The 72,089-nt window shown below is 39.4% G+C and overlaps 3 protein-coding genes and 1 long non-coding RNA gene across 6 annotated transcripts; 2 read left to right on the plus strand and 2 right to left on the minus strand.

Moving 5' to 3' along the window:
• Positions 1-7,204: 7,204 nt before the first annotated feature.
• On the minus strand, positions 7,205-25,577 carry TTC32 (tetratricopeptide repeat domain 32). 2 transcript variants are annotated; one of them, XM_070955691.1, is made up of 4 exons: positions 25,326-25,577; positions 23,025-23,191; positions 20,576-20,747; positions 7,205-7,368 (listed from the first exon to the last, which is right to left on the minus strand). In XM_070955691.1, the coding sequence occupies exons 1-3, from the start codon at positions 25,460-25,462 to the stop codon at positions 20,620-20,622; spliced, it is 432 nt and encodes a 143-aa protein (XP_070811792.1). In that variant the 5' UTR covers positions 25,463-25,577; the 3' UTR covers positions 7,205-7,368; positions 20,576-20,619. The 2 variants fall into 2 exon arrangements, with proteins under 2 accessions (XP_070811792.1, XP_070811784.1); XM_070955683.1 differs by lacking the exon at positions 7,205-7,368 and having other exon boundaries at positions 20,384-20,747.
• Positions 9,107-11,680, plus strand: LOC139308831 (zona pellucida sperm-binding protein 2-like). The gene is made up of 7 exons (XM_070932710.1): positions 9,107-9,127; positions 10,500-10,617; positions 10,699-10,865; positions 10,955-11,055; positions 11,125-11,249; positions 11,327-11,377; positions 11,469-11,680. Exons 2-7 carry the CDS (start codon positions 10,551-10,553, stop codon positions 11,678-11,680), a joined length of 723 nt encoding a protein of 240 aa, XP_070788811.1. The 5' UTR covers positions 9,107-9,127; positions 10,500-10,550.
• Positions 11,748-18,014, plus strand: LOC139325727 (uncharacterized). The gene is made up of 3 exons (XR_011601116.1): positions 11,748-11,857; positions 17,676-17,769; positions 17,916-18,014. It is a non-coding gene; the product is annotated as an uncharacterized lncRNA (long non-coding RNA).
• A 5,303-nt stretch (positions 25,578-30,880) lies between the features above and the next one.
• On the minus strand, positions 30,881-44,054 carry LAPTM4A (lysosomal protein transmembrane 4 alpha). Of its 2 annotated transcripts, none has more exons than XM_070955710.1 (7): positions 43,850-44,054; positions 36,572-36,692; positions 35,933-36,009; positions 35,672-35,839; positions 34,724-34,819; positions 33,824-33,922; positions 30,881-31,631 (listed from the first exon to the last, which is right to left on the minus strand). In XM_070955710.1, exons 1-7 carry the CDS (start codon positions 43,946-43,948, stop codon positions 31,557-31,559), a joined length of 735 nt encoding a protein of 244 aa, XP_070811811.1. In that variant the 5' UTR covers positions 43,949-44,054; the 3' UTR covers positions 30,881-31,556. The 2 variants fall into 2 exon arrangements, with proteins under 2 accessions (XP_070811811.1, XP_070811819.1); XM_070955718.1 differs by having other exon boundaries at positions 35,717-35,839; positions 43,850-44,051.
• Between the last annotated feature and the right edge of the window lie 28,035 nt (positions 44,055-72,089).

A 72,089-nucleotide genomic window follows, 5' to 3' on the forward strand; every position in this document is an offset into this window, starting at 1 on the left:
TATGTCCTTGGGTCACATGCTGGGACATTAGTCTAAACCTGGGACTTGTACATTGACATCACTGCATGCTTACTATCATTCTCCATTGCAGGAATTATTAGTTATGCCATGGGGTTACAGAGCTCTGGAATTAACATGTTCAAACTCTAAACTGGTAGCGAATACTGAAACACATAGAAATATAATCTGTGATCTTAAAACATAGATTAATGTTTGCCTTATATGGTGATCAAACAGCAATAAAATAGGAACTAAGGGTGTTTAAAGTAAATCCCCACTTACCATCAATAATTGGGAACAGCAACTCCATTGCTAAACAAAATATCACATGGCTGTGCTGAGCTACAATGGCAGTTGCAGCAGTTCTGATTGCTTGCCAGTTGTTAAGTGAATTCCATGCGGTTAAATACAATATCATATGATTGCCATTTGTGACCTTCTGCCAGCTTTTCCATTGACTTTGCTTGTTGGAAGCACACAACAAGGTTGCAAATGGTGATCGCATGACAACAGGATGTGGCAAACATTGTAATTGCAAGTTGGTTTCCAAGCACATAAAACATGATCACATGACTGTGGGGATGTTGCAATGGTTGCAGCTACAAGGACTGGTTGTAAATCTTGTTCAGTAGTAATTTTGACATTTGCTGAATGGGTGGTCATTAAACAAGGACTTACCTATAATACCTTAGGAGAGAAAAATAAAACCAGAGCATATTGATAAGCATTGTATTTTAAACCAGTATTTAAAGAATGTCATGAAACTAAGGAATACATAGTTCATCAAGTTCCGTAAAGCACCTATAAGAAGACTATGAATCTGAGCGGTGTTCCTGAACGTATATCTCCCAATGAACCATAATGATCAAGGGTGGGAGATACTGAGACTTATTGTTCTGTACCATCTGGAGAACTAATTTTTTTCTTCTATCCATTGGGGGAAAAATGCTGTTTCTTGTCTTGTTGGTTAAGCTGGCTGCTATTTTAGCTTGACTATAAGATATTCTTTTCTATGCTTCCAGACCCATCTGGTGTTCCATTTTTGGTGGACCAGATGTTGGGAGCACGTTGTGGTTATACTCTGTCAAAGGATGTGTGGGGAAACCCCATCTTCCGGGCTTCTTTCCTTGGATGTCATGTTATAAATGAGGTGAGCTCAGGTAACCCCCAGAATAGGAAAACCTAACACTTTCATAAGCATAAAGAAAGCAATGGTCTGTGATCTTAAAACATAGATTTATTTTTTGGAAACTGCTTGCCTTATATGGTAACCAAAACAGAGAATAGCAACTCTTTTGATTGTTTTTTATACAAAATTATTTTAAAAATAATCTCTTACTTTAAACTGAGATATCTGCTTTTGACATGGACAATGTCAGGATCTCTAGCACTGAAGGGAGCTAGAAAAGGAAACACAGAGGCTGAATTTAATTTAATACAGTTAAATGGAGCAGAGACCCAAACTAGTTATCTGCAACTCAAGATGAGACATAGCATCTGTGGTTTTTATTCTTGGCTTTCTTACCTCCTGCTATTTTAAGAATATGAGGCCCCCTTGGATCGTCAAACGGCAAGTATCTTGCAGAGAGACAACTTCTGTTGTATCAGAGCCCAACACTGACATATAGATAGGAAAATTAAACTAATGGATGTGATTAACAGCTTTATCATTTTTGTGCATTCCTATCTCAAAGACAAGAGTCAGTTGGGTATCGTGGTTAAGGCATCAGGCTAGAATCCAGGAGACCATGGATTTGAATTGCATCTTGGGCACAAAGCCAGTTAGGTGACCTTGACCCAACCAGTCACTTTCAGCTCAAGGGCAAATCACTTTTGAAAAAAACTTGCCAAGAAACCTGAAGAAACTTGCTCAGGCAGTCTCTGAGAATCACACACAATTGAACAACAACAAAAAAACAACAATCCTAAATACAGTACATTCTAGAGATATGTTTGCTGATCTACATGTGATATATACACTGGGGGTGTGGGGGAATCAAGTGTGCCAGGCCTGCATAGGATCTGTTGGGAGTTTCTGTTTTTATGAAAAGATGTTAATATATTTTAAGTTGTTTTAATTTTTGTGCTTAGTCACCTTAATCACTAGTGGAAGCGGGGTGGGAAGCTGAAAACAGACACAGGCTTGAAAACATGCTTTAAAAAAGCCATTGTTAGACGCATTTTGCAAGAGAACACAAAGCATTGTGCTACAGTGGAGGATCAGTAGCTGCTGATTGTGACAAATTTGTTTAAAGGTTGCATATCAGTCCCCTCATGCATGAAGAGGCAGACTACAATAACCAAAGCAATCTAAAATGCAGTGGGTTCAGTCCAACTAGCTAGAGTAAACTACTATTCATACAACAGAACTTGCCTTTTATATTTCAGTGCTAGAATTTTTTGAGCAGTCCCAAAGATTTGAAGGGGGGGAGGCTGCAATATGAGGGATATTTCCCCCCTACCTTATTACCTTATTAATAAGGTAATTAGATGGGTACAAGCTAATAAGCCTATAAATAAATCAGGAGTATCCAACCTTGACAACATTAAGATCTGTGGACTTCAACTCCCAGAATTCCCTAGTCAGGATGGCTGGCTGGGGAATTCTGGGAGTTGAAATCCAGGGTCATAAAGTTGCCAATGTTGGATACTCCGATCTAAATGCTAGCTTTCTCAAAACCTTTGTGACAGGAAGCATTCCCCATTGTTAAATATGGTACTCCCACCAGTGACAATACAGATGTTTTTTCAATGATTGCAGAAAGATGAACAGTTCTCCCTTACTGTAAATATCAAAGTATCGTTATTTGAAGACCTGAAGGCAGCTACAGTTTACCAGCATCCCATGCACTGCTCCTATTTCTCATGGGCTCCAAGGGAAATTCTGTGTGAAGAGAATTACATGGAGGTAAGACCTGGGTTCATATGCCCATTAAGAGTATAGGCAATTTGTTGAAAACAAAATGTCGCTGTGACAATGATTCCCTGGCTCTGGTTTTGCTAGCGATAGTCTTATATCGAATGGTTGGGCAGATAGGTATTATTGTCTTTCTACTTAAATATGAATAGGAAAATATTCCTCATTTTAATTTCTCTAAAACCACAAGAATTACAACAAGTTTGGATTTTGTAATAACTGTTGGATTCTATATTGAAAATGCCTCATTCCATTTCAAGGTGTCAGTGAAGACTGATGTCCCGGGAATTTCAGATGCTGAATTGATGTCGGCACTACCAGAGGTACAGTAGGAAAATTATTTAATTAAATACCTTCCTCAATCGGTAGATAATTTATAAACAAAAAAACAAACTGATTCCTTTAATTTCATTTAAAAGGCTTCTAAATTGTATTCCCCGCCCTCATTTTTTGACTAGATTAGGAGTACTGCAGTTTACTGTCAAGGTTGCATAGAAAACTCTATGCTGTCCATGCTTATGGGACTCAGAATAACATACAAATATTAATAGTAATAATTATAACATATGTCGTAAAATATAGTTGGGAATTACAGTAGTTTTGTACAAAAAATGAAAGGTCTTATTTATTTAGCAGGTTATTGAAAGTTAAAATATTAAGATTTTCTAATAAGAGAAATCCAAATTTTGTATATGACACAAGCTCCTATGTAGAATTATTCAACAGTGGCTTCCAATTTGACTTAAATTCTATTGTCAGATTTATTTTTGAGCTACAAATTTATTGTGGGCATCACAATATAATCCCACAATTTAATTACCCATTTTTCTGCAGAATCAACTTTACATACTTTCCAAACAAAGCTTTGCATTTACCATGTTCAAAGCTTCTTCAGTATAGCTTGTGGAAGTATAAAACTTAGTAATTTTTTAAAAAGATGGGAATAGAAAGCTTTTAGAATTTGTTTCATTGTATATCATTTCCCAAAATTGTTGAGTTTTACACCATTGCTACCAAATATGGAAAATGATCAAACTTGCTCATTATATTTGCAATGATTTCTAGAAAATGAACTCTCCATTTTAGCAATCAATATTTGGAGTAAAGTACCCGTAGAAAAACATTTTTATACCAGTTTTCTCTAAATATTTAATGTGAATTTAATATTACTTATTCCATTGAAATTCTCAATGTGACATATTAATTATATCTAAATTTTGTCTCAATTGAAACCTATAGTCTTTAATTTTACCAGTTTCTGAATCATATTTTAACAGGTGTTTATAAATAAAGCCTACCAAATGCTCCAAATATTGTGTTACAATGTTTTGAAATCTAATTAAGTCTTCCAGTATTCTCCTTGCCTTTATAATTCTTTTAAAATTATACTGTCTATCTGAAGATACTAAAGCCATCAGATAGTTCTTGCTTTCCAAAGAGGAAGTGTCAAGCACCCAGGAAATCAAGAGATTCAGGCAGTTCAAATTGAGTATAAAAATGTATTGCAAGCTTAATCTCTCTACAAGAATCTGGCCAACTGACCATTAAGGGAAATGCAGAAAAGATAAGAGAGACATTCAAGATGGGCTGGACTTAGATCTCTTGTGGGCGTGCAGGGACTCGTGATTTATGATATGTTTGACCCCTCCATTGGGCTAAGCCTGATCATCTCCTACAGGAAGTCTTAGAAGATTTTGTCTTTTAGATACTGTAAATTGATTGGAGAACAAAGACAGGGAAATTTGGAAATTAAACATCTAATTAGCTTAGACTTTTGGGGATTTCAGTACCAATGCATTAAGTCACAAATTGGATCTAATACAAGATATTAGGTCTAAAAAGAAGAACTTGCTAAGTCCCTTTAATTTCTGAAATGGTATGTGGAAATGACCTTGAGAGACAGGAGGAAGAGCCGCAGATTAGACGATGATCAGATAAGAGGTGGTTTAGCTTGCAGAAGCAACGGGGGCATGGCAGACCTCTCAGAAGGGACCCTTCCTAGCTTCTTGAACGGTAAAGGCAAGTGGGAAGAGATGTACTTTCAGGCTTGCAAGATTCTATTGATCTAACCTTACAATAAAGCTGTACAATAGAGCTAGTATTTCTGAGTGGGCATCTTGATGTTTACACCATCTCACAAAACTGACAACTTTTAAGCCTCATTGAAAATGCAGAATTTTGCGTGCTTGTCGAATAATCTTTTTGCCATTCTGCAGTTTGAAAATTCTTATTGTCTTTGATTTTTTTTTCTCTCTCTCTCTACTAGGCACAAAAAGTTATGTATCAAATGTGGAACTTGATGTTCTACTCTTCATCAGGGATCAAAACAACAGGAGTAAGAGATGCTGACAAATTAGGCTACAGCTTCAATAATACACTGGCAAGAGTGTTCCTTCGCTCCCCATACTTTACAAATGAAACTCAGAATACAGTGGTAATGTGTTCCTGCTTCCACCCAAAAGAGAGATGTTATAAGCTACCTCATTCTCCAGCTGGTCAAGTAAAACTTTTAACATGATTTTTTCCACAGGTTAATGGGGTCACAATGAGCACAATCAGCTCCACGTCCAGGTACAGACAAAGATGGTTACTTCTGCTGATTGACACAACTGTATCATGCCCAGTTGGCAAGTATTTTTCTCCTCCTACCATGAAAATTCATGGCTTATTTGGGGAAGGAAGGGTACTGAAAGTTCATACAACCAAGACCTACTAGCAAGCAATGCTTTCTGCCAATTATACTTGCAAGTGCGCCAAAAAGCATTTGTACATTGAAATAATAAATCTTAAAATGAGATCCTGGCAGCTTGTGTACACAGAGCCTGGCACGGTGGTTCACAAATGTTATAATATTGCCTGCTAGCAGTAATATGCAAAGTCATGATTTTTTGTTTAGCAATAATTTGAAACTGACAAGTGCTATAAATCAACAGATGGCACCAGCTTCACAGATGCTTCTCTGATATGGACTATACCAATGATTAACCCTAGACTGGTCCTTCAAGAATCCACTTTCAGATCCCTTAAAGTAACAATGGGAATTAATGGGAAAAAAATAGAGAACCCTGAGAAGTTCAACTACACATTGGAACATAACATTACACACATTGAAGTAACTATTCCAATTGGAGCCCCTAGAGGCAGACTTCAGGTAAATATAAGCTCTACTATCAGGGAAAGTGTCTGATATGTAAGGTAACATATTGGAACACAGTGTGAACCTATTACAACAAAACCAATGTCTATATGCAACACCACTTAATAGTTCTAATTTGTCTTTTTCTCAGAGCACAGTATCGAACGGTGTCTATGGAGTGACCTATAGTATTGATCTATTGATGGAACATTCTTGGACAGATAGTGATTGGCAGCTCACCAAGTACCTTGTGATTAAACCAATTACTATACCCTTCCTGCCTCGAATACCAATAGTAATCAATAGTAAGTGTTTGTGGTTACATATAAAATCAGACAGAAGGAGTCTGCTTGTCGGTCTAAAGAGGTGCTGATGTTGTTACTCTAATGAACGTATACAGTTTGTTACCCCATAAAGAACAGATTGTGTGTCTCCCTTTAGAAAGCTAGCAAAGCCATTAAAATAATTAAAGGAATTGGTTAAATAAAGACAAAGGTTTCCCCTTTCCAGTTGAATTCAAATCGAGGAGACGGTGCTCATCTCCGTTTCCTAGCTGAGGGAGCCAATGTTGCTAAGCACATTTCTGTAGTCATGTGGAGAGCATGACTATAACCAAGGGAAGCAGAACAGCACTGTAACCTTCCCACCAAAGTTTTATTTATTCTATTTATTTACTCCCATTTGCAAGCTTTTGAACTGTTAGGTGGACAGGAGCTGGAGCAAGGATGGGAGCTGCTCACCCTTTCATGCGGTGCTTGGGTTCTCGAACTCCAACTGTTAACTTTCCAGCTGACAAACTCAGCGTCTTTAACTAGTGAGTCATTCTGCCCCGTTAGTTAAATACACAGGTCTCATTTTGACTTTAATAGTTTATAGAGTGCTTAGTCTTTGAGTTTCAGTACTAAAGAATGAATAGGCTGAGAGGAGCTGGGTGCTTTTTCAATGCATTCCAAAAAGAAGGAACATTAGTAGCAAACACTTTATTCAGCTCTACTTTCAAAGGATAGATTATTACAAAAACAGTATTTCCAGGGAACAACCAAGTTCTTATGCTTATAATTTTGTTATAATTTTGTTATAATTTTTCCAATAACAAATTCTTTCTTGTTTACATAGATACAGTTCCAGAAACACGGATATTTGATGTATTCTTGGGTGTCTTCCTTCCTGATGTCAATCTGGTGACTCTTACAATTGGAGATATGACTTTCTCTCTCAAGGAAGCAGAGCAAAAAGGTTACAGGATCTCGGTTATTTCCTTCCCCAATGGAACAAGAGGTTTTGAACTGGAAGTGCCTTTTGATGATCCCAATGTCTTAAAAGAAGTAAGATACTGTGTCAGAGTGTGTGTATGTGGTGTCCCCTCAATGGAGGAAGCACTGAACAAACATTGATACTAGCAAGTAGAAAAAAAAATCTTAAAAACCCCATTCTGTTTAATATCACATCTATGCATCCTGGTTGCTATAGCATAAAGATGCCCCATATAGTTTGCTGAGGACATGATCTCACTCTGTAACCTCCATAATTGTTACTAGCCCTTTGCTCAATCCAACTGAAACTGAACTGCCTTGGTTGAAAGTAGTGTTTCCCCAGCTATTTTGGCAGATGCTCTAGTGTGTGTGGAAAAGGAGCCTCTAGGACAGGGGTGGGCAAATGTGGCCCTTTTATAACCTGTGGACTTCAACTCCCAGAATTCCTGAGACAGCTTGGCTTTCTCAGGAATTCTGGGAGTTGAAGTCCACAGATTGTAAAAGGGCCACATTTGCCCACCCCTGCTAGGAGACTGGCACCCTGCAGGGCTCCGGTTGACTTGTTGCAAGATAAACACTTCCCCTCTAACTAGAGGCCATTGCCTCGATGGCCATTTTTGTAGTGGCTTCTAGAGGAGCCAAATAGCTCCTGGTGAAGCCTCTTGTTTTCCCTTTTGGAGGGGGCTTGGGCATGAGAATATCAACCTTATAATCACATCAAAAGCAGATTTGCTAGGTGGTAGACATTCCCATTCCTGAATAAAAAATATTTAGGAACAGAAAATCTGTATTTTATCCCATTAGCCACATAACCCTAGTTAGGAGCATGTGTAAAGATTAGAGGGCAAGCCTGGGTAATTAATAGGTTGTGTCCTAAACATGGTTTCTGTTAAAAGGATGTTGCCAAATGTTGTTGGATTTCATTGTTTAAATTTGTTGTTTTAAGTATATGAACATAAATGAAACTCGATATCACCTCCAAGTAATCTACACTCTGACCATGGGTCCTGAAGAGAAGCTGTATCATCATCCTGCAGACGTCGAATGCATAATGGCAGATGTCCGTAAGTTGACTGATATTATTGACCCATCAGTGGCTTTTTAGATAGTTGGCTTAACTTTTAGCCATAATGGACAGAAGGCTATTTCAAGAATTAAACCATTGGGAGCAATGAAGTCTGTATGGAGACTGTTTAAATGAGAACATGAAAAAGATTGCCTAAGCTTTGTTTTGTTTTGAAATGACAAGCAAATAGCAATTTAATTGCAACGTTTGGGCAAAATGTTCAAACTATATAATAACGGTCTCTAGTACTACGATCTATCAAACTTGGAACTACAATATTCAGCCTACTTCTAACTTTCTATGTGGATGTCTTCATTTTGCCTCTGGTTCTTTAACAACCACAGTGCCTCTTGTCTCAGTGCAATGGAGAGTTTGATCATGAACTAAACTATTAGCTAAAGACCAAATTATTCAAAACTTTTATCAGCTTACCAGTTATAAAATATAGTACAACCATATTTTTAACACTTAATTTTAAAAGAAAATATGTTAAAGGGACATTTGTAAAGGTTATTTTAATGTGACTTAATTTTTTATTTTTTTCTACAGAATTACCAGAAGGCATTGGATACTGTGACAAAGAGAATATATATTTATATGTTACAACTGCAGGCCTATTTCAATACTGGATTCTATATATAGGCAATAGTCCTTTGAATTATATCACTGCACATACAAATAGATATCGTATCACTACAAATGATACTCATCTACTATTGCAAGTGCCTTTCTTTGCTCCTGGGATAATATATGAGGTATATATTACAAGTGAGCCCTGGTAGCACCTAGCTTGCTTTGCTCATCCAAAAACTTAAGCAGGGTTAAACATGGTCAGCATTGGGACAGGAAGCTATCAGGAAATTCCAGGAAAGTAGAAATAAAAAAATCCTAGAAGGAAAAATGAAATAACTTCTATGCTGTTATCAAGAAAACTCCATGGACATGTCCATGAAGTCATGAGTCCAGCTTGAATTCATTCATTCATTCATTCATTCACACATTCATTCATTCTTGTATATTAACCCTGGTCAATTTAATAGATTTGGTTCTCTTAACTTGCCCACTGATGGATTAGATAGATGGATCGATAGATCGATAGATATTGAAAGTCACTCATTTTTTTTCCTCCTGTACTGAGTGACACGAGGTTTTTTTTAAGTAAATGTCTGTGCCAAGATGTAGAACTGACAGTATGATATAGCTAGTGTCATACAATTGCAGAAAAAAATAATTGATTATAAGGGTTTCTGTTAGTTATATTTATGTTAATTTGCATTTAATAAACTTTAGTGGAAAACACCGTGCACATATATAGGGGTTGGTATTTTAAGCATTCTTTCCCATTAATGGAAGTGTCCTCATAACTGGCAGCCAAGTTGAATGAATTCTTTAAAACCACAACACAAATTGATGCCACAAGCTAGGAAGAATACAGAAAATGACCATTCACTTTCCATAGAAATAGCTGTGCCTGAATTCAGGGAAGGGAGAGCTTTAGGCCACTTTAGCAAAAACTAAGAGTAGAAATAGACGTGTTAAGCCACTACAAAGCAACATTTGAGGCACAGTGGCACAGTGGTTAGAATGCAGTACTGCAGGCTACTTCTGCTGACTGCCAGCTGACTGCAATTTGGCAGTTCGAATCTCACCAGGTTCAATGTTGATTTGGCCTTCATCCTTTCATGATCCGTAAAATCAGGATTCAGATTGCTGGGGGCAATATGCTGACACTGTGAACCACTTAGAGAGGGCTATAAAGCGCTGTGAAGTGGTATATAAGTCTAAATGCTAGTGCTACTGTGTTTATTTATTTCTGTCTTTAAATCCTCTGGCCTTTCCTCCCCAAAGCCAAATAGTGTCTGTCCATCTAGCCAGTTACATTCTTTTCATTTTTCAAATTTATATGCTGGCCAACTCCCAATAACATCACTGCATTCCTGGACAAGCACCTTGTTTTCCCCTAAAGTGAAATAAATGAAATGAAATGCAGCCCTCATCCAAGAAAACTCTGCCCACATCTTTCTAAAATACGTTGTCATTTAGTAATTTCAAAACAAAGCAATTTCAATTAAACAATTTCAAAACAAACAATATCCTTAAAATATGCTCTATTTTTTTTTTTTTAAGGAAGTGTCCTTTGAGAGAATCCAAGCTAGATTTGATCTGGACTTGAAGAAAATGGCCACTCTAGAGACCCTGAATACCTTTTCTGTTAGATGTAATTTTCAGTCCTCAGAATTCATAGGTAAGGTCTATTTTTAGCGGAGAATAGTCTCTTTGAGGGAGATGTTTTGTGATCTAATTCACTGGCTCTTATTTTTTTCAGTGTGCTATCCTAATGGAACTGTAACTGTATTGGCTCACATGAAGACAGTTCCATCCATTGACATGGGCAAAACAAGACTGAAGGATAAGATTTGTAAGCCTCGAGAATATACAAAGAACCAAGCTTTATTTCAATTTCAAGTTTCTACTTGTGGCACTTCCTTAATGGTAAGGAACTGAGAAAAAGCTGCCCAGAATAAAAAACTAGAGGCGATCTTTTCATCAAGTATTTGATAATGTTTTTTTCTCTGATACAGTTTAATGATGAACACCTTATTTATGAAAATGAAATATCCTTTGAAAAAGAAACTCTTCCAATACAGAATCGACCAATTATCACAAGAGATCCAGGATACAGGTAAAACTTAACTCAGTCACAGCTGATTTCATTTTAAGTTCAGGAATTTAAAATATATTTTTATTGCAGACTGACTATCTTGTGCTACTATCCAATCAAAGACACCTTGATGCAAAGTGCTATGTTGTATGGTTCCTCATCCAGAACTTTACCTTTTGGTTCGGGTACAATGATGTCTTGGCCTAATAGCGAAGGTAGGTAATTTTTTTAAATGTACAACTTTATGAATATCTGTCTGCAGTCATGACAGCCATTATAATTTGTCCCACAGGCCTTATAAGGACAAGACAAGTTCTAAATATCCAGGCAAATATATTCAAAGGTAAGATTCTTCTAAACATGAAAATCATAAGCCTAAAATTATGTATTGTTTCAAAAATCAATCACTGCCTTCCTTTTTTTCTTCATCCCAGATGAATCATTCACAGAAGCCTATAAATCTCATTCATTAGTTTTCAAGAGTTCGTGGGAACCTCTATTTTTTGAAGTAGAATTAAAAGATGAAGCCCCTAATGTTGAGCTATTTTTGGAAAACTGCTGGATGACACAATCTGAAGAAATCAACAGCATTCCTCACTGGAACTTTATTGTAGATGGGCAAGTAACACTCCAGAATTATTTGTAATTATTTAGATTAAATCTATAGTCTAACAATGGGGATTTTCTCATCCTACCAAATAGATGTGAAAACAAAAGCTATGGATCTGTGATCTTCTCTCCAGTAACCACAAGCAATCCAATAAAATATCCTAATCACTTCAAAAGAATGAAGATACAGAATCTGACTCTTCCTCTGACGGAGGTACTGTTAAATTGGGTGAATGAGGACTCAGCAAGCCAGGCATTGAGTGACAACAGCTCTTTATTGTAGGGTGAGAACCCAGCGACTGACCAGGGGAAACAGCTCCCTTTATATACCTTGCAGCTGTGGTGGTCAGCCAATCAGCTGACGGTCAGTTAATTCAAACTGCCCACCCAAAATCTACATACACAACACTCCTCCCCTCCCAGAAGTCACTTGGGGTGGACATTAGCATACCTAGTGTCCGCACCCTAGTTGACCTGCGCAGTTCAGTCGGAGGTGTGGTGTCGAGCAGGTCGGAGGAACTCCCTGTTTCTCCCTGCCCCGCCAATGGAACCTCCGAGAATTCGTTGTGGGCGGTGACTTCTTCGGCTGACCGATCTTCTGCGATGGGGCGGCGCTGGATCTCGGGGCCGACAGCTAAGTTCTCTACTTGACTTAGGCTTGAGTTAGGTCTGGAGTTCGGTTGGTAGTTAGGGACCGGATCGTCGATGGTGTCTTCTGTGTTGACGGTTAATGTTGTGGCTCCGTTGCCTGAGCCTGGGCTATCGACAGATGCAGACTCTGAGAGTGAGGGAGAGGAGTTGGCAAGGACTCCCTCTCCAGGACCCTCCTCTCTGGCAATGCCTCTGGAGGACACTGAAGGCCAAGAGATAGGCCCAGAGCCAAGCACGTCCCTGCAGCCACAGGTGGACAGCGATGAAGGAGATAAGTGCTGGCTGGATCCTCGACAGCGGCGCAGGGAGAAGTGTGCGCAGCAGAGGGGAAGGCGTGCCAGAGATTAGCTGAGTCACTGGACCACACCCCACAGGGTATAAATGTGGGTGTGGTGGCCGGTTCAGTTTGTGACGAGCAAAAACTAGAAATAATCCATGATCTCTGCGTTACTGGACTTCTGCCTGCCTTGTCAGACTGCATTTGGACTAATCCTTGTATTGCTGAAACTTTGCCTGCTTTATCGGAATGCTTGCAGTCTAATCTTTGTTTTGTGTGAGTAAAGTCTGAATTGGCAGCTAGCCATTGGGTTGCTGCCAGCTTTATCTTCAAAGACTTTGTCGTGTGGCTTATTAACTCCGGGCCGTCTGTGGGGGTGTGTGTGTGGGACGGGGACAGAACAGTTAAACGCTTCCATAATTGATCAATGTGCCGCCGCCAAATCCTCCCATCTCCCATATCTACCCTATAAGACTTGGGCCCGGTGACCTCCGTGATTGTTCCGGTTTCCCAGAGGGGCCCGTTCCCGTAATTTCTAGCGAACACTGGCGTCCCTACTGTAAACTCCCTAAGCCTTTTCTCTGCTTCTCTGAAGTTATCCGGGGAATAACTGGGGTGTAGCCTGTCTAGGACTCCTCGGAGCTTTCTTCCCATTAAGAGTTCCGCCGGGCTTCTGCCTGTGGCGGTGCATGGCGTGACATGTTGGGCCGTTAAGAATTTGTCTATCCGTTCCTGCCAGTCCCCTGGGCCTAGGCGTGAGATAGCTTCCTTAGCTGTTCTCACAAATCTCTCCACCAATCCATTGCTAGCCAGATGAAACAGGGCTGATAGTACGTTCTGATCCCCAACTCTGCTAGGTACCCCTCAAACTGCATGGCCGTGAACTGGGGCCCGTTGTCTGAGACTAAGGTGTCCAGTAGGCCATGGGTGGCGAACAATTGCCTTAGCTCTCTAATGATGGCGTCGGTGGTAGTAGTTTTCATGAGTCTGATCTCCAACCACTTTGAGAAAGCGTCCACAACGACCATCAATACCTGCCCATGGAATGGGCCAGCGAAATCTATATGGATCCTGGACCAGGGACCCTGGGGCCATTCCCATTCCCTGACCGGTGCTGTGGGGGGGGTCTGGCCTAGACTCCTGGCAGGGCTGGCACTTCCCTATCCACTCAGTGATGTCCTTATCCATTAGGGGTCACCAGACGTAACTCCTAGCTAACCCCTTCATCCTTACGATCCCGGGGTGCCCCTCATGCAACAGATTCAAAACTTTTTCCCTTAGGCACAAGGGAACAATGACCTGATCGCCCCACAATAGACAACCCCCTTGCATAGTCAGTTTGCCCTTTTTGTTAGCGAAATGTTTGAATTCCCCGCCCTCAGTCTTTTCCGGCCACCCCCTCGTGACCCAACTCGTGACTTTCCTAATCATGTGGTCTCTGGTTGAAGCCCTCGCCACCTCTGCTGAAGTGATGGGCCCCGAGTCCAAGACGTCAATCAGCAGGACTGGAACTTTGGGTGTGGGGTCCTCTATCCTGTCCGGTAACGGGCAATGGCTGAGGGCGTCAGCATTGCCCATGCTCACCCCTGGTCGATGTACCAGGCGATAGAAGTAGGCTGCCAGGAAGATGGCCCAGTGTGTCATCCTGGGAGACAGGGCTGCCAGTGTGGGTCGGTTCCCTGTGATGAGACCCAGGAGGGGGCGATGGTCTGTGATGAGTTCGAAGTCTCTACCAAACAGGTATTCGTGGAACTTCTTGACTCCTGAGACTGCTGCCAGGGCCTTCTTGTCAAGTTGACTGTAGTTCCGGCGCTCAAAAGAGTCCGGGAGTAGTAGGCAATGGGTGCCTCTAGACCATTTGATAGTCTATGGCTCAGTATGGCCCCAATGCTGAAGGGGGACGCGTCACAGACTAGCACTAGGGGAAGTGTAGAGTTGTACTGAATTAGAAAACTCTCGGCCGACAGGAGTTTCTTTATGGCAGCAAACGCGGTAGCCTCAGCCTTCCCCCAAACCCATTTGGACTTTTTGGCCAACAGTCTGTGCAGGGGCTCCGCTACTGTTGCCTTGTCCCTTAGAAAAATTGCGTAAAAGTTCAATAGTCCCAGGAACGCTTGTAGTTCCGCTTTGTCTTTGGGGGTGGGGGCCTCTTGGATCGCCCTAATCTTGCTCTCGGTAGGGTGTATGCCGGTCCCGTCTACCCGATACCCCAAGAACTCCATAGAAGGGACTGCAATCATGCACTTGTTGTGTTTGACCCTGAGTCCTGCACTTCTGAACTTCTCTAGTACATGTCTCAGCCTCTCCCCTAGTTGCTGTTCGTCTTCTGCGGTGACGAGCACGTCATCAAAATATGGGACCACCCTTGGGATCCCCTATAACAGTCACTCCATGGTGCTCTGGAACAGTCCTGGGGCTATGCTGACTCTGAATTGGAGTCTGGTACACTTGAAGGCACCTCTATGTGTTACTATAGTCTGTGCCTCTGCAGTAGTGCCATCTACCAGCAACTGCTGATACGCCTGCCCAAGATCGAGTTTAGCAAAGATCTTGCCTGGCCCTAGGGAATGCAGCAGATGGTGTACGATTAGAACCGGGTAAGCGCTCTGTTGCAGGGCCTTATTGATCGTACACTTATAGTCTGCGCAGATGTGCACAGACCCGTCCGGCTTAATGGGGGTCACAACTGGGTTCTCCCATCAGGCATGATAGACTGGCACTAACACCCCCTGCTTGATTAATTTGTCCAGTTCCACATCGATCTTGGGCTTTAGGGCGAAAGGGACCCTCCTGGGTTTCAGCCGGATGGGGGTAATATTGGGGTTGAGGTTGAATGAAATAGGGGTCCCTACATACTTGCTGAGCCGCTCATCGAACACGTCCTGGAACTCCTTCATCAGGTCGTCCTTCAGGGTGCTTCGCATGTTGCGGACTCCGGTGAATCCCATGCCCAGGGCTCTGAACCAGTCCATGCCCAGGAGGCTTGGGAGCTTTCCGCTGACCACGGTGAGGGGAAGCTTCTCCCGGAATTCCCCGTACTCCACCTGGAACTCGCCGATTCCTTCCACGGGGATGCGGTTCTCCTGGTAATCGCGCAGTCCCAGCCGCTGGTGCCATAGTTGCCGTCCCTGGATGCTAGGGATGGCCTTCTTCAGCTTGTTCCAGGACATGATGGTAATTGGGGATCCGGTGTCGATCTCCATTACGCACTCATGCCCCTCGATGTCAACCGTCAGGTAGGTCTTCTCCCCGGGTTTGCAGGTCCGGCCAATTCGAATGGTGCAGGCCTCGAGATCCTCGGATTTCGTGCTCTTCCTGTAGCTGCCCTTCGGATTGGTTCTCGTCCACTGCACTGTCTCTGATTGGCTAGCGTTGCTCCGTGGCTTGTGCTGGGGGTTCTGCTTGGCTCTGCAGGCTCTAGCGATGTGCCCCTTCCACTCGCATTGCCAGCAAATTGTGTCCCGGAACTTGCAGGTCTGGCATGGATGAGGTCCCCCACAACTGGCACAGGCATCTCGATGGCCTCGCTGGTCCTGCCGGTCCTGTTCAGTCCAGCAGATCTCCTTGTCCGACTCTTCCTTGCTCCCTGTGCCTACGGTTTCCTGGTGAACCGGGGCCGACTTCTGTGCTGTTCTGCTCTGCGCCGACCCTTGTAGTCTCTTGGCTGCCTTGGAGGAAGATTCGTGAGCCCTCGCCTCGTCCAGTGTGATGTGTAGCGTGAGATTTGTCTTCGCGAGCAACCTTCTCTGTAAGCGAATATCTCTCACTCTGCAGATTAGTTGCTCTAGCAGCATCTCATTGAGGTCTTGGTACTCACACTGGTTTGCGGCCTTGCACAGGGCAGCGACGTACTCGCTGATCGATTCTCCCTCGTGTTGCAGCCATTGCCGGAATTTGAAATGCTGCACGTACTTCGATGGCATTGGGGCATAGTGGTCCTTCAGCAGCGTCTGAAGCGTTTGCCATGAGATGGTGTGAACCGAGTTCAGTTCCGACAGGGCCTCGGCCATATCGAACACCTTGGGTCCACAATGGCTCAGGAACAGGGCCTTCTTCTGTACGTCAGGTAGCCCCTGTAGGTCACTGGCCACCAGGAAGCATTCGAAGCGGGACATGTAGGATCCCCCCTTCTCTTCCGCGGGATTGAAAGGCACTGGTGGTATGTAGGCAGACATCGTTGGTAGATTCTCCAAGTACTCCGCTAGCTCGCCTGGCTGGATTCGGGTTTGCAGCTCTCTTGTCGGCTCGTGGCTTCAGCTCTTTCCGTGGCTTCTGGCCTCAAAATCCCACCTTCGTCGCCAATGTTAAGTTGGGTGAATGAGGACTCAGCAAGCCAGGCATTGAGTGACAACAGCTCTTTATTGTAGGGTGAGAACCCAGCGACTGACCAGGGAAACAGCTCCCTTTATATACCTTGCAGCTGTGGTGGTCAGCCAATCAGCTGATGGTCAGTTAATTCAAACTGCCCGGCCAAAATCTACATACACAACAGGTACTACTGATCTAACTGTATAAAACACAGACCAAATCACATGAATCAGTTTGCAGTGGTCATTATGTTAAAATATCTATGGAAGAAATCAAACTGCTTCCTTTTATAGACACTAAGCAATCTTAAATGTTAATAAAAACAAGTGGAAATGATTATCTATGGTGCAAATAAATTACTAATGTTCAATTAAAATAGTGAAAATGATGAAGTTAGACCTATTTTTTTTTAAAAAAGATCACTATAGATTCATACAACTGAAGCCAAATACTAAATCCTAGTTTAACACCATATGCAAATGTCTAACTATAATATCTTCCTCTGATCATCTATGTGCTAAAGGATGTCACCATCTCTTTTGCTTTTAAGTGGTAAAATGCTGGCATTTCATCCATTGCTACTCTATAGATTTAGAGGAAAATGAGGTTAAAATCCAAGCTATTCTAACTTTTCATCTTGAAGGTATTTCTTAACATGTCAGTTACACAGAATGTTAAGAGAGACTGGAGTTCAGCTTGCTAAATTTTGGGATTTATTCTCATAATATTATAGGACTTCTGACAAAGTCAGACTTCTGACTTCTGTTCCTTATATATCTTTTTAATCCTTATTTAGATATATTTGCACTGCACAGCAACAATTGGCACTTGCCTCCATGTGCCTAGTAGCGGACTTCCCTGTAAACTATGCCCTCCTGGAACAATAATTGGTAAGTTTTCCAATGAAAGTTGGAGAGATGCCACCCATTAATAGAGTGGTTACTAATACATAGTGAGTTCATTGCATATTGTAAGTTCCTATTTGGTACCTGTTTATTCAATGGATACTTAACCAATACTTCTTACAATGTTTTAGATCAGTATTCTGAAATTTACCCTAACCATCATGGTTATGTAGTAACTGGACCAGTCTTTATCCTTCAGCCTGAGCAATTTGAAGAGTTTGACATCACAAGAAATAAGGTAGGTTTCAGGGCTGAAAATAATTATAAAAATTGAGGTGAATGCTAGTGGAATCAAGATTGCTGGACGAGACTATCATCATTGATGTAATTGTGTAGAATAATATTGCAGTGATCATATATATATTTAAATATTCTTAATTCTACACATAACTGTGGGGCAATGTTATTCCTGAGAGGCATCAATAATAAACCATGATTTAGGGGCTGAATAAATCAGTACAAAATTAACAATTTGAAGGGAATCCAAAATATGTCACAATCCCACCTCAAACACTTTCAAGAAATCATATTGCAGTTTTACCCTGTGTCCCAAGAAATGAAAATTGATACATTCTCAGTTTGAACAATAACATCAGTTAAAAATCAGATATTGTCAGAAAACACAGAATTCTTAGATGGAAGAACATCCTAAAATCTATGGCCAAAGTAACTTTTAAAATCAGAGCTTCCACGTTTTTGAAGGAAATAGGTAAAATAATTAGCAATCCTTATCCTATTCAGGAATAAGTGCAATATTGCCCCGTTAAAACTAGACTAAATTAAATTAAGACCAAAAGGAAAGGATTTATCTGAATCAGTTTTACTATATACCTCTAGTAAAGCAAGAGATTAAAAAACCAGGTATTTTTTCCCCAATCCACTAAAAATCATCAGGGTTAGGTGTCTTCCTTGCTTTTATAAGGCAACAATTTCATCAAGCAATAAAAATTATATAAAATTAGTAACCTAACCTATCGATAAATTTAGTATAACTCCCTTTGTCTTAAACCCATCTTTGGTTTGTGAAAAATTGCTATTATATCATTTTTGTATTTCCCAGTATCATTTCCTTACAGTAATGTGTAATAGGTATTTGAGAGTGTTAAAATATATTTCACACTATATTATGTACAATATATAATTGTTTTCTATAGTTTTTTTAAAAAAATCAGTGTTGGAAACTTCAAATATTAAGTACATATTTAATAGAATCCACAGAATAATGTCAGTGAGGAAATGATAGTGCATAAAAATATTCAATTTTCTCCTCTACAAATATAACTTGTCAATTATTGTTTCTTTTTATATGAAGCAATGCAATAATAAGATTTTAGGTTAGGAAATGCCTTAATAGTGTCCCACATAAAGACAGTGACATAAGCAAATCCCTTTTAATACAAGATCAAGCTGCTATTTCCTCTTCTGTTCAGTGAACTATTATTCAGTCAAAGGATTCATTCAAGAACAACTTAAAAAATCTATTTAAATGCTTATCAAATGAAGGACTAAACTTCACAGGAGAATGGCCTGGAATTGTAATCCCTTTGGTATCCCATGCTTTAATTTGGAGTACCAGAGAATGAGGTTTCAGGGAGTAACCTAGTCAAAGGCCATTCCTGAATGATTTGGCATTCTGTGCAACTCTTACTGATGTGGTAGAACCTTCCTTATATCCATAGATTACTTCTCAATTATGCTTGTACTTCTCAGCCCTATTCTTACTAATACCCAAGGAGGTTCCCTCGGGAAATGGGGAGGTAGAGGATATCTTGCTTAGAGCTTCCTTTAAAATGATTGCTAGCTCTGGCAAAGTTTTAAGCCACTAGTTTACAAGCAGCATTTGAAGGTCAGTACTTATCTTGAAACAGAAGTCTGAGCTAAGAGTTGCAAACTGTTGATTAAGCAATCTGTATAGCCATACATTAATCACTGAGTTTGGGAGAATAAAACTTGCACAAGGACAAACGTATAGGGCATCCATTTATTTACCTTACAAGCACTGGCATCTATAATGAACTAACTATATATTGTTTTTTTTCTTTCCTACAGGTATAACCATGCAGTTACCATGGTCAGCTTTACTTGGGATTGTTAAAATATGTTTCATGCTAACTTCTTATTAATAAAAGCTTCATGAATTAAAAACAGAAGATACAAATTTTTGAGTCAGTCATATTTGAGATTTAAAATCTGCTATTACAAGGTAAAAAAAGAGTTTAATTTTTAATTGAAGTATTGGGATTCACAAATAAATATATTTCATTGCACTAGATATAAGACCTCACATTTAGAGTTGGGTGTGCACATATTACATAATCCATCATCTCAGCCTAATTTCAGTAATGAGAACACAATGAGAACACCAATCTGTAATTGGTGTTCTGTGAGAGCAGAAATAACCAAAGCTTGATATATTGTGTAACAAATCTATTTGCTTATTAAAGTAATATATTTTTGAAACCAATCAATATTACTAGGCATGGGGAATCACCAATGTTAATATGTAGAAGTTCTGCACTAATTCATATCTTGGATATTGCTTATTAATGCAGTGTAATATTATTATAATGAGGTAGCTGGTTATCAAGGAAATTTCTTTTATATACCTTGCGACTATACATGGGGCCAAACTACTTTACAGAATAAAATAAATCTTCATGTAATTGATGTGCTGTAAATAGTCATGCCAAGTGTTTGATATTTTAAGGATTACTTTGCATGGAAATTGATCTATTCAAAACTGAGAAGTAACATCCTTACCCCCGCCCCTCCAGGAAATTTACATCTTTACCAAATATTCCAGTCTCACAACCTGTTTCTTCTATACACTGGACTTCAATAACCTCTTCTTAACTTGTTTTCTTTGTCAAGGAGAGTCTGCCTTAAACTCAAAGATGCATCTTCAAATTTAGGATTTAGTTCTAACACCTTCCTGAAATCCTTCAATGCTTCATCAAAGAATCCTGCATATGAAAGTGAAACAAGGGATGATTTTATGTTATTTTATATATAAAAAGAATAAAACAAACTGTTTTATTAAATTATTCAGGCTAACACACTTTAGATTTACTAAAAAGTAGGATCCATTGAGCAGAGCACATTTTCTGAATAAAAATAGCAAAAAAAATCAGGTAAGTCCTGATTTTTTTGTCTCCAGCAATTTTCCTGAAAAATGGATCAGATTATTGAAGGTGTGTATACTTTTCTAACACTTAAAAGAATTGTGAAATCTACATTTCACATTTCTTTTAACATAGATTATTATCTTAATCTCTTCATGACTGTGCATGCATGGAAGAAGTTTTATATGTGCAAGGTCAAAGAATAAACAAATACAAATTCTTATAGACATCTGTTATTTTTCTAACATAGTAGTGTGTTTATTTCCAAAGCAGTACTTACCTGCTCATCAACTTGTATACAGCTTTTCTGTAATACAGATAACTAATTTCTTTGCTCGTCATGAACTTGTTTACCAAGCAACAATTCCTCTAACACATCTAAAATCTAAGGAGATTCCATGATGACATGGAATGAACATGAAATATGAATTTTAGGGTTAGGCTAATTGCAATTTCTATATAATATTGTACTTATGAAAGAGAAGGAAGTAAATGTTATAATTGCAGTATAATAATAAATATTTAATAGTAAATCTTTTCATTAGGAAATTTCTATCCTTCATTTATTTTTAAATTTATTGCTATAATTTCTCACTTTGCAAACACTCTCTTAGACCTTGGGCATTTACGTTTTTGGACAAAAACATTGCATTAAATTTATTTCAATAAAGCATCTCCATAAAAATAGAGGGCACATTCCCCCCTCCTTTATAAACAATCACATGATGCTATGCAAGTTTTGCTACTAACTTTACTATATTCTATGGAACTCTGATATTTAAGGAAAGGACAAATAATGGCAATACGATTTCTAAAAGGATGGATTTGGTCAGTATCGATGTGCATTCACACAACTCAAACATTAAGCTTGAAGACAATGGATATCTACAGCATTATAGATCACTTCAGTGTTATTAATCTATATTATGATTAAAATCATCTAGGGAATACCAACAACAGTATCACTATTTCCAAATTATCATCATGGACTATGGACAGATGAACCACCACAGTCACTCAGGCACTAGTCATTTCCCGCCTGGACTACTGCAACGCTCTCTACATGGGGCTCCCCCTGGGGTGCACCCGGAGGCTCCAGCTGGTCCAGAACGCGGCCGCGCGGGGGATTATGGGGGCGACGAGGCGCTCCCATGTGACACCTCTCCTGCGCGAGCTGCACTGGCTCCCAGTGGTCTTCCGGGTGCGCTTCAAGGTGTTGGTGACCACCTTTAAAGCGCTCCATGGCTTAGGGCCAGGGTACTTACGAGACCGCCTTCTGCCACCAATAGCCTCCCACCGGCCAGTACGCTCGCACAGAGTGGGCCTCCTCAGGGTGCCGTCCGCCAGACAATGTCGGCTGGCGACCCCCAGGGGGAGAGCCTTCTCTGTGGCGGCGCCCACCCTCTGGAACAACCTTCCCCCAGAGTTACGTATAATAACAGACCTCCGGATTTTTCGTCGGGCCCTGAAAACCTATTTATTTCAACAAGCTGGGCTGGCCTGAGTTAAATTTTAAATTGATTTTAAATTGGGTTATCTTAATTTCGGCCAAAACATTTAATTATTTTAATATTGTTCTTAAATTTTGTATGCTTTGTTTTTATCTTGGCTGTGCACCGCCCTGAGTCCTATTTGGAGAAGGGCGGTATAGAAATTTAATAAATAAATAAATAAATAAATAAATAAATTTTGAAATGCTGCTCTCCCATCCCCAATAATTATGCACTCCTGAAAACCTGTATTTTCACGCAGGCCTTTCCAGTATGAATATGAGAGAAAAGCTGTTTTTCTCTCTTCCATCTGCTTTTAATGAACATGTATTTTATATTAATGGTTTTAACTTAAAGTTTTTGTAACTTTTATGTACATTGCAAACTGTGAGGTATTTTATGGGAAGCATTATCTAAATGTTTTAATGTATACCATAAATAAAACACTTATATGAACAATTTCTCAAGAACTTCCCCATAACCTTAACCTGGATCTCTCAAAAAATGAAATAGGTTTCCTGAAAGGAATATATTTACAAAGTTCTATTAAAGAGAAAATAGTCAAAGCAATTACAAAGCAATTATAATAATGTGACACTTAATATTGAAGAAAAGTCTATGAACATACCTAGCCTATATAATATTAATCCTCTGTTATAATAAGGGATTTCAAAATTTGGCTGTGCTTGTATAGCTGACGTATAATCATCCATAGCTTCATAGAATTCAACTCTGAAATATTTAATTTGTCCTCTGTTGTTAAATGCTGTTGCCAGATCATGGCAAAGATGTTTGCTTAAAGGAAAAAGAAAAAAGATTATTATACTGGTAGTCTTTGACCTACTGTACAACATTTGTTTAGTGACTGTACAAAGTTAGTAAAGCATTGAAAAAAAGTGACTTGTAACTGTTTTTCACATGACCATTGCAGCATTCCCACAGTCAGGAGATCAAAACTTGGAACTGGCACATATTTATGACAGTTGCAGTGTCCCAGGGCCATATGACCATCTTTTGCGAACTTCTGACAAGCAAAGTCAATCAGGAACCCAGATTCACTTAATTTACTAACTTGGCAACTGCAGTGATTCGTTTAATTGTGGCAAGAAAAATCATAAAATGGAGCAAAACTCACTTACCAACTGTCTTGCTTAGCAACAGAAATGTTGGGTTCAATTGTGATTTTAAGTCAACAACTACCTGTAATTTCATTTACAAATTTTTGCATTACCATAGAAAGCATAGTATAATATGAAATGCCCCTTGAGATAAAAATCAAATAATTTCTTAGGGACACCTCAGCACAATTAATGCAACTCTTAGTAGGATTTGGGTTTGCAAGGCAGCCTCTAAATTAGAAATCCTAGGTTGTGCAGAATAATATGAACATGCTTGGGATAAAATTGAGTTTTGGTTGTGTGTAATGCAAAAAGTGCAGATATTAACAAAGTCCCTATAGTCATTGCCATTACCTAGTCTACTCTTTATCCTACCAAATAGCTTTGTATGAAAGTGATGGCGCAGTGGTTAGAATGCAGCATTGCAGGCTAATTCTGCTGACTGCCAGCAGTTCGATTCTCACTGGCACGAGGTTGATTCAACCTTCCATCCTTCCCAGTTTGGTAAAATGAGGACCCAGATCGTTGGGGGCAATATGCTGACTCTGTAAAGTGCTTAAACTGTAAAGCGCTATGAAGGGGTATATACGTTTAAGTGCTATTGCTACTGCTATTAAAGTTAACACTCAAGAAAATAAATTTTGTTTCTCTGAGAAGCTGCTACCATAGGACTCCTCGTTTGGGATAGCCTACACTCACAAGCTAAGCTTCCTACAATTTCTCAGCCAGCCAGGAGGCCATGGAGGGAATGCAACCGGAGGGACAGTGGCTAGTAAAACACTGTAAAGCATGGATGTTCAACCTTTTAGCTTGCCTGGGCCACAGTGAGTGAAGAGGAATCATCTTGGGCTGCATATAAAACATATGATATAGTTTCATAAAATCACTTAATGTTAAAAGTTGACGATCTTGTGGGACCACGTTATTAACTGGCCAAGGTCACAAGCAACCTAAGGGTCGGGCACACCTGTGGTAAAAGCGTTACATCCAGCACCTGGTTGCTGTTTGGTTCTGCCCTCCCCCCCAAATCTCCATCCATCTCCACTAATTGAGGATTCCCGTTTCAGAATACGCTTGTGACTGCATGTCTGTAATTTTGTTGCTTGTATCCTTGTGATTTATATTGATATTGTTTCCTAGTATGATTTGATTGCTTATTGTACTGTATGACTGTCGCTGGGTGTTGTGCCCTGTGATTCTTGACGAGTGTATCTTGTCTTTTTATGTACACTGACAGCATATGCACCAAAGACAAATTCCTTGTGTGTCTAATCACACTTGGCCAATAAAGAATTCTGTTCTGTTCTGTTCTGTTCTGTTCTGTTCTATTCTATTTATTCTATTCTATTCTCTCATCCATATTCCATCTTTTCATACATTGCTGTTTGGCTTTCTCAGCTCTCTTCTATAGAAAGCCCCTGCCCTTCTGGCAAAAGGACCAGGCTCCAAATTATCCTACTTCAGACCCAGCTGTCTGGAAAAGGCTCAGATGCTGAGAAAGACGGAAGGAAAGAAGCGAAGAGGAACCACCCACAAGCTGGATGGACTCGATTATTGCACTCAAAACGACGAATTGCAACCCTGTCGGTAGACCTGAGAGAACAGGTCAAGGCCATAGATCGCCATGGAGATCTATCTACGTGGGTCGCTAGGAGTCGAAAACGATTCCGGGGCTTGTAATCAACCAATTACTCCTCGACAAGCAACTCGGCAAAAAAAAAAAAAAAAAAAAAAAACCCACCACCGCCTCCGCGCCCCCCGGGCTCAGCCTTGGGATCCCATAGCCGCGTGTTACCCCGGCACGGAATCACCTCACGACGGAGCATGCGCAGTGATGGATGTATCGGCTGTAGAGCTCCTCCGCCCTCTCATGCTGCCGCGCTTCGAAGTGCTGGTGGGCTGCAGCTAGCAAGTCCCCGGCGCTTTCGACCCTCGAGTCTCCCGCCATGCATCCTCAGCTTGCCCGTCCTGTGCCTCCGCTTCCGTCCCTACCCAAATCTAAAAGCGAGACTACACATAGAAATCTGCCTTCCCTTCCTGGCCGGGGCAGCCCTGCCTACCGTGGGAAAGACACGTGACGCCCGCAAGCTCCGGTTGATAGATTTATTCAGAGGAAAGGTCGCCTTGGAGATGTTCAGACGAGGCGTCGGGCGGGTGCTTAGATAACGCGGGTGCTTCAGCACAAGCACGAAGTATCTTTGAGGTCAACAGCCTATATACATCTGGGCTATTGTGTGTGGAGGAAAACTGAAAACCAATAACGGGCTGCCGTGATTTGAGGAGAAAAAAAAATGGAACAGATTGGATACCCGAATAGGTGTTTTTTTTTTTTTTAAATACTAGGATTATATGCATATCTACAGACCCCTCACATCCTGGACATAAATTGTTTCAACTTCTACCCTCAAAACGACGCTATAGGGCACTGCACACCAGAACAACTAGACATAAGGACAGTTCCCCCCCCCCTCACATGCCATCACTCTGCTAAACAACTAATTCCCACAACACTGTCAAATTATTTATTTAGGCTGTATTACTATCATTCTTCTCATCTTTCCTATTGCCCATCTCCTTTTCTACTTATGACTATAACTTTGTTGCTTGTATCTTTACGATTTACATTGTTTTAGTTTCCTAGTATGATTTATGTTGATTGCTTTTATAGTATCCTATGACTATCACTAAGCGTTGTATCTTATGATTTGATGAATGTATTTTTATGATGACTATGATCATGATTTATCACTTATAGCTTTTATGTACACTGAGAGCTTATGCACCGAAGACAACTTCCTTGTATGTCCAATCACACTTGGCCAATAAAGAATTCTATTCTATTCTATACTTCACAGATGAGGCATGACTTACAATGCACATAGTCCTCGATTTACAACAGTTCGTTTAGTGACTGTTCGAAGTTACCACGGCACCGGAAAAATGGACTTATGATCGTTTTTCACACTGATGACCACTGTAGCATTCCCGTGGTCATGGGATCAAAATTCATATGCTTGGCAACTGACCCGACGGTTGCGATGCCCTTTTGTGACCTTCTGACAAGTCAATGGGGAAAACAGAGTCACTTAACAACGGTTACTAATTTTAACAACTGTAGTGATTCACTTAACCACTGTGGCAGGAAAGGTCGTAAAAGGGAGCAAAATTCACTTAACAAATTTCCCACTTAACCACATAAATTTTGGGCTCAATTATGGTCATAAATTGAGGTCTACCTGTATGCTTAACCCTAACTCTGAGTTTACAAAAATATAACATGCAAAAATCTGTTGTTTTGTCTCTGTCTCTGTCTCTCTCTCACTCACACACCCAAACCACACAAAATAAAGTTTCTCTTCAGTCCAGTTCAATTCCTGGTGACTTCTTGAACATAGCCTTGCAGATTTCTTGGCAGCAATTCAGGAGCTGTTTGCCTTTATCTTTGGTGATATCTTTGGACTTCTTAGCCAAGTCTACAGCTGTAAAATTCCCTGGAGATTCTCCCACCTACGTAACTTCCAAGTCTAAACAAGTTCAACCTGATACTGTACTACTATCTATCAGCTAAAGCCCACAAAGAAAAAAATTAATGCAAACGTTATCGATTTACATGTGTAGACATGTGATAAACATTTTACAAACTAGGTATCCATATTTAGTATTTATATTCAAAATTAAATTTGTATAATCTTAGAAAAAATATTATAAGGGAACCACAATTGACATGAACTACTTTTCATTACAGATTTCCCCCCCCCCCAAATTTGTTTTAATTTTATAGACAAACAGTCCCACATTTTTAAATATGAGTGCAAGACGAACTTGGTCAGTCAGAGTGAACTTGGCAGCTAACAATAAAAAATGGAATTACCATATACTGCATTATGGTACATCGATGTAAAGGTATTAGTCAAAAATATTCAACAAATTACAATTAAGTAACATTTATTAGTTGAAAAACGTGCTACCGGACTTTTTTGCCAATGTAAATTAAGATGGCTCTCTTCCTACAATATCAAAAAATACAGGAATATGTAATCTTAAGGGTTTCCATTTGATAAGTGTGATTATTATTCATTAATGGGTTTTCAATAAAGTTTAAAAAGACTCTAAAGACAGACAATTCAGAGCATTAGGGGATGACATCTGGTCATTTACAAATCTTAAATCTGTTCTTGATAGTTCAAATTATGCTGGTTTATTGAGTTGTATTTTTTTAAAAAAATTAGTCTTCTACAATTACAGGTAGGCCTCACTTCCAATAATAACTGAGATTGGAATCTCCAATCATGTGTGACATCATATGACCATGACAACTTACAATGGCAGTTCCAGCAATCCAAGCTCCCATTGCTAGCAATTTCTGCGCAGTCAAAAACATCCCTCAGTCATGAGATCACCATTTGAAATCTGCTGGCTTTCTGATTGACTTTACTTGTTGGAAGCCAGCAGTGAAGTCCTAGTTCAACAACTACTCCTTCAGCAATCTTTCGAAGTTACAGCAGTGCTGAATGAGGAGGACTTACAACGTGCTCTTGTTAAGACCATTGCAGCATCCCCGCAATCATGAGGTTGCAATTTAGGTGTTTGGCAACCGAACCGACTGCATTCGCATTGCATCCCATAGTCACATGAAAACCATTTGCGATCTTCTAACAAGCAAAGTTAATGGGAAAGCCAGCAGGTCATGTAACCATGAGACACGGCAAGAGATTCACCTAACAGTGATTTACTGGGTTGCTGCAACTGCGGTCACAAATCAGTGTGGACATGTGACGTTGTGACACCTAGTGCCATTCTAGCCAGTCCCAATTACCATTGAGGGCTGCTTCTATAAAGATATGTGAAAGCAAGAGCAACTGTTATTTTGTCCAGTCAAGCAAAATGCTCTTCATTTGTTGGAATATAAACATTAGCTGAACATAGGTTCCCAAGAACCATTGGTCCAACATTTGTGCTCAAGTATTGAAAACAATTGTACTGAAGAGATGGTATTGTTGTGTCATGGCAAAACCTGGAGCTATGTCGTATCACCTATATAGGTAGTCCTCAAATTATGATAATTGAGCTCAAAATTTTATGTTGCTAAGTGACAGAGTTAAGGGAATTTGCCATTTTATGACCATAGTTGTTAAGTGAATCACGGCAGTTAAGTTAGTAACATGATTATTAAGTGAATCTGGCTTCCCCATTGACTTTGCTCCTCAGAAGGTCGCAAAAGGTGATTACTTGATCCTGGGATGCTGCAATTGTCATAAATATGAACCAGTTGCCAAATATCCGAATTTTGATCACGTGATCGTGGGATGCTGCAATGGTCATCTGAAAAACAGTTAAGTCACTTTTTTCAGTGCCATTGTAACTTTCAACGGTCATTAAATGAATGGTTGTAAGTCAAGAACTATCTGTATGTCAAAAACACAAAGATAGGTAATACAGGAATTGCACATAAGAGTGTGAATGCTGTTTTCAATTGTAGTCATTATCCCCAAAATATATTATTTCATAGCATGCCGACGACTTTGGAAATCATTGTATTTGATGTATAGTGTAGATAAAAACAAGACACATTTTTGTGAAAGTAGTTTTTTTTAAAAAAAACTCTGAAATCATGTGTACCAAGAATTCACTTACCAAACTGTATTTGTCAATGAATTCAAATTTCCATTTTTATAGAGATTGAGAAAACTGTTTTGATGCCCATTACTTCCTTTGTCTTAGTAAACTTCCAAGCAGTACAGATGTTTTGCCAAGTATGTCAGTATGGGCCAATATATATGTATCCTTGGACTTCCAAGCTAGAGAAAATAATGGAAGTAGTAGTTCATGTTTTCCTGGGCTTATAGAACCATCACTGAGCATCAGTGACATGTTTGTCTATAAACATGCCTGACCCTTCCTTTACCCTCTTGTCAAAAAGATTTTAAAATTCCTAATATTACACAATGGCCTTTGCTCCCACCTCCTAGTTTCCCCAAAACAACTCTGTGGGGTAAGTAAATGGCCCTAAATCACCCAGCTGGCTTCAACTGATAAAAAAAATAATTGTCATTTAACTGACAGATTTGTACCTGTATGCACACATGTACACATACAAAATCAACCACTTGGTGGCGCAGTGGACTAAAGTGCTGTTAAGTAGCACTTAGCTGCCAGCTGCCTGCAATTATTGCAAGTTCAAATCTCACCAGGCTCAAGGTTGACTCAGCCTTCCATCTTTCCGAGGTAGGTAAAATGAGGACCCAGATTGTGGGGGCAATAAGCTGACTTTGTATAAAAAGAACACGGCTTGGGGGGGGCGAAAGCCCTACTAAGCAGGTATATACAAAAGTATGAAGGCTATTGCTTAACACATTGTAAGCCGCCCTGAGTCTCCGGAGAAGGGAGGCATATAAATTGAATCAATCAATCAATCAATCAATCAATCAATCAATAATAAATAAATAAATAAATAAATAACAAACTTGTTACATTAAGAGCCAAAGCACTCCAGTGGATTTCCTTAAAATCCAATGTACTAATTCTTAATAGCAATCCAACCAAACCAAAGCTTGAAGTGAGAACCATCTCTAGTTTATCCTCCTGGGTAATAATGACATCTAGTTAAAGTATATTTAATTAGAACCAGTGGTGGGTTTCAAAATTTATTACTACCGGTTCTGTGGGCTTGGCATGGCTTGGTGGGCGTGGCAAGGAAAGGATACTGTAAAATCTCATTCCCTCCCCTCTCCAGGGGAAGGTTACTACAAAATCCCCATTTCCTCCTGATCAGCTGGGACTCGGGAGGCAGAGAATAGATGGGGACGGGGCCAGTCAGAGATGATATTTACTGGTTCTCCAAACTACTCAAAATTTCCGCTACCGGTTCTCCAGAACTGGTCAGAACTTGCTGAAACCCACCTCTGACTAGAACCATAGATCCATAGGGTTGGAATGGATCTTGGAGGTCTTCTAAACTGTCTACCCATAGCAGGAATCCTCAAGCCATCTGGACAAATAACTGTCCAGTCTTTTCTTGAAAACCTTGATGCAACATTAATAATGTAAGAGCAATTCCTTGTTTAATATTTTCTGAGAATAATTGTTCCTTAGCAATACTGCTTCAGCATTTGATAGGTATTTAGCCTGTTTTGATTTTGTTACCTTCTTATCTATCTTAAAGTGCCACCATTATTGTTAATGTTACTGCAGTTTAATTAAACTGAAATTGGGGGAAGAAGAAAAAAGAAAAGTCAGTTCACTAAGTTTTATCATTGTATTTCAGATCTTGACTGAACTGTTAGGCCTTCCGCTGAACTATTTCAACAAAAATGTAAAACTAATTAACCTAAATGACTATAGTAAATACCATAAACAGTCCCTCAAATTATTTTCTTAAAGATTTATTAAAGCATCATTTATAAACAAAGATGAAAATACAGTTTTGAAGCAAGCAAATGACAAAAGTAGTGTCCTTTTCTGGCATTCATATCATATGACAAAAAGTGTCAAACCATTAATTCCAACTTCAGGCTTTAAAAAATATTGTTTCAAGGCATAGGGATAACACAGTAAAAACTAATATAACACAAAAAGTTTCAGGTAAATACATATATGCAACAGTGCACCACATAGGAACTAATTTTCCCACACTAAAAAAAGAAAGAAAAAAATCTTGCCATTGATATGATTGTTCTTCAGAACTAATCTATATTTGCAAGATGCTTGATTTTCTAAATGTGTAGTATCCAGAACTTGCTTAACTTAATAAATGTGTTTCTTGAAGCAAAATGAAATTACAAATCCATAGAATTGGAGTTGTATGCAGAAGCTGAAATTACAAAATAAAGCCTCACAGCAAGAATTACTGAAGAGATTTAAGGAGATCAATAAAATTAAAGCTAGCAAGAGGGAGAAAAATCACTCCCTTATGAATTATGTTTAGTAAGGTTATCAAATGCCACTTAACCTCGTATGGTTGCTCCTAAAACCCTGAATATTTAAGCAATCTTACAATATAAAAAATGAAGCTATACAGTTATTTTGCTAGAAACATAGCTGCTTCAGGCAGGAATGTAAGGAGGTGGCGGTTCCTTTTCTGGCATTTTCACTGCCATTTCATAAGATGGCAAAACATACTGTAGGAGAAAAAACAGATTGTTAGTTATTTTATTAACTGCCTGACCATTCTAAGACACAATATACCATTAACTAAAATATTTGTAATAGTAATAAACCATTCTCATGAAATCTCATAAAGTCTTTCCTCAGTGGCAAATTGCCTCCAGAAATTAAATTGAAACTAATAAACTACTGAATGAACCGCTTCATTATTCCAAATCAGTGGTTTTATGTACCGTGTTAATAAGACCCTGTCTTTTTTTTTTGAACCCCGAAATAAGCGCTTGGCCTTATTTTCAGGGAGGACTTTGGGGCACGTGGAGCAAGATGGGGCTCCTCTTGCCATCTTACCCGATTTCCAGCTCTGCGTTTAAATATTTTCGGGGAGGGATTATTTTCAGGGGATGTCTTATTTTCAGGGAAACAGAGTATACACATTATGAGTTAGAACCCAAGTGGTTTCTATTGTCACCAATTGTCTTATCTGAGTAGTGGTAAGCACAGATTACATTTGAAATAGCTCTCAAACTGTACGGAATGCAAAGAACTTCATATCATTGGTGAATTTCAAAGAAATGCATTGCTCTGCAGTATATGTATATTTCAACTGCACTTCTAAACATTTTTTGAAAGAGATGCCTTGATGTCTATCTCTTGTAGCAAATGTAGCTTCCTCGCCAATTAACAAGCTCAAACATTTACAGCACACTCTATGCTGATTACAGGTTTAGACAGAACACATACGCCCTTGAGTGAGATATGCCTTTGCGTCACATGCAGAGTTAATTACTCCAGCCCTTCCTCTGCTGAAGATATAAAAAAACCATGGTCATTTTAAAAGCAGGAGAAACTGGAGAACGTGGGGAAAAAAAGACGGAATAAAGGACAGGTGCTTCCATTGCTCTAAGAGCTTCTGAGGAAAGCAATTCAGGAGCTCCCAAGAAGCAGGAGCAACCGGGTTATATTGAAGCAGAAAACTGTTTCTTCTTCAGTTTCATTAAAAATAGATAAAGGTTCACCCAGAAATTTGGGTTAAGTTTCCCAATTCATTTATTATTTTCTCTGGGGGAAAAAAACCCTTGGAACTGTATCTGCAATTGCAGCTTTGTATCCATCTGAAAATAATCCCATTTTCTTGTAAACTTTAATATGAATTTGAAGTATCTATGAATATCTTTACCAGATTTTGAGGTAAAGGACAAGCCATTTGTAGCAGACTTCTGACACCTTGTGCTCTGCCTAGATTGCTGCTTTTCTTTTTATATGGTTCTCTCAAGAAGCTGTTTTGCAGCACTGAACTGCTCTAGAATTTATCCTCTTTATCTTTTTTTCTACTTAAAGGTTTTTAAATGTTCTTTATATTTCATCTTTATTTCAAACTAAAGTTGTTGTTTATCTGCAGCAAGATTGGTCTACCTCCTAAGGAAGGAAAGAAAGACTGATTCTTCTGGTCACACAGAGGCTAAGCTATGCAAACTATGTCATATGATTGAAATTACTACACTTTTTGAACTTTTATTCTTTTTATCGTTAGAACATATGAGTATCCTCTCTCACAGACATATTGCTATTAGCAGTGAGGATGTTAGATGAAGAAGATAGATACTAGCAGTGTGAACCAAGCTGCTCCCCCCCAAAAAAAGAAGACCAAGATGTGAAGATCCACAACATTTCTGGGAGAGGTAGTTTGAGACCTTTTAACCTGCCATCTTACAGGCTGAACCATTCTACTAAATTTGAATTAATAATCCTGCTCTGGTTACTTGTATGTAAATAAAGCTCTAAATAAAGGGCAGATGCTAAGTTACTGGGCCTAATTAGGACTTGGATAGAAGACAACTAGGAAATACATGGGATACATGCTAAACTAGAAAGTCAAAAAACCCAACAACTGTAAACCGCCTTTATATATATCCAATTAAATATGTCAAGTCACCCAAGATTGAATTCAAACTAAGGAAGTCTATGTGAAAATATCCAACTGGTAGCTTTAATGGATAAATTTGCATTTATCCGTTAAAGGATAAATGCATAAAATGCATAAATGCATTTATTTATTCATTCAATTTGTATGAGTCCCCATCTTATCTATGCAACTCTTTGAGTGTGTATTAGAAGTGGATGTAACAAGATGGAACACATATCCATAATCACAGCCCTAGTGCTTCAAATTAGAAATCAGCTTAGTTTAATTTCATAAATCATTTACCTGTGGGGGTGCTTCAAATGCTGGATAGACAGCTATTTCAGGCACATTTCTATTGCAAATGTATTTATAACAGTTCCAGACACAATTAATTAGATAGGCCTGCAAGAGGAAAAAAGAACACTATCTGAACATACCATAAAAGTAGAATTGTGAATTACAGCACCTTCAGAAGCACAAAATATATAACTATTTGACAACATATTAAATACACTTTTCTATTCAAATCAGTTGCATTGCTCTCTAATAAACTAAGCCAGCTACAGCTATAACTACAGCACCCCTCTAAATTGGTGATAGTTCAAGATCCTCCAATATATCAGAATATATGTTAGTACCTTCAGTTTAGCTGAAAAGAATGCCAGCATTGGCAAAATGTGTATGCAAAAGACAAAACAGTGCATATAAATAAAATAAATATGTGATAAGAGGGAACAGAAACATTTAACCAATCATAACTGAACTCTCAATACAGTTAAAGAACTACAGGGAAGAATCACTCAAACAAATAACAGGAATGACAGCTAAGAAGCTTCAAGAGCCTTGATAGTACAAGGGTTTAGTGCACCCTGTTATTAACACAGCTGCCTGCAATTTCTGCTGGTTTGAATCTCTCCAAGGCTCAAGGTTGACTCAGCCTTCCATCCTTTCTAAGGTAGGTGAAATGAGGACCCAGTTTGTGGGGGCAATAAGCTGACTTTGTATAAAATATACAAAAGAATGAAGGCTATTGCTTAAAGCATTGTAAGCCGCCCTGAGTCTCCGGAGAAGGGCGGCATATAAATCAAATTAAAAAAAAAAAAAAAAGAAGCTCAGATCATATGCTTTAATTTTAATTACTAAGACATGAATGAGAAATTCATATCTCTTAAAAGGTACATTTTAAAGTATCCAAAAACTGACCTTTAAAATAATGATCCAAACAAAGAACAATAGGACAATGAACAGAAGACAGCTTGAATCAAGAGCAAGGAGGTCATCTTTGTACGGGAATTCTGGCTAGAAAAAGAAACAGTAATACAGTTATTACAAACAGATCAAGTTCCACTATCAGGTTTTTTGGTATCCAGAAAAACCTACTCCAGACCTGTGAGTCCAAAACAAAAGACACTGATTGTTTAGTTTAAAAAAAAAAACACTATTTTTTTTTATAAACCAAAGCAGATGGAGTCAGTGGAACATTTTTGCACACTATCCTTACAGCTTGCAACTGTTACAAGAAATCCTTATCTTTAAACCACAGAAGGAAGATTTAACTGAGGTCACAGAGCTCGATATGGCACAACCTCCTTTAGAAAGAGGAAGGGAAGAACAGCGATTTCGGTAGCATTGAAGCAGAGGCCATGAACTATATATGAGGATCCAAAAATGTTTGTATCAGTTAAAGAAACTGATATTCATCTCAGATTTCAAGACACAATTTATATAGACAGAGGTTTTCTTAAGTGTGGACATTTTGTTAAAAGAGTTTTAATTATGCAGCAGACATGCATTCTTCAACAGCAAAAAAAAGATCCTCCATTTTGAAGACCTCATATTTCCCAGAAATCTCAGGCATACTGGTAGAACATTCCACGGGTGCATATCTACCATAATTGGTATTTCTGCCAGGAATAGATGTCACCCGTATAGAGAAAAGCTTGCTCTGGAGGTCTCTACTTTCTAAATTAGTGCAGACTGGATCTGTCAGCCTGGAGTTAGGACAACTAATTTTCCTTGCCAGTTTCAAAAAGAAGAAATTATAAAAATGTAAGATGTACTGGGATTAAGAACTAAGAATGCCATATATCCTTTATCTCATCCAGTTCATGTGATTTTGCTAAGCTTATGAATTGTGCATGATTCACTTACATTGCCTCCCATCCCTCGATTAAGATTGTTGTCATGGACACTTACTAGTTGATCCAGGTACTCTTTTATTCTTGGCAAATAAGTCAGAGAACTTATAGCCATGAGACAGCCGAGAACAAAGTCAAAGAGTTGGTAACAAAAGAATGGAATCAGCCAACTGACACGATGCTAAAAATGCAAAACGAAAATAATGTGTTATTCTTGAAGAGAAAAAGAAAACCATCAATGATGAGAAATTAGAATCATTCAAGTAAAACTTACGGTAATTGCTCCATACACCAACATAGCACTGATTGTAAACATGAGGAGCGAGATGGCAAAGAGAACACAAGCGTTTTCTGGTGGGAGAAAAATATTAAGAATTCCTTTAACAATAAAAACAAATTAAAACAAACCACCTGTTAGCGGAATGTATCTGACTAATACATCTAATTCAGCAATTAAATGAACTAGAATTAGAACCAGAGACGGTAAGAATTTGGTGCACTGGTATTGGGATGTAGTTAAAGATTGATTTTTGCTGCAACGGCCTTCACTTCAGGGACCTGTGATAACTATCATTCATTCAGTGCCATCATAACTTCAAAAAGTCATTGAACATAGTCATTAAACGAGAACCACCTGTATCTCTAATTTATATAGGAGGAGTTGGCATTGTAGAAATTATTTCAATTTTTGCATTTTTATCAGGTATTGGAAATGACATTTTCTACTACCAAGCAATGGTTCAATGACAAACTCAAATTATGGTTTTCCCAGTAAGCCAAACCACAAACCAAGATGTTTCATTCTTATCTATGTACCTCAGAAATGTAAAAATTGCTGGAATATTTTAAGAACTTTTTCTGATACATACATCCTGAAATATTCAAATGTTATTCCTTTAAAACGTATACCTACCAGCAACCCTCTCAGAGGAATAATAGTTTCCAATAACCTCATACTGGATATCTACAGATGACACAGTATTGGGATGAGTCACTTCAACTGTCAGTAAAATACCCATCAACAAATTCACCACCTGCAAGATATATATATATATATAAATCCTTTATATTTATAAATAAAACAAACTTGTTAGTTTAAGACAGTTCAATGTTTAAAATAGTTCAGAATTCCAGTCTACCTATATCCTTTTATAGCATAGTTCAAACTTCAATATTCCATTGATTGCAAGAGTAAACATGCATTATCAAATGATGCATTTATTAACTTTTCTATACCTACACAGACTGGGGTAGAAAGCACAGAGGCTCTTTTTCAGAGACCAGAGTAAATTTAGCCTTTGCTGAAGGTGGGGGAAAAAACCTTATTCGTAGAAAGGAATGTATGTTGCTTTCACATTACCCTTATTTCCAAAGCAAAAACATTAATAGGACATTATTGCAGGCATATTTCCAAGACCTTTCAAAGACAAAGCAACAAGCATGCCTAAAAATATTAGTGGATTTCCTTATTCAAACTGGTGGAGGGAGGGAGGGAGGAAGAAAAGGCTAAGGCAGTATCAACTCAGAGGCTGTCTGGTGCAGCAGTTAAGGGATCACGATAGAAACTAGCAGACAGAGAGTTCTAGTCCTGCCTTAGGCACAAAGCCAGCTAAATCAGGGGTCCCCAACCTTTTGGACCTCAGGGACCACCAAGTTCATAATTTTAAATCCCGTGGACCACTAATACGAATCCAGCACGCCGCTTGCTGAAGCGCCTGGACTTCCAGTGATGGGATGGGTTCCTTCAGGCTCTCTCTCTCTCTCTCTCTCTCCTCTCTCCCATGTCTCTTTCTCTCTCTCTCTGTCTCATTCTGATTCTCTCTCTCTCTCTCTCTCTCTCTCTCTCTCTCTCATTCTCTCTCTCTCTCATTCTCTTTCTCTCTCTCATCTCATGGACCAGCCAGTGTCTTGGGGCTGAGAGGAAGTCAAGCATCTCCCTGAGAGACCAAGGTGTGCAGAGCACCAACAAGGGCTGGAAGAAGTGTGGGAGCGAAGCACTACTTGAACTTGCACAACATCAGCATTCCGCCTCGGTATATTTGCACCAGCCGGTGGCACAAATGAGCCCTCGTCTCCTGCTGCTTGGGACTCGGAGCGGTAAATGGCGACTGGTCCAGGGAGCAGCCAGATTTTGCTCTCCATTGCGGATGTCAGATCGGCCCCCTGCAAGCTCTCATCTCTCGAGGAGCCCGGCCGAAGTTTCCTGTGCTGCTTCAGTGAGCGCTCGAGAAATGAAAGCTTGCAGGGGGCCGATCTGGCATCTGCAATGGAAAGCAAAATCCAGCTGCTCCCCAGACTAGTTGCCATTTACCGCTCCGAGTCCCAAGCGGCAGGAGATGAGGGCTGCTTTGCACCACCGGCTGGTGCAAATATACCGAGGCGGAATGCTGATGCTGCGCAAGTGCAAGTAGTGCTTTGCTCCCGCAGCTTCCAGCCATCACAATCACTGCTTCAGCCCACTTGCGCCGCCCCTTCCCCCGCCGCGGCAACAGCACCATTATTTCATTCCGGACGGAGAGGGCTGCACTCCTTTTTGCTCCTCCACCAGGGTGCACCAGCAAAAGTACAAAGATTTCTCCACGGACCACCAAAACTTTTTCGCGGACCACCACTGAGCTAGGTGACCTTAGGCCAATCACTCTGATAGGCCTAGGAAGCAGGCAATGGTAAACCACTTCTGAAAATCCTTATCAAGAAAACTGCAGGGATTTGTCCAGCAGTTATCCAAATTAAACAATGACTCAAAGACACCCAAAACAACAAAAGATAATATCAGGACTGATAACTTCTAACATATTAATGTGTATTATCTGTATAATATGGGAAAGGACAGGAGTCTCTATTCCAGATCATGTGTTCTTCCTGTTTTCACCTGTTCCTCCTCATTAAAAAGTCAAGATAATCTACTTCTTTTCTTTGTTACTATTTCAATCAAGCAATGAAAACCATAGGGTCTAATGATTTCTTATTGGGGATCACCTAGAAGAGGGTATTTATTGAGATTTTAAATCACCATGCCATGTATATTTAAAATAACATCATATTGTATTAAATATTTTAAAAAATATCTGAAATGTGATTAATATTTAGTGCCTAAATTCCACAGTGGCATTGGCAAAGATCAGACTGGAATTGCTGCAAATCAATAACACAATTATTTACAATTCTGCAAAAAGAAATTCATGGAAACTGCAGAGGAATCCCTCAATAATCCTAAATATACTTTAAAAATTAAAAAAACCCTAAAATTTCATTCAATAAACACAGGGTAAAAAAAATAAGAAAACCCATTGCCCATCTGTGGGTACAACCTCTGTCTATGTTAGCTTCTCTCCCTGCCTGTAAATTTCAATTATTTTAAAATTAAAGGTAAGCTTTCAAAAGTCAATATGGATAATTTTTAAAAACATATTCCATAGAAAACTCAAAGGAACATGGAACAACAGTTTAGGCCACATCTACAGAATACAGTATATTCCAGAAAACCAACTGTGATGATAAAGCCAAATTTTTCAGAACATATAATTGCAAAGCGATTACAAAAAGACGTGACACGTGGTTTTATAATAGTCTACAGGATTCTTTTACATCATTTAATAAAGATTTAGTTAGATTTATTTAGTTTAAAGAGTTTATTTTAATCTGTAACACAAACAAAACAAAAATGCCCCATGAATGGCATTATGTGATAGGTATTACAAGCAATCAATGAACTCTTCTCCACATTTTATGCATCAGAGACCAGGGTGGATTTGATTTAAATCGAGTTGATTTAAATCACGATTTAAATCACTAGTAAAAAGGCTTGATTTAAATCAACTCGATTTAAATCATAATTTTTAAAGAGCAACTGTCATCTCTGCTACTCCTTTGACCCACTGTTGACTCACCGATAGTCCCAGTGTTGCAGAATATACAGCCTCATGCTACATAACTAAGCTCCATTTCATGCTGAATAAACTAAATTATTTATGTATCTTAAATAGAAAACTATCTTACGATAGATTTTTACCCCAAAGTTTTTTATAAAAATAAATTCGATAAAAATAAAAAAAATCTGATTTAAATAAAAAAAATCCAATTTAAATTTTAAAAAATCCGATTTTTTTTATTTTTTTAAAAAAAATCATTGATTTTTATCCACCCTATCAGAGACACATCTCTCATTTGATATTACAACTTTCCAGATCAAAACAGAAAATCATAGATTAATTTTTTTCCCATTTTTTCAGCTGCCACTATAAGGCTATTTAATAAGGACTATTTTGTCCTGAGGGGGAAGGCTAATAGCTTTGAAATGCTCTTTCTCTTTCTTCCTTGTTTATTATATAACTATCACTGAATTTTATTACATTAGGATTGTAAGCAAAGGTCTTCAGGAAACGTTCAAAAATTGTTAAAGAGATACAATCCCAATAATTATCAAGTATTAAAACATTCATTTAAACAACTGTAATTAAACCAGTTACATAAAACCTGCAAACATCTTTATAGCCAACACTATTACATAACAGAATCATTGAATCTCCACATTGGAAAAGAAATCTAAATAAAAATTTTATATTACAAAACTTCTATTTAGTATAACCTTATTTGCAGTGATTCAAACTATATTAAATACAAAATCAGATTAAGTTTTTCTGAAACAAAGTTTAGAGAAAAGCTTTAAAATTTAGTTATATTTACAATTTTTGATACTGCAGTATTTTAGAACTGCAAGTTTTCCTATAAGGAAATATCTATTGTTCAGGATTGAAATTCTAGACAGTATGTTATCTAAAGTTTGTATTCATAGCAATTAAATGTACCTTTAGTTAATTTAGTAATCTACAAGAATGGCACACGCCAGTAATATCAGTATTTTATTCTTGCCTAAACAGAATACAAAGCTTTACCTACACAGACCACAGATTCAAATTTGGACAATAAAAATTCTTCTCCCAATGTAAAATTGACCACCAAACTGAAGTCAACTTTTGTTCTCATTCTTTTTTTAACTGTCCTACAGCTATTTCATCCTTGTGGGAAGCTATCAGTTTACCAAAAGTTTTACAGGTAACTAACTCATTTTAGATCAGATGTCTTCAATATATTGGGCTTAGTAATATCCATCTCTGACAGGATAAGACTACTAATTTTAAAAGAATATATGGTAGTTCTTTACATATCTATTTAATCTATAGAGCTGAAATCAGTTTTTTTATTTTCCTTCTAGTCTAAAAATTATTTCAAGGATTCTTCAGATTCTGTTATCAATAGGGCTGAAATGGAACAGCTGATGAAGGACAGATCTCTGAAGCAGCACCAATTTCCAGGGTCTCTTGGTCTCTGTTGCATTAAATTCAAAAGAGCAGCAAGGACAGTGTGGATCTCAAAGGAAATAGTCAATAGATTAAACATTTAGGAATTATTAGATGGTTAGATGCTGTAGTACCATTTTATCTTTCAGATATACTAACTAAAGAAACACAAAAGGATTTCAGTAATCTACTGCATGGGAACTGTTCCACTGCCTAAATAGCTCCTCCCAGTCAGTATGAAAATCCAATCCCTTAAAGGAAAGGGAACACAAAGTATTAAGCTGAATTCAGGCCAACACTAACTTGCATATCAACAATACAAAGCTTCTAAATTGTTCCTATGAAGGAAAAGTAATTATATTGAAAATTGACTCACTTCCTTTCATTAAACCTCCTCCCAGAACTGTAAATCTGTTCGTCAGTCCACAGAAGTATAAATCTGTTCTTGTGTGTTCACAGAAGTATAAATCATGATAATTTATAAACTGTATAATTACATTAAAATTCATTATAAAATTACATTTATCACTCTCATGCCCTATATACTTTTTAAAAAGCAAGCTTAAAAGCATTTTTTCCTCAGATAAACTGGAATAAAATCAATGCATAATCTTGACTCATGGTAACATCATGAATAATATCCATGAAGTTTTGTCAACTAAACTCTAGGTCTTCTGCCTAGTTGTTTTTTTTTTAACTTCCCAATCTAGCCTACCATATTATATTTATCAATAATCTCTCATCCAAGTATTAAGCAAGCCTGAATCTGGTTAACATCTGAGCCCAAATATGATCAGCCAAGTGCTCCCACCTAAAGTTTCATAAATCAGAATTAGAGCTGCTACTTCAGTCCTGAAGTACATTAGTTAGTGAATATGTTACCAATAAGTTTTCCTTTATTTCAGGCCCATTTTAAAAACCATTTTATTCTTTATTTGCCTCTTAATTTTTGTTTACAAAAAGCATCTAAGCACATACTTAAATATTAACCTAATTGTTAACTGCACACTAATAGGTAGCAATACAAAGTCAATATCTATGGAGATTCTCAGTCATCCAGGTCATGGTTGTCCCAAAGGTGCTTTTTTAAAAGGCAACTGAACTTTGTTTTTCCTTGAAGAAAAATTTCCTTCGTTTCTCACCCAAGAAGTTTCTTCAGTTCTGTCAGACTTGAAGAAGCTTCTTGGGTGAGAAGCAAAATGTCTTCAAGGAAAAACAAAGTCCAGCTCCTTTTTGAAAAAGCATCCTTGGGACTACAAAGTCAATACCGAAGCAGGCAGGGGGTCGCCAATAGTAATCACATGACTGCAAGATATCCTGACCACATGTTGCCTAACAATATTTACTGGGACTGCCAGAACTGATGCCATAATTCGATGCAGTCACGTGGCCTTGTGCCTTACAATGGTATTTAGTGGAAGAATTCCTGGTCTCAATTACCACTAGTAAGCAAGAACTGCCTGTATGGATTCTGTTTATACATATTTTCATTAAAGCTGACCTCCCACTCATTAACAGAACAAGGTCATCCATGCAAGTAACCAGCAACAGAATCCACAGACAAGCCCCCTCCCCCCTTTTTAATATATATTCCTATGGAGCAGTGGTGGGTTCCTCCCAGTTCGGCCCGATTCCGCCGAGCTGGTAGCGGTGACGATATGATGTCACTGAACCGGTTCTGCCCCCCCGCATTATTATCTTTTATTTGCCCCCACCCCCAATCTATTGCTGCCTCCTGAGTTCCAGCTGATGGGCTATAAGGAAAAACTGTTTAAAGTCTTGCCGCGGGGCTTCAAAGGGCCGCCCTACCGGTGCCTGCAAAAATAAATGGGTAGACCGGGGCCTACAAAAATAAATGAGTAGACCGGTACAGCTCTGCAAGCAGTTAAAAGCCTGGTAGACCAGTGCCTCTGCTAAATACTAAAGAATTGTCACATGACCATCAAGCCACACCCACAAAATAAGCCACGCCCACAGAACCGGTAGTAAAAAAATTTAGAACCCACCCCTGCTATGGAGGTAGGTAATTTCTGCAGCAAGAAGTGGCAAGGAGCCATAAGCAAAATGTTAAAAAGGAGGCAAACTAATTTTTGTAAGCGTCTACTAAAAACCACCTGGGATATTAAGATTCAAAGATAGCCATGCCACTAAATATGAATTGTTGGGAAGCAACAGAGGAGGAGGGCTGTTCACTTCCTGCCTACAGGTTTTCTAGAAGCATTTAGTTAACCTGTCTGGGAAACTGAATACTGAACTACGTGAAGTTTTCATCACAGCTCTTTATATCATCCAGCACTTGAAAGCAAACAGCTTTAAGATAGGGGGGGCAAGAGATACTCTAAAATTGGTTATCAATGAGGTTCAAGAAGCAAGAAATGGCATACTGGAGTTCACTTGTTTTCTTCATACACACACACAATTCTTGCTGCATCTCCCTCTGCAAGCCACACACACACAATTCACTTTTCCCCTCTTCTCTGAGAGGAAGTTCATACAGAGTTGAAACTTTACTGCCATTGTCCAATTAGGTCTGCAATCCCATGCCCTTCTCTCTGAAGTATTGCAGCATCTGAATGTAATACTGTAAGATGATTAACAGGTTACTGGAAATTTGACATAGTAATTCTTCAGCATCAACTTTAAGGAAACCCGCTTCCCTCCATTTGTAAGAACTTAACAGAAACTCTGGAATTTCTCTGAAAATCCCGGAACACGCGCAAAAAAACAAAACCCAGAGGAAGCGCATGCGCCCTAGGAAACACAGTTCAGCGACTCACCCCTCAATCCACTCTTCTCCCCCTTTAGCCCTATTTTCGCCCGCGCATGCGCAAAAAGCACAATCGATATTTTCCCCCCTCCCCTCCCTCTCTCTCCTGTTATATTACTCTTACCATATACCAGGTCCCCAAAATGATAGTCCCGGTGCGGACATGACAACAACCACAGCAGCGAGTACTGTAAAAACGGTCTCGGCTCCGCTTGAACGTCATTGTTCTATTGGCGGCGGCGACGGCGAGGCCTCCTCTTCCTCTTCAAACGGAACGCCGAATGAGACGATTTTCCCCCCTCCGCAGTTAGCGCGAGGGCCGCGGCGGCGCCTGCGTCTCACAGAAATTCTAACCAATCAACCGACGCCGAAGGAAGCACGGAGGAGGGGGGGGGGAAGTTCCCTCTCAACTTGCAGGGCGGGACAAACGGTTATTGTCACCGTAGCCGGCCAATGAAAAAGCACTGATCTGTTTTCGTCCCCACTGTGCTTCCACCCCTCGCGAAAGGGGGCGCTAATCCTGGGACGTGGCTGTAATGATCTACTTCGTTGTCTCTGCGTGATGAGCATCTTTGTAGGTTCCCTGGAAATAAAAGCCGTTGCTTTGGCTTGCGCGGGGGAATGCAAGTGCAGTTTTTTATCTGTCTGTTTTAGGGCCACTAAATCTCAGCTGCAATCTGGGAGTTGTTACCATTGTGGATACGCCAGCCTTTATCTGGTGACGCTGCAAAAACCGCTACCGGAAATTATGCAATTTGATGGATTTAATCAAATCAAGAGCTTCCCAAAGCTGGGCAAATTACCCAAAATTTGGTAATTTCTCCTTTACAGTAAAGGAGATCTCTCCCCCCGCCTTTGGATAACAACATAAAAGCCCAATCACAAACAGGATATCTAAATTGAGACTGAAAGCGGTTTTGGGTAATGAAGGAAAAAGTCTGGGAAGCACTAGTTTAAATTGTGGGTTTCGTTTTCTGCTGGTGGGCGTATCTTACTAACAGAATTTATGATTTAAGTTTCTCTTTTCCACATCTTTTTCATATGGCAGAATTGCTTAACTTGCTACTCCTGCAAAAACTAAAACGTTATTGGAAGTGGGGGTTATGCTTAAAAATTCAGATCATTTTATAACATGGACTTGTTTTAATTGTGAGCTCCTTATCAGAAGACCAATGTCTTAGCAAATATTTCCGGCTCTGTTTATAGCAGATTTATATATATATATATATATATATATATATATATATATATATATATATATATATATATATATATATATATATATATAGCAGATATATATATATATATATATATATATATATATATATATATATATATAGCAGATATATATATATATATATATATATATATATATATATATATATATATATATATATATATATTAATCTTTTTGCAGCTCCTGCACTTTTCCAACTGCAAAGAGAAAGTTGATGTGGATCTACAGCGTCCCCTGGGGACAATAGGCTGAGAAGACTGAATAAATCAAACCATCTCTTCATTCCTAATACAGTAGTATCTTGGTACTTATCGTTGATTAGTTCTGGGAGGCCCAATGAGTACCAAAACCAATGAGTACCAGACAGTTTTTCCCCCACAAGGAATAATGTAGTGAGTGACAAGGCAGAAGCCTCAACAAGTTCTAGTGTGTGCATTGAGTGCCAAATAAACTATGAGTATCGGAACAAATTCTTTGCCTCAAAATACCCCCAAGTACCAAATTTGATGAGTTTAAAAGCAGTTGAGTACCAAGGTACCACTGTATAGGTATCAGACATCATCTGCTTTCACACAATCCTAACAAACTAGAAAGTCAGCTTCCTAAATCTTCAGTCAAATCATTGGTTTTATTTTTTAATACTCTGAAAAGGAAAAACAGCCAGGAGAGGGCAGCCGCAGGTCCACTTGGCATTAAAGCAGGAAAGCAAAGGGATCTGTCCTACCATTTTTATCCTGCTTTATTATTTTTTATCAGTTAGGCTGAGAGAAATTGGTCCAAAGTCACTCAGCTGGCTTTCATGCCTAAGGTGGGACTAGAACTCATCTCCTGGTTTCAAGCTTGGTGCCAAACTGGCTTTCTTTTTTTCTGCAATAATATTATTTATTTATTTATTTATTTTATTTTATTCAATTTATATCCCGCCCTTCTCCTAGTGGACTCAGGGTGGTGCACAGCCAGAACTAAAACACATACCAATACAAAATTTAAAATTATTAAAAGAATTATATAACTATAATTATATAATTATATGACTACATTCGTTCCGAAAACCAAGGATTTATTCAAGTGGGTGACATATGTTTCATTTTGAATTATGAGTTTAATTGTTGCCTTTCCCTGTACTTTGTTGTTTTTTTCTTTTCCCAAAGTAATTCTATAGCATTTTTATATTGTTCTCAAAGGGAAAAAAAAGTCATTAAAATCTTGTGTGCAAGTTTGCATCGTCGCCCATATACCCTTTATGCTCTCCAGTTTATGGTTTTGTGAAAGCTTTGGAGATATATTTCAGGAAGCTATTAAATTGCTCTAGACACTCTGGAGAAGAACCAGGGAGCTGCATCTACTTGAAATCTTGGTGGAACCACTTGAGGGGCTCTGATATTGTCTCAGCAGGCATGTGCAGAAGTAGACTCTTCCGAACATTTTACCATTGAAGGGAAGTGGGAGAGGAATGGGGAGAAAATAAGCACAAGATCCAATGTTAATGGATCACTTACACTTGGACTGGTTTAGCTCAAAGTCTGCAGCCATTTACTTATTTGTCATTAAACTAAAGGGATTTGGGGATCAGTAATTTTTAATCAAAATAGATTATTTGTGCTTTTCACTTTAGCATTTTTGCAACAGCGATTCTAGTAAAGATACCCTATTCACTTCAAAAGTTATCTCGAATTTATAACAGATAAGCCCATGGGAGTTTCATAGGCAGTGTCTTGAAATTCAAGACCAGCTTTTTAAAACCTTGGCCTGACTGTCAGAGGTTTGGAATGTTCTGTGGAATGATACACAATTTGCAAAGTTCAGAAAACTCTCAGCAGCTGTGTTTATTACAGAAAAAAGCATGCAAAAGCAGACAGTGCATTGATTCCAAATGTACAACAACACAAATGTCATAAGATACCAGCAGCAGTTCCCTTTGAAAGGCATTTGAGCATAGCATATGTGGCAGCTACAGTTGCAGATGCCCTTAATCTTGAGTAAATTTACACTAGAGTTAACCATCTGCTTCAGCTGTCCCTATCCTGATCAGGATGCTGCTCACCAGCCAGAAAACTACTGTAGACCCTGTCACTCAAACTTCAGAATTTCTTTCCTCTGCTTTACTGTGCTTTTAGATGACCCTAACAACAGCTGGTGGCTGATCCAATGGATTGGGAAAAGAGAAGACTTTAGGCTTCCTATTCATTTCCTCATTGGATCACTTTCAAGAACTACATTACCCACACCCCCATTTTTCCTTTAAAGGGAAAGCGATGAGGCCTTAGGTCCAGGCAGACATTTCTCCTATGTTGGTGGTATGGATCCCATCAATCTCTACCTCTACTCTGACGGGTTAGAAACTGAAAATTATTTTCCTGCTCTGAATGAATATGTATTATATGTCACAGAGCCGTGATGGCGAACCTCACGCAGCACCCTCTCTCTGGGCATGCAAGCCACTGCCCCAGTTCAGCACCGCCATGCATGCGAGCGCACCTCCCACCAACCAGCTGGTCTTTGGGTCTCTGCTGTGCATGTGCAGGGGGGTGAGGGGCGTGGATGTGCGGAGGGCGGGGCACATGCACATTGCATTTTGGTGGTTCAGGTGCACGCTTTGGGCACTCGGTCCGGAAAAGATTAGCCATCACTGCCCTATGCAATGCTGATGCTATGTTTCATCTTATCAGCTTCAGTACCTGTGTAAGTGTTAATCAACTATAATTGATAAAAATAAACTTAATACTTTATAAAGTTGTCTTGTTTTCACTTATTACAGTCAAAATTACTCAGCTAAATTGTTTAAAGAAAAAATAGACCCCCCCCCATCTTCTCAAATCTACTCTAAGATAGCTCAGTTACTCTAGGACGGTGATGGTTAACCTTTTTTGATGCCAAATGCACCACAAATGAAAGCGTGCATGCCCGAACCCCCAAAATGCAATGCGAGCACCTCCCACACATGTGCCCTGTCCCCACACATGTGTATGCGTCCCCGCGCATGCGCCCCGCCCCTTCTGTGCATGTGCCCCCCCCGGTGCCATTTTGACTTCCAAGTTGGTGTGCCCCCCCCCGTGCCCTGTTTGGAGCCTGGAAAGCCTGCACCAACCTGGAAGCCAAAACGGCATGGGGATCCTTCACGAGGCCCCCCCATGCCCCGTGTTGGGCCTGGAAAGCCGCCTGCACCCCTGTGCATGCGCCCCGTTCTCCCCCCCCCCATGCATGCACGGCAGAGACCCGAAAATCACTTGGCTGGCAGGAGGCGCATGCGTATGCACAGACCTGAGCTGGGGTGACGGCTGGCATGCCCGCAGAGAGGGCTCTGTGTGCCAGCTGTGGCACGCGTCCCATAGGTTTGCCATCACGGCTCTAGGGGGATTTCTAGATCCATTCTTGTAAAATTAAGCTGCACCTTAATATACATACTAGATGTAGCCAATGAGTATTATATGATTTGTTTCTTCTTTTCTCAGTTGCACCCCTAATTTAGCTAGCAAAGTCTAGTCACAAAAAATTGTTCCAATTTGAGGAAGATACTTTTGGGAGACCCTCCAGTGCTCCTCTGCCTAGGCAACTGTAGTAATTAGAGATTATATTAAAAGGGACCCAAGGATAACCTTTCCAAACTAACTTTGTGCAAGCATCCCCCCTCTTCCCATTTGTACGATTAAATGCTGGCTCCTAGTTAATTAATAGAAGATTTACCAAGATGACATTCTCAGAGCCATAAATTCTTCCACAGCCCTTGTTTTTGTTAATCAGAGCAATTAGCACCAGCTTGACAGTGATTCATCTGCTCATGCTAGAAACTTCCTTGTCAATCAAAAAGAATCTGGAAATAACCTTCATTGCCTATATATATATATATTTTCTTCTCCCAAGATACAATTATCTGAATTAATAAGATTGTAATTGTAGGGCAGAAACCTCTTAGCTGATGAGAAGGAAAATCTCTAACTTGAGTTTGCTCTTGGTCTGCCCTGATGTACTTTTCTCATCACTATCCATAATGAAATTCAATCAAAAGAAATCCAGAGAGCCTTTTTTCTCCCTTATTGGTCTTATGGTTTTTCTAGAAACTTCCTTAACCTCCCTAAAGTCAGGCTGTCTCCTCCCCTCCCCACTGGACTTGAGCCCCACCAGGGTGATCTCATGCAGAAAACAGCCTGTCGGGGCACACCATTGAGCTGGAGATGTAATATAACCCCAAGTAACTCAATTTTGTGTGCTTTCCACAAATGAATGAAATCCATGAGGTGCATTGGCTTCTTGGACTTTAGAAGCACAGTTTTCCATATAATTCTTGAAGCAGCTCTGCTGATTTGGGTTTCATAGGCTGGAAGAGCCAGCTAACTTCACCTGAGTAGTTGGATCCAGAATCAGACAAAGTAGCAGTTTCTTTAATACTCATCCATTGAACTAATCTGAGTCCCCAGCAAAAGGAAAGCCAAGGAACTCACTGAGTAAATGCAGCTGGAGAGCACTAGTGAAGCAGCTGTTCCTCTGACTCTTTTATCTTGCTTCCCTTTGGAGTATAAGGGGGATTCATTTAATACTGACCTTTAAGGGCTGAACATGGTGCATAAGCTGCCAAGGAAAGATGTCCCCTATCCCTATCACAATATTTCTTGTCTCCAGAAACATTCAGTCATATTCCCTATTTCTGTATTGGTTTTGCATACTATTATCTGTCAACGTTAAGTTACCACAATTCACTCTGTCCACCTGTTGTTCAATTCTGAGACATACAAGTGACTCTTGTGTTTTTAAAAATTGCAAATTCATCCAAAGAAAATGTAGGTGGTTTATTTTCCCCATGCTCCTTTCTTTCCCTAAAAGGTCCAGATTACTTTAAATAATGCCACCTGGTGGGCATCTGAAGACAAAAATGTGCATGGAGAAAATTTATGCTTTGTCACTGGTATCACCACCATATAATCTCAGGCATGAATTAGATGCATCTACTTTTTTTTTCCTCATTACTCTTGCTTCAGGTGCTCTTTCAGCAGGTTCATTTCTCTCCAACTTCTTAGAAAACCAAGAGATCCCAGGGGATCTGGGCAGAGCGGAGCCCCCCCCCCAGTGGAGCAATTAAGTCCAGCACATTGACCACCTCCATATTCTACAGAATAACAAGATACGAGTCAGAACTGCCTACTAAATTGTCATCTGGATTTGTTAGACACCAGGGGCCAATCTAATCGATCCACTGTCCTTGAGGAGGTCTAGGCTACCAAGATCCATTACCTGATGAGGAAACAAACTGACTATGACAAAAAATAAAAGTTAATATCCTCTACCTTCAGATCGCATTTCATCTGCTGTAAAATAAAAGCCAGTTCAAGTCTATACGCTCCCCTCATTTATTGGAACTAAATTACTTATGACAAATCCATGCATCACCATAAAGGTCATAAACTCCTATTAAGGAAGAAGAATCCTCTACTGAGTTGAAGTCACCCAAAAGTAAACAATTTGGAAAATCCAATAACAATCCCAAGAAAAGATCCAGGAACTTATTGTTGGGCCAGGTCTGCCAGAAAACACTCAAGTGGCCTTCTGTTTCAGAAGCTGTAGAATGAAGTAAATATAATGTGTATCACTAAAAAAAAAAGGGGAGGACACTGAAAATACATTTTAGGTGTCTTCTTCCTCGCAACATTCATTTTGTACGACATCCTGTAATATGGTCTGATTTGTCTTGAGAATTTATTTGTATGGTACAGGTTTGACTTCAGAGACCTGTATTTCAAGGAGATGTTTGCAGTACATATTTTCACGACCTTACTTCACAATGCCATGATTAGTAAAAAATTATATACTTTGAAAACCCTAAAGGAAAGTCTATTCCATAAAGAATAAAATCGCTCTCATCTTTTTCTACTACCAAAACAAGGAAACAAGGTACTTAGATTTAACAATCTTAATTAAGAAAACCTTTATGATGTAGGCAATTATGCAGTTCCTCTAAGTCCGTTTCATACATTTATGGCACAGAAATTAGTATGTAAGCTGGCCTAAATTGCTGCTAGTAAGTCTTAAGTCACTATATAATGAAGCCCCTTTTGGAGACAATTTGGATTTGTCTTTGAAGTCTTCATGAGAATCTTTTCTCAAGAATGTACGGGTAGTTCTCAACTTACAATCACAACTGAGCCCAAAATTTATGTTGTTAAATGAGAAAATTAGTTAAGTGAGTCTTGCCCCAATTTATGACTTTTCTTGCCATAGTAGTTCTTAAATTAGTAGCATGGTTGTTAAGTAAATCTGGTTTCCCCATTGACTTTGCTGGTCAGAAGGTTGGAGAAGGTGATCCCATGACTCTGGGACACTGCAACAGTCATAAATGTGAATCAGTTGTCAAGCATCCAAATGTAAATCCTGTGACCATGGGGATGCTGCAATGGTCGTAAGTGTAAAAAAATGGCCATAAACAACTTTTTCAGTGCCATTGTAACTTTGAATGGTCACTAAGCGAACTGTTGTAAGTTGAGGATTACCTGTATTGTAAACATCTGTCTGCATTGTGTTATCTATGAACCACAGAAAATCCTGTTCATCCTCCAAAGTGGAAAAATCGTAGCTTGGCCCTCAGCAGGAAAAATAATAATACCCATGTTTCGCCAAAAATAAGACCCTGTCTTATATATATATATATATATTTTGCCACCAAAAAAGGCACCAGGTCTTATTTTCAGGGGGGGATGTCGTCCACTGACTCGCCTCACTTGTGTGTGTCGCCCCCAGGCTCTTTTTCACTATCAGAGACCTTCAGGAACTGGCAAGGCTGGCAAGGCTTTCCTGAAGGCCTCTTCAGCCGATAACAGAGCTCTGGATTGAGCTGCAAAAGAAATGGACTGACTGCAACTATCCTAAGGTAAGTAGTGGGGCAGCTCCACCACCACCCATCCCCACCCTAGCTTAATTTTTACCTGTGCACCCTGGAGTGGGTGGGGTTTTAATTAGGGCTTATTTTTTGGGGGGGTAGGGCTTATATTGGGCTCAAGTGTAAAAATCAAGCTAGGATTTACTTTCTGAGTAGGTCGTATTTTCGGGAAAACATGGTACTCTTTAAAAATACAGGCATTGGCTGTAAACCTTTGCCTGTTATAATGTATAGATAGTGTGTATTGAAATCTGTGAAATAAGTAAAGTACACAATTTAACTTGTGAAATGATGATGTAGTCAGAGGGGTATCAATCACTTTCAGTCTGTGACCTCTTGCATTGAGGATTGGTCCCAATGTTCTTTTTAGCACCTTCATTTACTTCCATGTGATTGTTGTGAAACTCTACAATTTGTCAGCATAAAAATACAGATAATGGTGTGCATAGTCTTTTGAAGCAATTGGAATTCAAAACATTCTGTTTCAAGAGTGGAATGCCCATGAATAGAATAGAATAGAATAGAATAGAATAGAATAGAATAGAATAGAATAGAATAGAATAGAATAGAATAGAATAGAATAGAATAGAATTCTTTATTGGCCAAGTGTGATTGGACACACAAGGAATTTGTCTTGGTGCATACGCTCTCAGAGTACATAAAAGAAAAGATACACTCGTCAAGAATCATAAGGTACAACACTTAATGATAGTCATAGGGAAACAGTCAATATAAATCTTAAGGATACCAGCAACAAGGTTACAGTCATAAAGTCATAAGTGGGAGGAGATGGGTGATAGGAACGATGAGAAGATTAATAGTAATGCAGACTTAGTAACTAGTTTGACAGTTGAGGGAATTATTTGTTTAGCAGAGTGATGGCATTTAGGAAAAAAACTGTTCTTGTGTCTAGTTGCAGTGTGCAGTGCTCTATAGAATCGTTTTGAGGGTAGGAGTTAAAATAGTTTATGTCCAGGATGCGAGGGGTCTGTAAATATTTTCACAGCCCTCTTTTTGACTCATGCAGTATACAAGTCCTCAATAGAAGACAGGTTGGTAGTAATTGTTTTTTTCTGCAGTTCTAATTATCCTCTGAAGTCTGTGTCTGTCTTGTTGGGTTGTGGAACCAAACCAGACAGTTATAGAAGTGCAGATGACAGACTCAATAATTCCCCTGTAGAACTCTATCAGCAGCTCTTTGGGCAGTTTGAGCTTTCTGAGTTGGCGCAGAAAGAACATTCTTTGTTGTGCTTTTTTGATGACCTTTTTGATGTTGGGTGTCCATTTTAGGTCATGAGATATTGTAGAACCTAGAAATTTGAAGGTCTCTACTTTTTATTCTGTGTTGTTTAGTATTGTAAGCGGTGGTAGTATGGGAGGGTTTCTCCTAAAGTCCACCACCATTTCCACGGTTTTGAGTGTGTTCAGTTCCAGATTGTTCTGGTCGCACCACGAGGCTAGTTGTTCAACCTCCCGTCTGTATGCGGATTCATTATTGTCTCGAATGAGACCGATCACTGTTGTGTCGTCTGTGAACTTCAGTAGTTTAACAGATGGATCGTTTGAGATGCAGTCATTGGTGTATAGAGAAAAGAGAAGTGGAGAGAGCACACAGCCTTGTGGGGCCCCTGTGCTAATTGTACAGGTATCTGATGTGATTCTGCTTAGCTTCACCTGCTGCTTCCTGTCTATTAGGAAGCTTATGATCCATTTACAAGTGTGTTCAGGTACCGCTAGCTGGTTTAGCTTAGTTAGAAGAATGTCTGGAATGCACTCAAAACAGCTATTTTAAATACCAAGTGAGGAGTTCTGCATTCAAACCAGTTTGTTTTGGGTTTGAAATAACCCTACCAACACCAATGAGAATCATTTTGAATTTTGTGTTTCTTAAAAGTAGGCTCCTGCTATTAAACAAAGACATATTGTGAACAATAATTGAATTCCCAATGCAGTAAGAACCTCATTTTACTTCACGTTATTTTTATTTTTCTTACAGCATAATTCCAATTGTGTTGACAGAGGACTTGATGTGCCATTTTAAATCAAATGGCAGCAAGCCCAAAACAAATAATTGGATAAGTATCATAGGATGGAGTTTCACAAACATGATGCTTCAAAATAAGCTATCACTCATTTCACACTTATCTGGAAGCTGTGGCAAAACCTTGATTTACAACCACAATTGGGACCAGAATTTCTGGTTGCCAAGCACCCAAATTTTGATCGCATGACCATTTGCAAGGATTGATTGTAATTCATCTTTTTTAGTGCCGCTGTAACTTCAAACAGTGGAAATCAGCATCTCACTACACTTTGGATGCTTCTGGATTGAAAGAATTTGCCAGCTGGTCCCTGAAGATACTAACAATTACATGTAGTCCTCAGTTTATGACCACAATTGAGCCCAACATTTCTGTTGCTAAATGAGACATTTGTTAAAGGAGTTTTGCCCCATTTTATGACATTTCTTGCCATGGTTGTTGAGTGAATCACTGCAGTTGCTAAGATACTAACATGGTTGTTAAGTGAATCTGGTTTCCCCATTGACTTTGCTTGTCAGAAGTTTGCAAAAGGTGATCACATGACCCCTGGGGACACTGCAATTGTCATAAATATGAGGCAATCGCCAAATGTCTGAATTTTGATCACATGACCCTGGGGAGGCTACAACTTTTTTTCACTGAGGTTGTAACTTCGAACAGCCACTAAATGAACTGTTGTAAGTCAAGGACTATCAGTACAAGCATGCTGATGATCGAGCAATGACTATTCAGGAAAAAACATTTGAAGAGGTTGAACTGAAGTCCTGGTAGAGCTGGATTGATACTATTGTGATAACCAGTTAAGACCAAATCCAGCAAAAACTCAGGTCTGTGCCTTCCATCTTCACAATAAGCAAGCTGCTAGGAAGCTGCATATTATATGGAAAGGGATGTTATTGGAGCATTGCCACAGCCCTAAATATTTAAGGGTCACTCTAGACTCTACACAGGGGCCCTAACATATAAGCAGCACAGTACCAACACTAAACTGAAGGTCAGTGGATGAAATAACATCCTCAGGAAATTAGTGAGCTCTACCTGGGATGCCTAATGCTGGGAAAGACTGAGGGCAAAAGAAGAAGGGGACGACAGAGAATGAGGTGGCTGGATGGAGTCACTGATGCAGTCGGTATGGGCTTAAATGGACTCTAGAGAATGGTAGAGGACAGGAAGGCCTGGAGGAACGTTGTCCATGGTGTCGCGATGGGTCAGACACAACTTCACAATTAACAACAACAACCTGGGATGCTTAATCCAAGGGTCTTTAAGACAAAAGCTCTAGCTCTTTGCTACTCAGCAGGCGAATATGCCTGCCTAATCTGGTATAAATCAGCACATGCTGAGAAAATAGTTGTTACTCTGAATGAAGCTAGCAGAATTATTACTGGATGAGTTAAAGCTACCCCTCTAGATAGATCTTCCACCTAACCAGCATCACCCCGCCTGCTGTTTGCAGAGAAACAGCAGCATACACAGAGAAACTCAAATCATCACTATCTAGACAACACCCTCTCTGTGGCCTACAATCATCTCAGCATAGACTAAAATCCAGGAAAAGCTTCCTTAAATCGACAGAAGATCTGAAGAATTTGAAAGTAGAGTGGACCTATGGAAAGCTACAAAGAAGCAACTCTGGATGGAGCCAGCAGAGGAGCTGGCACCTTTGGTCTGACGAAAGCTGGGAAGTATGGAAATTATTGCATAGCCTATGCATAAGTACAACTAAAAGTCAGAGACACTCTGAACAAATGGGGCTATCTGGTGGCTTCTGTTCTTCGCAATTGCGGTGTCATGCAGACAACAACACATACTTATACTGCCCTTTGTGCTGTAGTAGGTTTCAATTTAGTTTGCTACCGGTGTGCTCATGTGTGCGCACTCACACACACGTGCAAAGCTTCTGTGCATGCGCAGAAGCGTCCGGGTGGGTGGGCGGAGCCTCCCGCCGCCACCACTACCGCCACTACCGGTTTGCCCAATCCAGGGCGAACCGGTAGCAACCCGGTAGCAACCTGCCTTTGTGTCCCGATCAGTGTATACTTGAGTACTTTATATTTTAAATTTTATGCCATATAGTATGTCTTATTTTAATTGTGATACTTCTGACATGAATAAACAAACTTCAAATGGTGATTAAATGAACGGTTGTAAGTTGGAGACCACCTATATAGCGCCCACTTCAACACAGTAATATGTTTTGTGTAATTGCATCATAAAAGAATGTAGTATTACAAAGCTGAAAGGGTTTAGCTCGTCGCTTGAGTCTGGCCCCTTGCTCTGTGGAGGAACCATAATGGATTTTTTTAATCACAATGTTTAATCACAAGACATTATAGAGATAAACTAATGCAAATTACAAAAAAATAAAAGTGCAAAATGATAAAGGAAAAAAGAAAAAGGGAAAGAAAAAAGAAAAAAACCCTTTCGACCCCAGCAAACATATTTACCATTAACAGCTTATCACCATTTCTTAAAACATACCCAACTATCTCTTCATCCTATCTCTATATCACACCCCATTCTCTATGAACAAATATTGAAAAGCTCATCACTCTATCTTGATCAGCAAAAGTCCATTAAGGGTTAAGAACATAACAATTGCAAATTCTATTTAATAAACCTACTTTGAACCTTACCTTTTACAATCAACAAATTCCCCCCAACTCATTTCTTTAAATAAACAAAACCTTTTAAACTTCATCATCTAGGTCAGTATTGGTGAACTTTTCAGCACTGAGTGCCAAAACGGGAGCACGCAGCGCACATGGGGGAGCGCCGGATACTGGAAGAGCAGCTCCCCGGTGCACATGTACAAACTGGAAGAGCAGTTCCCCGGCACACATATGCGTACTGGGAAACTGAGCTTGCGGTTTCCGGCGTGCACATGTGTGCTGGTCATCTGGTCTTCCGGTTTCTGGCACAGATGCACATGCAAAGACCATCTGGTCGGTGCACATGTGCACGCCAGAACCCAGAAGAGCAACAGGCGACAGCTGGCATGCCTGGAGAGATGGCTCTGCATGCCACTTCTGGCACGTGTGCCATAGCTTCGCCATCACGGATCTAGGTCAAGTCCACATATAGCCATTATGCATTGCCAGAAATGGCAATCCATCTATTTTAATCTTGATCAAGTGAACTAATTCTGTATTTTCCCCCTTTCTCAGGACAATCTAGTCTCCTCAGATAGTATCCAAACTTTTCTTTTTATGCTCTTTTTGTTTTCTCTCACAAAATCTTTGGCAACTTTCAGAAGCCCCTTTTGTCGATCCAGTATGGAGAGGTTATCCATGTCACTTTTCCTATTTTCATGGTCTCTTTTCCCCAAATCATTAAAAGCTTTATCAAATCTCTTTGCAAATAGAAAGTTATTCTCATCAATCTTCTGGTTTAGAATTTGTATATTTGCATATCCCTTTAAATTGTTAAAACATCAGCCAATTTGACTTGTATATCCAACAGTTCATCTTTTCATGTATCATCTTTTTCTATCTGCTTATTTATTTTTAAATTCACATTTAGATCTATTTCAGCTTTATTTGGTAAAATTTTGTTTCTCTTCCATAACATCATCCAGTTTATCTATTATGGCATATAACTTTCTAATTATATTTTGTGCCTCAAAACCATAGATAAATCTCTGTCGATCCATTGATGCATTCATTTTCTTCTGGTGCCCTCTAGTGATGAACTTTCAAAGTTACTTCGTCAGTTATTTAAATGTAAACATAGAAAGTATCCCATGAGAAGAATTTTTAATTAACTTCAAAATTTTAATTCAAGTCTATCTAAACCCTTAATACATTTAAAACTTTCTAAAATTAACATTGGAACCATTTTTGCTGTATATTCCCAAAAACATTTCTTTAAAAACATTTAAACTTGTAATGTTTTCTTTCTTAAAGGATTAAAGAAAAAAACACAACCAATGAATACAATAAAACTTGCAATACTAAAGGTTTCCAATCTTTAAAAAGAAATTGAGAATTAAGGAAAAGGAAAATCCAAAGTGATTAAGAAGTGAGATTTGCTTGAATCTTCGATCCATGAAGGCTATGTTAATGATGCATGATGAAATCCTAAAATTCCCAGCTGATTGCTATCAGTCACAAAACCCCTGCTATCTGTTCACATAAAGTATGTATGGAATATATGTAGTTTTCAGAAGTTCTCTCCTTTCTCCAGAGATATTTCAGGAATCTAGATCCAGCATCTAGCTGCCATTTTCTTCCATTGTTTCTTGCTGATCTGTGCAATGTCAATTCTCCATTTTCTCATCAGAAACGCAGTGGAGGAACCCTCATTAAAGAATCTCCAAACAAATAGCTACCTAATCCCATTTATATTCATCCAGTTGCCGAATACATCAGCCCAGGGGTGAAATCCAGCAGGTTCTGACAGGTTCTGAACCGGTAGCGGAAATTTTGAGCAGTTTGGAGAACCGGTAATGGAAATTTTGAGTAGTTCGGAGAACCGGAAAATACCACCTCTGGCTGACCCCAGAGTGGGGTGGGAATGGGGATTTTGAAGGTATCCTTCCCCTGCCATGCCCACCAAGCCATGCCCACCAGGAGTGGGTTCTACTTACCTTTACTACTGATTCGCATCGTGCCTGTGCATGCTCTTCTGCGCATGCGCAGATCACTTATGATGACGTCCGGGTCAGTGGGTGGAGCCTCCCGCCAGTTTTACTACCGGTTCTATAGAACCGGTCCGAACCGGGGGCAACCCACCACTGATGCCCACAGAACCGGTAGTAAAAAAATTTGGATTTCACCACTGCATTAGCCCCTTTTCATCACAATCTTTTTAATAGTGCAGAAGAGGCAGATGAGATGGTATTTTACACACACACACACACACACACACACACACACACACACACGTCTCTACCGTGCTATATGTATGAAAGGGTTAAAGCTGGAATAGCCAAAAATACTCCCTTTGGAACAGTGGTGGGTTTCACTTACCTTTGCTAACAGTTCGCTCGCGCGCACATGCTTACTTTGCTCGTGCATGTACTACTTCTGTGCATGCGCAGAGCGTATTTGATGATGTCTGGACAGGTGGGCGGAGCCTCCCATCACCGCTACTACCAGGTTGCCTGAAACGGGGCGAACCGGTAGCAACCCACCACTACTTTGGAACTGTATTATGCTAATTACTCATCGTATTATTCCAGTGGCCCAGGAAAGCTTTGTGGCTTTTCCTTTAGCAATCTAGCTATATAAACCATGTACATTATTGCCTATTGCTTATGTCTTACTCTTTCACTGCTATTGCCTTTTATCCTATTTTGCTAGTTAACCCTTTTGTTGATTGTTGATGTTGTTGCTACCTGAACTGAGTGCTTTTGCTCTCATCTGGTTATAGGGATTGACTGGGAGTGTATTGAGTGCAAACTAATATCGGAATTAGAATAATTTTTTCACAGCAGTAAAGGAGGAAAAAAGAAATCTGTGTGATAGGATAAAGAAGAATTGAAGAAAAATCAAACTCCATGACAATGTTTTATTGAATTAAAGATCAAAACTGTTAGAAGTAAAAGGAAGGAATATAAAGTTGGTTTATCTGATCAAGTTTAAAATAAGACTTTTTTTTCTTTTGCAATGTTCTGGAATTTTATACTGACACTAGGATTGAAAATTTGATGTTTTATTTATTTGCTTATATATAAGGGATGGAATATGGGATGAAGAGATATCTGTTTAACCTTGTGATGGTTGAAGAGTTATTAAATTTGTTTATTTATGCTTGTGATTAGGGTTGAAAGTCATTTCTTTACATATTTTTCTTTTTCTTTATTATATTGTTTTCTTTCTTTTTTTCCTGCATTTTTATTTTTTCCATCTCTTCTTTTTCCATGTTAAATTTGTATTAGATTTTTACTATTGTAATTAAAAATTCTTAATTTTTTAAATTAAAACATATATGTAAAACATATACTTCAAACAAGGATTTCACTTTTTTGTTTTTCAATTACAGTTTAAAAAAATTACGGTTCAATTACAGAGAAATACTGATGATCACTGTAATTATGAAGAGAGTAAAACTGACACCAGGCAGAGCCTATATTAATACTATATTACTATTTTCTAGGGCCTGTTTAATGTCATTTTCCAGAATGTCTGGCTCTACTTAGTAATCAGATATTCATCATGAATCTGGGAATATTTTTGTTCAGTGTTTTTTATATTCACACCATGTCTATCTTCTCTCCCCGTTAGAACATTGCCTTCTTGGTTTTTGATCATGGCCATTTTTCAGTCCAGAGTTCCTCAGGCATGCTATTTATCAGATCTAATCCATTAATTCTATTCTTTACCTTCACTGAATTATAAAACGAGGCCGTGTCCTGTTAGTCTGCAAGTTTCATTTATGTTCTTATTTGATGTTCTAATTTTGCAAGAAAGAATTTGTGGTCTGAGTCACCATCAGCACCTGGCTTTTTTGTTTTTGCTGATTGAAATAAAAAAAGCTTATTCATCGTTGCTTGCAGAGGAAATCAGTTTGATTTCAGGGTTGTCCCCCTGGTGATGCTCATCTGTAGAGTCATCTATTAGTGGTGTATTGAGGAAAGCCAAATGTAATGCCTCTTTCAAGTCAAGTTCAACATCCATGTTGTGTTCCTGGCAATAAAGCAGAAGAGGTTTGTCACTGGGAAGTTTTGTGGAAAGTCTGTTTTGGCTTCTTAGTCTACCTAACCTATAGCCTTGGGATTTCCTGGTTTTCTCCCATCTAGATACTTAATGGGCCCCACCAGCTTAGGTTTCTAGGTCAGATGAAATCAGCTGGCTGCTGGCACCAAGATATTATAAATTTTAGATCTCCACCCTTTGTCACATCTGTTGCTTATAAAAATGCCTTTCTAAGTCATACTGACTGGGAGTGACTATAGTTACTTTATTGTGAAAACATTTTAATACCCTTTAAACTTTTTTTTAAAAAAATCAATAGTATAACACTGAAAAAGACAACATGACGGGTAAGCACATATTTAAAACATCACATTGGTCTTCTTAACGCACATTCTAGAAACAGAAAGTTATAACTCTAAAGGAATTCTGTATCCTCTTTTGGGACACAGGAGAAAGCCTTTTTCTTTATTTACATTATCATTTTTTTTATTATGCCACATCATCCTCTTACCTCTTTTAAACCAATTCTTGATTATGCTACATAATCCCATTGTGCTTTGTAGATATGTATAATATGAATTTGGCACAAAATCTGGGCAAGAGCATCAACTAAGCAACACATTTATGTAGTATACTTTAGAAGGATATCCTCAGCCTGGATTCCCAGCTGGGGGTATCTAAAAAATTGCAATTTTTAACAGCATTTATGTCTTCACCAAGTTTGACTACATCAGCAGTCCTGTTGTGGCCCTTCAGCGGCCTGTGCAGCTAGTAGCTGATTCCGACAGCGAGGAGGCTGGTGTGGTGATGCGCCAGCAGCCTGTGCAGCTGGCACTCGAGTCGGACAATGAGGAGGCTGGAGAAGATGTGGTGCCAGAGGCGGGGATTCAGCCAGGGCCTTCAGAACCTTCAGAAGCTCCCATAAGTGAAGAGGAAGAAGAGGAGGAGCCTCTTCTTGATGCACGAGCGTGCAGAGCTGCCAAAAGGCAGGAGTGGCTCTTCAGGAGGAGGTCTCCTCGAGAGTAAGGCTTGGGGCTAATTGGCCACTCCCCTAGCCTATTTAAGAAAGGTCGACGACTGAGGCAATTTGCAGGAAACAACTTCGTTCATATTCTTTTGCGTCTTGATTCCAGAAACGTCTGATCAGCTCTTGCTCCTTTCTTGTCAGTTTTCCTGCAAATTGCTTCTGGGTATTCTGCCAACCACAGTAAGATTATGGTTATCTGAAATACTGTGCTTCAGAATTGAGTTATTATTCTTTGGATTCTTGTCGGCTGTTAATGAAGTTAAATTAACAGCCCTTGTTCAGAAAAGACTGATTTAAACTATCCTTGTGTTCGAACAACTACTAAGAAAACTCATTAGTAGTCCTTAATTAGTAAACTAAGGTTTGTACGGACTTTGTGTGTGCTGCGTTCTCAGGGGTCCGTAGCTGGGGCAGAAGAGGTCCCCATCTTTTCTGGCTTTGTGGACCGTTGGGGGGGAGAGGGGGATGGTTCCGTGTGAATGGGTAAGTGTACAAGCGCAGGTCCTTTTGCGTGAGCAGTGGGTACCCGCTGCTCATGCAAATGGAGCTGCATGCACACTCGCCTGCTGTTTCCATGGCCCAGTTCTGAATGGGCTATGTCCTGGTACTGGGCCATGGCCCAGGAGGTGGGGACCCCGGCCTGCACTACATGTTAGGCACTGTCACAACTGAAATTCCTACTTCTCCACACAACAGTATCACAGTCTCTCTCTCTCCCGCTCCCTTCATCTCTCCCTCTCTCCCTCTCTCTGACAAACATGTGCATGCAAACATACTTTAGAGTTTTGATTCACAACCTTTTGTTCCTGCTTTTCTGAATCAACAGATATTTGGCTGGTTGTTTCCCCCCCCCACCCGGTTTTGAGAGGCACACAGTCTGTGGTGACCTAATATTGATAGCCTCCAAACTACAGGTTCCTGCCTCACCCAATTCATTCCTTACACTTTAATAGCTTCAATGCAGTATCTTGCAACCCACAACACATTTGAAATCTGATCCTTTTTAGAAAAAGGGCTGCACATCATTGGTATCAGGAAAATATATTTCTCAGGTTTTGTGCCCTCATGGAATCCAGAAAGAGATCACCTCCTTAGAACTAATGAATTACAGCTTGTTGTTCTCTATTTCTGCAATATTTAAAGTATTAGTTGACAATGAAGCAGGAATAAAATTCACCAAAGAAGTATTACCGCTGGCTATACAACTTATAAAAGCCAGGGGATCTTTTTATTATATTATATTATTATACAAGAATTGGATTTTTTTGTTTGTTTGGAAGTGATGCTGTAAGATATATTATGTTCATTGAGCAACAGGAGGCCTGGTGGCTCAGCTGAAAGCATTGTGATTAACACCAGCTGTCTGCAATTACTGTAAGTTCAAATCTCACCAGGTTCAAGGTTGACTCAGCCTTCCATCCTTTCTAAGGTAGGTAAATTGAGGACTCAGTTTGTGGGGGCAATAAGCTGACTTTGTATAAATATACAAAAAGTATGAAGGCTATTGCTTAACGCATTGTAAGCTGCCCTGAGTCTCCGGAAAAGGGCGGCATATAAATCAAATTTAAAAAAAAAAAAAAACAGAACATCAGAAAGCAATAGCTATATAAAATTAAAGCAGAACCTTTTCTGTGCAAACAGATTTAAAAAAAAGATAGATGGAAGAAAGGGTGAACAATGGAACAATAACATGGAGACAAAAGAAATTCATAGGGGGATAATTACAGGAAAGCATTCCTGACTGCAGTTTAGGATTATATTGTGTTAAAAGTGTACTTGGAGAATAACAAGAGTCAATGCTACAGGAAGGGCTACTAAAATAAAAACCAGATGTAATTACTTTGTGCACATGAAAATAAATTGATCTGCAGTGCTAGCAGAATGAACAGTATTATTACCATCTTCCACTTTCTTCAATTTATATTCCTCCCTCTGCAGCTATAAAGTTTTTGAACTTCCACTGTTGAACATATGAACTTCTAAAAAAATCTCTTTCCAGAGGCCTAGAAAGACCGAGTAAGGAAAAGCTTTCCTAAATTAATAAGCATAAATTTTCCCTTTGTGAACATGCATTCCAGAGCGCTAGGTATTGTATCTTTTGAACTGTAAAATAATTCCCAAATCAGATTTATTCTAAGGATTGTATCCTGTCTGTTGCAATATTTTCAGGATCAGACTCAATAATGATAATAAGAGTTGTAGGTTTAAATATATTTCTCTTTAATTATAACAGGCATTCTATATTCACTGAATATTCACAGATAGAAGCAAGGAAAATGGTGAAGGTGGCTCCTTATATATACAAGGGGTGGAGCCAAGAATGGGAGTGGTGAATTATGAATACATTAGGAACCAAAGAATAAGTTAACCCCCGATGTCCCATATATACATTATTTACACATTAGGGAATAAGGCATTTACATCTCACACTGTCTTTCAATTCTTACACTTCTTTCTGAGTCAGATTATCTTCAAAGTGTTTTATATGCAAACTGCACCACCAAAAGTTAATAGGCACAGTTTATTTTTCTGTTCCTGAGATGTTGATAAGGGCAATGGAAAACATTTAAAACATATGCATGCAATATAAAGCTATTTTTGCTAGTGTTTTGCAGATCTTTGAATGCAGGCCTAAGCCACAACTTGGGGTACTTCCAAGTCTACCACTGGCTGCGACTGCCCCCAACTTGGGGCATTATATTTACATGCAAGTGTTTCTTTAACTTAGAGCAGAGGTGAAAAATATTCACCCTTTTTCAAAAGTAGAATCCTTGTCATCACTTAGAACAGGTTTGCAATACCATCTTGTGACTAAGTTTGATTTATTAGATCCTTTCATTGTGAGGTAAAGATAGCAAAATAGCTGTCAATAAAATGGAAAGAAGTAATGCATAATATGTGGCAAAAGGAATGAGTGAGATAAGTACAAATTCTCCTAATTGCTCCAGCATGCTGAGAATACATTGAAGTGCAGTGAATATCAACCAGAATGGGTCATGTTAGGCCAGCATTCTAACCATAGAACCATATCCATGCATTCCCATAAGCATTAAAAAAAAAAAAAATCTTTCCAAGATCATTTGTCATCTGTAAAAAAATAATGCCCAAAGATGCTATAGTACTTTCCAATGTTTGTTTTTCTGTAATGCTTATTGATTTTTCAGATATCATGCTCAATTTTTCCTCCAGGAGCAACATTTATTCACTTCTTAAACATTTCCTTACAGTAATAACCGCGTGCAGTAAGTTGGGCTGAGGGATGATGACTGGTCAAAAGTCATCCAGCGAGTTTCCTTGGCTGAGGTGGATTTAAAGAAAGGGGAATCTGGCAGTGCAAAAATTTAATAATTTAATAATTTAGTCAGTAGTGGGTTTCAAATCCTGGTGCTACCGGTTCGCTATTGGGAGCGCATGCTGCTTCTGCACATGCACAGAGCGTTTTTTATGACGTCTGGGCAGATGGGCGGAGCCTCCCGCCACCACCGCTACCGGGGCGAACCAGTAGCAACCCACCCAGTGGTGGGTTTCAAAATTTTTTACTACCGGTTCTGTGGGTGTGGCTTGGGGTGTATGGCCTGGCTTGGTGGGTGTGGCCTGGTGGGCATGGCAGTGGAAGGATACTGTAAAATCTCCATTCCCATCCCACTCCAGGGGAAGGTTACTACAAAATCCCCATTTCCTTCTGATCAGCTGGGACTCGGGAGGCAGAGAATAGATGGGGGCGGGGCCAGTCAGAATTTTTACTACCAGTTCTCCGAACTACTCAAAATTTCCGCTACCAGTTCTCCAGAACTGGTCAGAACCTGCTGAAACCTACCTCTGAACCCACCACTGTTCCTAGTCCATGATACTTATGTTCATCTTTCTTTGATCTATAGTGGGGATGTGCCTACAGAGAAGTTGCTAAACTACAATGCCATACAATCTTCACCATTGATCATGATATTTGGGAGTTGCATTTCACCACTGTGTCAAGGTAAATTGCCCTAATACTATTCTTCTCCCATACCCATAGCCATCTGTTTTTTATGTCTATGCATTGAGAGTGGAGAGAATCAGAATTACAGGAGTTACACTAGAAATATGCAGTCGGGTTGTTCAAAACCGTCAGTAACTCTCAAGAGGGCCTTCTCTTAAACCTAAACATCTGTGTGCTTGGAAATTACAGATGGTGTCAACTCAAGGTAAACTTGCCAAGGTACAACAATCCCAGCATGAGACTATCTGGAGCCCTCTCTGCTTTAGGGTAACCCTAAAGACTAGAGTTGAAAACTCAGAAAGGAAAAGAAGAACCTTTGACAGAATTATTTCATTTGGAGCAACATCAAACCAAAGGGCTTATTTCCCCTCAACGTAAGTATCAGCTTAGTGTTGGTTTATCACCTCTTATCTTTAATGTCTTTTCATCAGGACAGGTTGAGCCCGGAGTCGTGGGGTTTTCTTTTAATGTCCTGCCAATCAGTCTGAAGCAGATTTTATCAGAGGAACATGAAATTTTGAACACAGATGATATTTCATCTCCTGAGCGATGATGAGACTCAAACCTTTTTTGCAATATTATTTGACAAGTGAAATGCATCTCTTTGGTAACAAGGGCTCTGAAAGAGTGACTGATAGCTAAAGAAAGATGGATTTCATGAAGGTCCATAGCTACAACTTTTAAAGTTGCTTCCCATTCATTATTAGCTGCTAGATATTTAGTCTGAACTTCACAACAGACACCTCATAAAGTCTGTCAACTCCAATTTCAACTTGCAAGATTGTCTTCTTTCTGATGCTTCTTCCCTTTAGGTCATCAGAGTGATAAAGAACCTGGCATTGTCCAATGGAGAGCTGGCCATCTTTTTCCCCTCCCTTAAAAACAGCTAAATATTTGGATGGAGAACTCAAATCATTTGCCTCTTAGACTTTTTCTTCACTCTCTGGATTTCAATGTCTTATGAAAGAATTTTGTTTTCTTTCATGAGTTGACAATGCAGCTTGGCTATCATGGAAAAAAAAATAAACTCTGTATTCTGGGAAACATCTCCGCTGCATTTTACAACTTTCTTTAGAAAGTCATAATCTTTAGCATTTTGTCACCTAGGGGTTTAAGCAGGTTAGCACTAAAAAGTTGGGTCAGGTCAAAACAGTTAAATTAATAGAACTAATTACTTCTCCTTAGGCATTCAATTGTTTTTAACTTCTGTCATTCTTTTTTTAAATCAGCAATAACTTTTGGATAGGCTTCCAGGCTTTGAGAAGGAAGATGAGGACTTGGAACTTCACATTGGGCATTTCTTTTCTACAGGATAGGTCTTTGCCTCTATTGTGTGCAGGGGTGGGCTGCTGGGGGTTCAGGAGAATCTCTAGCTAAGATTCTGTGCAGTTCAGAGAACCCACAAATCCCAATCCTGCCTGCCCCCCCCACCCCCCCACCAAGAGTCCCCACACGGCCTGTTTTGGATGCAGGTAAGTGCCGGGCGCGCACGGAGACTCGGGGAGGGCAAAAATGGCCCTACCAAAAGTTTGGGAAGGTCAGAAGCGGGCCTGTTTCTGGCCTCCAGAGGGTCTCTGGAGCCTGGGGAGGCCATTTTCACCCTCCCGGAGGCTCGAAAAAAGCCTTCGGAGCCCAGGGAGGGCAAAAATCCCACACACACACCGCCATGGTGCAGGAGGCTGACTAGGCCACGCCCACCATGGCTACGCCCACCCAGCAACCGGGCAAAGAAACCCTTGCTAAAATTTTTGAAGCCCGCCCCGGTTGTATGTCTCTTTAACCTGCAGGCTAAACATATCCAGTTTGTTCAAGCATTCCTCTGAGGGTTGGTTTGAACAAACGTTGATCAATAATGCATGTGGTCACTTTTTCCTGCACCTAATAACTCATAAGTGGGAACATAATAGCAATTCCCACAGGAAAAAAGGAGCAAAAAACTAGGGCTGTACTGGGTTAATTAGTAAAGTGCCTCCTAGTCTAACACAGGATTGCTGACATGGCCCAAAGGGGTAATTACCGGCAAAGACAATTTATTGTAAAATTATAAAACATGTCTCCTCCCTTTAACTGGAGAAGAAAATGTGTAAGAAAGCAAGCTATTCAGAAAATTTTAATAGCACGATACACTATATAAGAGGAGTATATAGAATTGTGTAGTGAATGGAGAAAGTAAGCAACAATATGCATTCAGAGATTTGCAACAGAGATTTATCTATGCAATAACACTTTATTACCTGTGTTAGATTTTAACTGACTAAGCTGAAACGATATAGACCCCAGGGCATGTAAATGTATCTCAATATTTTTTTTTTTTAGCCCAAAAGCTGCCTTGAAAGCCCGTGAGTTTAAACAAAGAACAAGTGGTTATGTAATAACTTCCCCACTGGAAAAAAAATCTACTTAATTTTTTTTTTTCATTCTAATTTTATCCAGTAGACTACACTACTATATTCTAAAGTAGTACAGGAGGACTTGTTTTTTGAATATGAAGCTTAGAACTGAATTATAACCAGAATCGACAACAAAGTTTCTGGATATAGAAGTTTCTGAATTTTTTCTAGTGCATTAGAAAAAAAAATGACAATTTATGCACATTCTCCCTGAATTGGGAAAAATAATCTTTTCAAAATCAGACATCTGAACTTTATTTGCATTTACACTCAAGGATAAACAGGGTGTTTTTTTTGTCTTTTGTCTTTTGATTTGCCAACGCACCTGAATGCTAGAGGCAGTAAATCTCTGGTCTTTCTTTGTTAACTTGAGATGGCTGATTTCATTTAATTTCTGCTGAAACCAGACTTACGGCGTTTTCTAGATCAGGGATGGGAAAACTGTGGCCCTCTAGATGTTGCTGAGATACAACCCCCATTATCCCTTATTAGTTAGTTATTAGTTAGCCACACTAACTGGAAGTATTAAAGGATTAGCGTTCCCCACCCGAGATAAATATATGGTCTAGTCTTAAGGCAAACTATGTTTCTGGCAAATTATAATAACTGTGAATGTGGACCAGCTGCAAATGCAGTTTTTTTAATAAAAGTCTTGAAAAAATAGTGATAGATCAGGTTTAGGCATTATGGGATGAAAAAGATTATCGGGAACTGTTTCATCCCAGGATTAGGTTTGAGATTTGATTGAAAAACTTTGCTCTGATGGACAAAGAACCAGGAAAGTGCAGCACTGTTAATGGAGCATGACAATGTAAGTTAAAACTTACATTACACCCATTAAATGGTTTGCCTACACGATGGCTGTCAAGGTTTTGGAGACGATGCAGGAGGTTCCATAAAATAAGTTGTGAACTACTTTTTATAACCATGTCATCCTTCCCTTCTTTAATTAACTCTATCGAAGAATACAGTAGGACTGTAGTATCTGGTTATATTTTAACAAGATGATTCTGACATGAAATCTGAGAATGAAATTCTGAGGATAGCATAATTATCCTATGGTTGTTTTCATCCCCATGAAAACAGTGATGCTATTCCTGATTGCAAATGCATTGTAGCAATAAAACATTTGATTCAGGTTTCCCAAATCTGGTCCTGGTAAAATATTTTTAGACACTGTAAAAATCTTAATCTTTTCGGCTAGCACAACGCCTAGCTATGCTTGCTGAAGATAGAACCTTGTTTTCCCGAAAATAAGACCTCTCCAGCAGGGGTAGGTTCTACTTACCTTTACTACCGGTTCGCAATGGGACCGCGCACAGAAGCATTTTCATGATGTCAGGGTCAGTGGGCGGAGCCTCCCGCCAGTTTTACTACCGGTTCTATGGAACCGGTGCGAACCGGGGGCAACCTACCACTGCCCTCCGGATAATAAACCCAATCGGGCTTTTGAGCACATGCGCTAAAATAAGCCCCCCCAAAAAAATAAGCCCTCCCCAAAAATATTTAAATGCTTGGGCAGCCGATTCCCGCCATTTCCTCTGCTTAGGGTTAGGGAGACAGAGCTGGAAATCAGGTAAGATGACAAGAGGATCCCCGTCTTGCTCCACATGCCCAAAAATAATAAGACCTCCTCAAAAATAAGGCCAAGTGCTTATTTCGGGGTTCAAAAAAATATAAGACAGGGTCTTATTTTCAGGGAAACACGGTATTATTATGTATTCATCTCTGTCATTGACAGAATTTTATTAGAAGTCTAGATCTTCTTCCCTTTATGTGACTCATCCTCATGATGGAGGGATTCCCACTGTTTCTTACTCTTTTCGTACTGCACATAAAAGAAAGCGGGGGAAGGGAGAACCCTAACTGGAAGATATTTTTTTACTTGACTTTATAATAAATTTATTTACATCCAAAGGGCCCAAATATAATCTAAATTTTGGCATTAGATAAAGCAGTCTAACCAGTAAAAACAGTTGATAAATATTACACAAAATGTTTTTTTTTAAATGCTATTGATTGTGTAACCAAAGACTTTGTTTTTATACCCACAGATAAAAATCTGGTTGTTGCCTCTATAATTTTAGAATTTTCATCTTTGAGCAAAATCTTAACATGCTGAAAAGCATCTCTTCTTTTTCACTTGATAAAAGTAAGACCACCTGATTAGGAAGCATACTATATTGAGGAAGGCTGATTTAATTTGTTGATAAATGAGATATTCTCTGTGTTTTCTCCAATTCAACAGCAGATGGCAGAATTTGAAAACAAAGAAATGAATGTTTCGCCACTGATCTTAGCTATATGAAAAGAATGTCTAGAAATCTTTCTGAAGTACATATCCTGTTTCCCGCAAACTAAGACATCCCCTGATAATAAGCCCAATCGGGCTTTTGAGCGCATGGCAATAAGGCCAAGCGTTTATTTCAGGGTTCAAAAAAATAGAAAACAGGGTCTTATTTTTGGGGAAACACAGTATATGGCAAGAAATCTTAAGGACGCTTGCTAATAGGTCAAATTTGAAAGGGAAGACATATCCTAGAAAAAACAAGAATTCTGGAATTGACAAAGAAATATATTTAAAAGTGGCTTATAGTGGAATTTAGAACGTTATATCAGATGATGTAACAGGTAAAGATACTCTCAAGTCAAGCCTGACCCCTGCTGGCAACATAGATACAATAATGACATTTTTATGCTGGCAATGCAAATGTAAGTTGCCGTTGTCTTCTTCCAGAAGGTTATTTGATCTCCCAATCTAGCCATGCAGGGTTGACCAAAAGGACTGGTTAACTTCCACCATGGCAGTTGCCAAATGTCCAAAACAATGGTGGGATTCAGCCAGTTCACACCAGTTCAGGCGAACCGGTTGTTAAATCACACACACACACACACACACACACATACACACGCTATAAAGTGGATCCTGGGTACTGCACTGCGCTGCAATGGAGAAATGGGCAACAGAGTGGCAGGCATGAGGGAAGGAGAAGGCCGCTTTCTTCTTCCCTCATACCGGTCAGTCCTTTTCCTGTTTCTCCATTGCAGCGCAGCACAGTGCCCAGGATCCACTTTAATAATGGGAGGGGGGGATTTAACAACTGGTTTGCCCAAGGTCAGGTTGGCCATCGCGAGAGGATTGTCCCACATGTGCGGCGGAGCTGGAGGACAGGAATGAACCACACCTCCCATGACAGCCAACCTAACCTTGGGCAAACCAAATAATTAAATTATTTGAATCCCACCACTGGTCCAAATGACTGTGGGGATGCTGCAACAATGATGTTATTGCAGTCATAATTGTGAAAATCAGCCATACGTCACTGCTGGTTGTAACTTTGAATGGTCACTAAACGAATGGTTGTAAGGCGAGGAATACCTGTATTTTGATTGGAACAACGATAGGAAAAGAATCCTGCAAGTCTGAGTGTGTTCCTCTTCCCTCAATCATCTTTGTGTGAATTAGGGTGGGGCTTCTCTGAGTTGTTACTAAAATTGTTTCTTGGAATGGACTCAAGCTTCATAAATTACAAAAAAATTAATAATACAGCTAAATCGATAGACAAATATCATAGACACAAAGCCGGAATCATGACCTGACGAAGAATTCTTTTAGCATTTATTACAAAATATAGATCGTACATGTGCTTGGCCTATCCTTATGCTACTTTATTTTTGTTTTTTCAATCATTTAACACACAGCAACTACCTCTGCACTCAGTAGAAAACCATAGCGCAGCTTTCATTAAATAAGCCCAACGTACATCCGTTATGACTCAACGAGTTCTAGAGATAACATATGACTATTTAAACAGATTAGGAAAAAAAATGAAACCCTTCCTAGTCCAGGTAAGGAGTCACCTGCATGGGGTTCCTGGATGTCAGATTAACTATTGTGTATGTTGAAATATCCTGAGACGTTGGTGTTCTTGCTTGAGCTCTCCTGATGAATTCCAGGGATGAGTAACAAAATATCAGGAGTCTGAGCTGCCTTGCAATATTTCCGGCTTCTTCTACTTCTTCTCTGTGCTTAGGTCATCACCAGAGGTGGGTTTCACATATTTTTACTACCGGTTCGCCCCGCGCACGCACACTCGCTTTGCACCTTCCGTGCATGCGCCTGACCTTCCGCGTGTGCACTTTGCTCACACACGTGCCTTCCGCGCATGCGCCTAGCCTCGAAAAC

Source organism: Pituophis catenifer, unplaced genomic scaffold (genome assembly GCF_029215685.1).
Source record: "Pituophis catenifer annectens isolate HBS135680 unplaced genomic scaffold, rPitCat1.0.hap2 SCAF_1, whole genome shotgun sequence".
NCBI classification, from domain to species: Eukaryota; Metazoa; Chordata; class Lepidosauria; order Squamata; family Colubridae; genus Pituophis; species Pituophis catenifer.

What these genes read in the sequence shown, in the direction of transcription:
- LOC139308831 (XM_070932710.1), top strand. Translation starts at nt 10,551, where the DNA reads ATGGCCACTCTAGAGACCCTGAATACCTTTTCTGTTAGATGTAATTTT. An exon ending in CTTGTGGCACTTCCTTAATG is followed by an intron (nt 10,866 to 10,954) that starts GTAAGGAACTGA and finishes TCTCTGATACAG; the next exon opens with TTTAATGATGAACACCTTAT. An exon ending in CCAGGCAAATATATTCAAAG is followed by an intron (nt 11,378 to 11,468) that starts GTAAGATTCTTC and finishes TCTTCATCCCAG; the next exon opens with ATGAATCATTCACAGAAGCC.
- TTC32 (XM_070955691.1), bottom strand. Translation starts at nt 25,462, where the DNA reads ATGGCGGGAGACTCGAGGGTCGAAAGCGCCGGGGACTTGCTAGCTGCA. An exon ending in TGCGCATGCTCCGTCGTGAG is followed by an intron (nt 23,192 to 25,325) that starts GTGATTCCGTGC and finishes TTTTCCTTTAAG; the next exon opens with CAAACATCTTTGCCATGATC. An exon ending in ATTAATATTATATAGGCTAG is followed by an intron (nt 20,748 to 23,024) that starts GTATGTTCATAG and finishes TTTCATATGCAG; the next exon opens with GATTCTTTGATGAAGCATTG.
- LAPTM4A (XM_070955710.1), bottom strand. Translation starts at nt 43,948, where the DNA reads ATGACGTTCAAGCGGAGCCGAGACCGTTTTTACAGTACTCGCTGCTGT. An exon ending in TGGTGTATGGAGCAATTACC is followed by an intron (nt 35,840 to 35,932) that starts GTAAGTTTTACT and finishes TTGCATTTTTAG; the next exon opens with CATCGTGTCAGTTGGCTGAT. An exon ending in TTTGGATCATTATTTTAAAG is followed by an intron (nt 33,923 to 34,723) that starts GTCAGTTTTTGG and finishes TTCCTCTTGCAG; the next exon opens with GCCTATCTAATTAATTGTGT.